Source organism: Balaenoptera acutorostrata, chromosome 14, assembly GCF_949987535.1.
Source record: "Balaenoptera acutorostrata chromosome 14, mBalAcu1.1, whole genome shotgun sequence".
Classification (NCBI taxonomy): domain Eukaryota; kingdom Metazoa; phylum Chordata; class Mammalia; order Artiodactyla; family Balaenopteridae; genus Balaenoptera; species Balaenoptera acutorostrata.
The window spans coordinates 47,520,932-47,593,020 of NC_080077.1; positions in this window are offsets into that span (position 1 = coordinate 47,520,932).

Genomic DNA, 72,089 nt, shown 5'->3' on the forward strand with positions numbered 1-72,089 from the left:
ACAAATAAAAATCAAAAGAAAGCTGGAGTAGCAATACTCATATCAGATAAAATAGACTTTAAAATAAAGAATGTTACAAGAGACAAGGAAGGACACCACATAATGATCAAGGGATCAAGCCAAGAAGAAGATATAACAATTATAAATATATATGCACCCAACATAGGAGCACCTCAATACATAAGGCAACTGCTAACAGCTATAAAAGAGGAAATCGACAGTAACACAATAATAGTGGGGGACTTTAACATCTCACTTACACCAATGGACAGATCATCCAAACAGAAAATTAATAAAGATACACAAGCTTTAAATGACACAATAGACCAGATAGATTTAATTGATATTTATAGGACATTCCATCCAAAAACAACAGATTACACTTTCTTCTCAAATGTGCACGGAACATTCTCCAGGATAGATCACATCTTGGGTCACAAATCAAGCCTCCGTAAATTTAAGAAAATTGAAATCATGTCAAGCATCTTTTCTGACCACAGTACTTTGAGATTAGAAATGAATTACAGGGGAAAAAAGCGTAAAAGACACAAACACATTGAGGCTAAACAATACGTTACTAAATAACCAAGAGATCACTGAAGAAATCAAAGAGGAAAGCAAAAAATACCTAGAGACAAATGAGTATGAAAACACAATGATCCAAAACCTATGGGATGCAGCAAAAGCAGTTCTAAGAGGGAAGTTTATAGCTATAAAAGCCTACCTCAGGAAACAAGAAAAATCTCAAATAAACAATCTAACCTTACACCTAAAGGAACTAGAGAAAGAAGAACAAACAACACCCAAAGTTAGCAGAAGGAAAGATATCATAAAGATCAGAGCACAAATAAATGAAATAGAAACAAAGAAAACAATAGCAAAGATCAATAAAACTAAAAGCTCGTTCTTTGAGAAGATAAACAAAATTGATAAACCATTAGCCAGACTCATCAAGAAAAAGAGGGAGAGGACTCAATAAAATTAGAAATGAAAAAGGAGAGGTTACAACAGACATGGCAGAAATACAAAGCATCCTAAGAGACTACTACCAGCAACTCTATGCCAATAAAATGGACAACCTGGAAGAAATGGACAAATTCTTAGAAAGGTATAACCTTCCAAGACTGAACCAGGAAGAAATAGAAAATATGAACAGACCAATCACAAGTAATGAAATTGAAACTGTGATTTAAAATCTTCCAAAAAACAAAAGTCCAGGACCAGATGGCTTCACAGGTGAATTCTATCAAACATTTAGAGAAGAGCTGACACCCATCCTTCTCAAACTCTTCCAAAAAATTGTGGAGGAAGGAACACTCCCAAACTCATTCTACAAGGCCACCATCACCCTGATACCAAAACCAGACAAAGATACTACAAAAAAAGAAAATTACAGACCAATATCACTGATGAATATAGATGCAAAAATCCTCAACAAAATACTAGCAAACAGAATCCAACAACACATAAAAGGATTGTACACCATGATCAAGTGGGATTTATCCCAGGGATGCAAGGATTCTTAAATATATGTAAATCAATCAATGTGATACATCATATTAACAAATTGAAGAATAAAAACCATATGATCATCTCAGTAGATGCAGAAAAAGCTTTTGACAAAATTCAACACCCATTTATGATAAAAACTCTCCAGAAAGTGGGCACAGAGAGAACCTACTTCAACATAATAAAGACCATATACAGCAAACCCACAGCAGACATCATTCTCAATGGTGAAAAACTGAAAGCATTTCCTCTAAGATCAGGAACAAGACAAGGATGTTCACTCTCACCACTATTATTCAACATAGTTTTGGAAGTCCTAGCCACGGCAATCAGAGAAGAAAAAGAAATAAAAGGAATCCAAATTGGAAAAGAAGAAGTAAAACTGTCACTGTTTGCAGATGACATGATAGTATACACAGAGAATCCTAAAGATGCCACCAGAAAAGTACTAGAGCTAATCAATGAATCTGGTAAAGTTGCAGGATACAAAATTAATGCACACAAATCTCTTGCATTCCTATACACTAATGATGAAAAATCTGAAAGAGAAATTATGGAAACACTTCCATTTACCATTGCAACAAAAAAAATAAAATACCTAGGAATAAACCTACCTAGGGAGACAAAAGACCTGTATGCAAAAACTGTAAGACACTGTTGAAAGAAATTAAAGATGATACCAACAGATGGAGAGATATACCATGTTCTTAGATTAGAAGAATCTATATTGTGAAAATGACTATACTACCCAAAGCAATCTACAGATTCAATGCAATCCCTATCAAATTACCAATGGCATTTTTTACAGAACTAGAACAAAAAATCTTAAAATTTGTATGGAGACACAGAATACCCTGAATAGCCAAAGCAGTCTTGAGGGAAAAAAACAGAGCTGGAGGAATCAGGCTCCCTGACTTCAGACTATACTACAAATCTACAGTAATCAAGACAATATGGTACTGGCACAAAAACAGAAATATAGATCAATGGAACAGGATAGAAAGCCCAGAGATTAACTCACGCACCTATTCTTAGCTAATCTATAACAAAGGAAGCCAGTATATACAATGGAGAGAAGATAGTCTCTTCAATAAGTGGTAGCTGGGAAAACAGCTACATGTAAAAGAATGAAATTAAAATACTCTCTAACACCACACACACACACAAAAACTCAAAATGGATTAAAGACCTAAATGTAAGACATGGCACTATAAAACTCTTGGAATAAAACATAGGAAGAACACACTTTGACATAAATCACAGCAAGATTTTTTTTTTACCCACCTCCTAGAGTAATGGAAATAAAAACAAAAATAAACAAATGGGACCTAATGAAACTTCAAAGCTTTTGCACAGCAAAGGAAATGATAAACAAGATGAAAAGACAACCCTCAGAATGGGAGAAAATATTTGTAAACGAATCAACGGACAAAGGATTAATCTCCAAAATATATAAACAGCTCATGCAGCTCAATATTAAAAAAACAAACAACCCAGTCAAAAAATGGGCAGAAGACCTAAATAGACATCTCTCCAAAGAAGACATACCGATGGCCAAGAGGCACATGAAAAGCTGCTCAAAATCACTAATTATTAGAGAAATGCAAATCAAAACTACAGTGAGGTATCACCTCACACTGGTTACAATGGGCATCATCAGAAAATCTACAATCAACAAATGCTGGAGAGGGTGTGGAGAAAAGGGAACCCTCTTGCACTGTTGGTGGGAATGTAAATTGATACAGCCACTATGGAGAACAGTATGGAGGTTCCTTAAAGAACTAAAAATAGAATTACCATATGACCCAGCAATCCCACTACTGGGCATATACCCTGAGAAAACCATAATTCAAAAAGACACATGCACCCCAATGTTCATTGCAGCACTATTTACAATAGCCAGGTCATGGAAGCAACCTAAATGCCCATTGACAGATGACTGGATAAAGAAGATATGGATACAATGGAATATTAATTAGCCCTAAAAAGGAACGAAATTGGGTCATTTGTAGAGACGTGGATGCATCTAGAGACTGTCATACAGAGTGAAGTAAGTCAGAAAGAGAAAAACAAATATCGTATATTAACGCATATATGTGGAACCTAGAAAATGGTATGGATGAACCATTTTGCAGAGCAGAAATTGAGACACAGAAATAGAGAAAAATCATATGGACACCACAGGGGGAAAGCAGTGGGGGGTTGGGGTGGTGGTGTGATGATTTGGGAGATTGGGATTGACGTGTATACAGTGATGTGTATAAAATGGATGAATAATAAGAAAAAATAAATATAAAAAAAAAAGAAAGAAAGTTCCTTCCTTATTTTGGCATGTGAGGACTAGGTATGCCTCATAGAAATTGAAAGAAGAGAGGCCTCCACCACAACCCCATTTTATAGATGAAAAAACTGAGACCCAGAGAAATTACATGAGTTGTCCACCACAGAACTGGTCAGTGGCAGAGACAGATCAGGGCTGAAATCAGCTAATTTTAGACTACTATCTTACCTGACGTTAGGCTTACTTGTACCTGTCATAAGAGAAAATCTAGGTATAAAGAAGTCTGTGACTTGCACAGTGAGTCACATGAATTAGGGGCAGGGGGTAGGGGCAGAAGTGCAGTAATTGGTATCAGATGGGCCTCGGTTTGAATCTTGGCCGTGGACCTGGGTGAGGTTGGTTAATGTATTCCTTAATTTCTCTGAGTGTGTTTTCTCATCTTTACAGATGAGAAGGGGATAGTTCATATTATCTACTGTAAGGATAAGAGAAAATGTATGCAAAGCTCCAGGCACCCAGTAGGTGCTCAGTAAATTGAAGCTCTGGTTATTGTTGAAGACTAAGAGGCATTTGCCCTTCCTCTCTGCTGCTCCCTTTCAAAGCAGCATTTGCGGTTCTCCACACTCTTAGAGTTCTGCCTTGTCAGGCTCACCATGGTTCAGCTCATTTTCTCAAGACACCGATGAATATTTTTTTTCTTCGTGATTTGCATCAGTGTTGTCTCATTTCCCTGAAACCCTGTCACAAGTCAGGAGGTTGTTGCAGAACATGATCTGAAACCTCACTAGCAAGGGAAAGTCCCCTCCAAAAGAGGCATTTCCCCTCCTCTTGAGTTTTACACTTCTCTTTCAAATTGTGCAGGCAACCCCTCAGCCTGGTGGTTGACTGGACGCAGAGAAGGACCTGCCCTGAGTGTCCTGTGCAGCTTGAATGCAGTGGGAGGTGAGGGTCTGGCCACGGTAGCCCCTGGTGACTTCACTGCCACCATTTCTGCCCCGTGCTTCCCAGTGCTTCCAGCTTTCCCCTTTCACCAGGTCTCACTCTTGAAACCCCCGATGGAAATTTAGAGGCTTCTGTGGTTCTTAGGGGTTACTGGGGCTTTGCATTTTCTGTTTCCTCACTTCCTGTATAGCTCTCAGGGATTTCCTAAGAAGCCTCTTCTGTCCTAGTAGCCTAGGCTGGCTCCTCCCCCCTGGGATGGGGGAGCTGGCATGTAAGTGCCTATGTCTTCTCCTTTTTTTTTTAAAACACAGTTTCAAAAATATACTTACGTTCAGGTCTTGTAATGGAAAAAAAAAATTCTCCAGTCATTTTTGTGACATTTTTCTTTAATTCAAATACTATGTCCATATTATGATAAAATATAGTCTATTTTATCAAATGGATTCATCCTTTTATCCCAAATGTGTGTGTATGTGTATTTTTTTTCAGTGCCCTACTTTCTAGATATTTTGTCATCAGGGAATTTTCCCACTTGTGAAGGTATGTAACAAGTGAAATATCTACAGTACTTTAAAAAAAAGTACAGATCTGTGTTAATGCTTTGAAAATAGTTTACGTAACTGTAAACATCATACAGGAATTTTTCAAGAAGAGAAAATAGGACTCTAATCCAATCCTTTTTGCATAACAACTGATTTCACTTTCATTAACTTTCATTTTTTATTTGCGTACTATTCATGTGTATGGTTTCATTAGGGCAGGCTTTAAAAATTTGCGCCATAAAAATAAAGTTAGATATTGCCTAAAATTTATTGCAATGGATCTGCCCACTTTTCTGATTTCTTGTGCCCTGTCTTCTTCGACCTGCAATGTACCACTTAATGTTGGAGCCAACATTCTCTTGTCCTGGGGGTTGGTCCCCAATGGGGTCTCTGGATCAATCTCCATTTTTTGTAGTTTCTCCTCCTTGTAAGAGTGATAGAGAAAATTCCAGCATTTTTTATTTCATTTATTTCACAAATATCTACTGAATACTCAGTAAGTATTGAGTATTACTATGTTCATTAGTACAAAAGTTGTAAAATCACTTTGACCTGTTCAAGATGGGAGTGAAAATCATGGAAGAAACTTACAGGTTGGCTTTTGTGATTCTGCAGGTGGCTCAGGGCCAGTCCGAGTGGAAAGATAATCTTTGCATTATGTCCCACATCATAGGAAGAAGTGGATGTGGTGGTGATGAAATAAAATGAGAGAGCATCGTAAGCCATGGGTTGATGGTGGCACTGAGTTTGCATTTGGGGAAGTATAAAGTAATGAGCTCTGAGAGTAGTAAAACTAAGCTACATCAAAAACCATGGATTGGAGAGCTAAGTATGTGGGAGCAATAAACTAGTGGCTTGGTTTGTTTGGTTGTTTGTTTGTAGGGAGTATTTAAACTGAATTAACTAGTTTGATTCTCACTGAAAAGGAAAGACAATTCTAACAGGTTTACACAGAAACTGAAATGTATCCCACATGTAACTAAAAAATCCTATGCTCGATTTGGCTTCAGCTTTGGATGAAATTATGTCTTCCAACAAAAGTTGTTACAGTTTTGTCTTTCTCCAGCTTTCCACTTAGCTTTCTCCCTTGTTGGGTTCCATCTTAGGCAGGTTTCCCAATATGTTGGCAAAGATGATCGTCACCCACTTGTGGCTTATGTTCTACAAGTTTTGTAGCCCTGATGGAAAATGTATGCCTTTTTAATTTTGATTGCCCTGGTTTGGGTCACAGGCCCACCCTGGAGCCAGGTGGGGCGATTAGCCCCATCTAAATCATATGGATTGAGAATGGCAAAAAGGTCCTTCTCCAAAGGGAAGGAATTCATTTTGTTACTAGCAGAAGGGATGGATGCTGGGCAGGTGAACACCAAGAATGACCCCTATACAGATCCCTGTAAGTATCTGAGTATCTGATGAAAGGATGAACCTTCTATTTCTAGAAAATTGCTCATAAACTCATCTCAACATGAAACAATTCTGCTCATAATTACTGGAGTTCAGTAATTCTGCTTATAATTACAGAACTTCTGAAATTGCATATCTGTACCCTAGAGTTCCATAGACCCCAGCTTCAAAAAAACTCTATAGTATGAAATAATTGAGGGCAAGCACCAGGACTTTTTGGACATGATCTCTCCCACACTTAGTAGACAGCCTTGTACATGTTGAGCCCTGAATACACCAGGTGAATGAAGGAATGAATCAATCAATCAAATAGCATTTTTTGGTGATCTGCTGTACTGGTAGTATGCTAAGTGTTTTATAAAGATTATTTCATTTCATTCTTCTAATGTTATTCTGTGGATGAGGAAAGTGAAGCTAAGCTAGAAGTTAAAGAAGCTGAAAACCTAGAATTGACAAGCATGGAAAGGAGATGAGAGCAGATCTGAAATTCAAGGGGAGAAATCCTTGATACCAGGGTATTGGTCTGGGTATCAAGGAATGTTGTGGGATTCACTACTGTGGCTCAGATGGTCCTAGTCCCAGCTACAGCCATGGGGCCATCACCTCTGAGGCCTCCTCAGGCCGCTCTGTGGCTGCTGACTCCTGTCTAGCACTTGCTGTCAGTGGCAAAAATGTACTTACTATTTTCTCTGTATAATAGGCCCTTAAAATAACACTTGAATCTTTTTCATTTTTAGTTTCAGCTTCAGAACCTACACTCAAACTAAAACTTTTTTTGTTGTGGTTGAGATTTATTTGCAATCCAGTTGTTGGATTGGATAGCCGTTTATTGGCTATTTAGGAGCCCCATAGATAATTGCTCCAATGCGTCCATACTCACTGTTGGAAGTTCCCACAGAATTGTTCTTTTGGAGAAACAATGAAAACTATAGGTCAGTTGCTAGAGTGCCAGCAAATTGAACAGCCCATAAAAGAAAATGCCCTCAGTCTGTGGCATTGTAGGTGCTGGGTCAACCGAGGAAAGTGGTTAAAATAATTACCTTGGAGTCTTACCATGGAGTCAGGGAATTTGGCAGATTTGGGAGATCACACATTTAAAGGGGGCTCTTTTACTCTGTTTTCTTATCTCGGGCCCATGTAAATTGATGAATATGAAGGCACCAAGGGAACAGAAATAGGAGTTATCCTCCTCAGACCCCGAACTGAGAAGAATGAAATAACCGACTCTATCTTTCAGCAAATCATCTCACATGGGAGGAATGAGGGACAACTAATATGCAAATTACAGTAGAAGACATATGGTTATTATGTTCTGATTAGTTCCTAGTGATTTGAATCCATGCATATGTATCAACTGCTGATATATGTATGGGCCATATATGTGTTTGAAGAATTTTTTTTCAGTTTTCTTAAGGGCCTAGTACTGAGTGTCAGTATGAGAAGATATTTTACTTCATTTTTCCATTAATTTTGATCAACCTCAATCAAGCTACTTTCTTTTCTCCTATTCTTGCTTTTGTGAAGGATCTTTTTCTCTCTATGTATGTTTGTGTGTGTAGCTTTACTAACCATATTGTTTGGGCTCTTGAAAAAAGAGATGTGATACAGTGTACATATGAACTAAACATTCGTTTATTCAGCAAGGACTTCTGTTTAAGCTACAGAGGGTGAGAAGCAAGATAGGGCCAGATGGTTAAAAACACTTACTGTGAATGTACCTGATATGTCAAAAGAGTCTTTGCAGATATTTTTAAGTTAAACATCTTGAGATGGGACAATTATCCTGGATTATCCTGGTGGACCGAATGTAATCACAAGGGTCCTTATAAGACAGGGGCAGGAGTTCAGAGTGAATAGTAGGAAACGTGATGATGGAAAAGAAGGTCGGAGTGATGCCCCTTGAAGATGGAGCCTCAAGCCAATGAATGCAGGCAGCCACTAGAAGCTAAAAAAGACAGGGAAACAGATTCCTCCTGAAGCTCCAGAAGGAGCACGGCCCTGATAACACTTCGATTTAGACTTGTGCCCTCCAGAACTATAAAAGAATAAATTTGCGTTACATCACTATGGTTGTTAAAATAGCAATAGGAAACTAACACACATTTCTCTTAGGATCATGGAAAGAAAATTCCAGTAGACATTTATATTTATTTATTTATTTATTGGCAATGAGTAAGCAGATTTCTTTCTTTCTTTTTCTTTTTTTAACATCTTTATTGGAGTATAATTGCTTTACAATGGTGGGTTAGTTTCTGCTTTATAACAAATTGAATCAGCTATCCATATACATATATCCCCATATCCCCTCCCTCTTGAGTCTCCCTCCCATCCTCCCTATCCCACCCCTCTAGGTGGTCACAAAGCACCGAGCTGATCTCCCTGTGCATTGCAGATGCTTCCCACTAGCTATCTATTTTACATTTGGTAGTGTATATATGTCCATGCCACTCTCTCACTTCGTCCCAGATTACCCTTCCCCCTCCCCATGTCCTCAAGTCCATTCTCTACATATGCATCTTTATTCCTGTCCTGCCCCTAGGTTCTTCAGAACCATTTTTTTTTTTAAGATTCCATATATATGTCTTAGCATATGGTATTTGTTTTTCTGTTTCTAACTTACTTCACTCTGTATGACAGACTCTAGGTCCATCCACCTCTATACAAATAACTCAGTTTCGTTTCTTTTTATGGCTGAAAATATTCCATTGTATATATGTGCCACATCTTCTTTATCCATTCATCTGTGGATGGACACTTAGGTTGCTTCCATGTCCTGGCTATTGAAAACAGAGTTGCAGTGAACATTGTGTTACATGACTCTTTTTGAAGTATGGTTTTCTCAGGGTATGTGCCCAGTAGTGGGATTGCTGGGTCGTATGGTAGTTCTATTTTTGGTTTTTTAACAAACCTCCATACTGTTCTCCATAGTGGCTGTATCAATTTATATTCCCACCAACAGTGCAAGAGGGTTCCCTTTTCTCTACACCCTCTCCAGCCTTTATTGTTTGTATGTTTTTTGATGATGGCCATTCTGACTGGTGTGAGGTGATACCTCACTGTAGTTTTGATTTGCATTTCTCTAATGATTAGTGATGTTGAACATCCTTGCATGTGTTTGTTGGCAATCTGTATATCTTCTTTGGAGGAATGTCTATTTAGGTCTTCTGCCCATTTTAGGATTGGGTTGATTGTTTTTTTGATATTGAGTTGCCTGAGCTGCTTGTAAATTTTGGAGATTAAACCTTTGTCAGTTGCTTCATTTGCAAATATTTTCTCCCATTCTGAGTGTTGTCTGTTCGTCTCATTTATGGTTTCCTTTGTTGTGCAAAAGCGTTTAAGTTTCATTAGGTCCCATTTGTTTATTTTTGTTTTTATTTCCATTTCTCTAGGAGGTGAGTTAAAAAGAATCTTGCTGTGATTTCTGTCATAGAGTGTTCTTCCTATGTTTTCCTCTAAGAGTTTTACAGTGTCTGGCCTTACATTTAGGTCTTTAATCCATTTTGAGTTTATTTTTTGTATGGTGTTAGGGAGTGTTCTAATTTCATTCTTTTCCATGTAGCTGTCCAGTTTTCCCAGCACCACTTATTGAAGAGGCTGTCTTTTCTCCATTGTATATTCTTGCCTCCTTTATCAAAAATAAGGTGACCATATGTGCGTAGGTTTATGTGTGGGCTTTCTATACTGTTCCATTGATCTATATTTCTGTTTTTGTGCCAGTACCATACTGTCTTGATTACTGTAGCTTTGTAGTATAGTCTGAAGTCTGGGAGCCTGATTCCTCCAGCTCCGTTTTTTTCCCTCAAGATTGCTTTGGCTATTCGGGGTCTTTCGTGTTTCCATACAATTGTGAAATGTTTTGTTCTAGTTCTGTGAAAAATGCCATTGGTAATTTGATAGGGATTGCATTGAATCTGTAGCTTCCTTTGGGTAGTATGGTCATTTTTACAACATTGATTCTTCCAATCCAAGAACATGATTTATCTCTCCATCTGTTTGTATCATCTTTAATTTCTTTCATCAGTGTCTTATAGTTTTCTGCATACAGGTCTTTTGTTTCCTTAGGTAGGTTTATTCCTAGGTATTTTATTCTTTTTTGTTGCAGTGGTAAATGGGAATGTTTCCTTAGTTTCTCTTTCAGATTTTTCATCATTAGTGTATAGGAATGCAAGAGATTTCTGTGCATTAATTTTGTATCCTGCTACTTTACCAAATTCATTGATTAGCTCTAGTGGTTTTCTGATAGCATCTTTAGAATTCTCTATGTATAGTATGTCATCTGCAAACAGTGACAGCTTTACTTCTTCTTTTCTGATTTGGATTCCTTTTATTTCTTTTTCTTCTCTGATTGCTGTAGATGAAACTTCCAAAACTATGTTGAATAATAGTGGTGAGAATGGACAACCTTGTCTTGTTCCTGATTTAGAAGAAATGCTTTCAGTTTTTCACCATTGAGAACGATGTTGGCTGTGGGTTTGTTACATATGGCCTTTGTTATGTTCAGGTAAGTTCCCTCTATGCCTACTTTCTGCAAGGCTTTTATCATAAATGGCTGTTGAATTTTGTCAAAAGCTTTTTCTGCATCTATTGAGATGATCATATGGTTTTTCTCCTTCAGTTTGTTAATATGGTTTATCACATTGATAGATTTGCGTATACTGAAGAATCTTTGCATTCCTGGGATAAACACCACTTGATCATGGTGTATGATCCTTTTAATGTGTTGTTGGATTCTGTTTGCTAGTATTTTGTTGAGGATTTTGGCATCTATATTCATCAGTGATATTGGTCTGTAATTTTCTTTTTTTGTAGTATCTTTGTCTGGTTTTGGTATCAGTGTGATGGTGACCTCATAGAATGAGTTTGGGAGTGTTCCTCCCTCTGCTATATTTTGGAAGAGTTTGAGAAGGATAGGTTAGCTCTTATCTAAATGTTTGATAGAATTCACCTGTGAAGCCATCTGGTCCTGGGCTTTTGTTTGTTGGAAGATTTTTAATCACAGTTTCAATTTCAGTGCTTGTGATTGGTCTGCTTATATTTTCTATTTCTTCTTGGTTCAGTCTTAGAAGGTTGTGCTTTTCTAAGAATTTGTCCATTTCTTCCAAGTTGTCCATTTTATTGGCATAGAGTTGCTTTTAGTAATGTCTCATGATCCTTTGTATTTCTGCAGTGTCCGTTGTTACTTCTCCTTTTTCATTCCTAATTCTATTGATTTGAGTCTTCTCCCTTTTTTTTCTTGATGAGTCTGGCTAATGGTTTATCAATTTTGTTTATCTTCTCAAAGAACCAGCTTTTAGTTTTATTGATCTTTGTTATCATTTCCTTCATTTCTTTTTCATTTATTTCTGATCTGATCTTTATGATTTCTTTCCTTCTTCTAATTTTGGGTTTTTTTTGTTCTTCTTTCTCTAATTGCTTTACGTGTAAGGTTAGGTTGTTTATTTGAGATATTTTTTGTTTCTTGAGGTAGGATTGTATTGCTATAAACTTCCCTCTTAAACTGCTTTTGCTGCATCCCATACATTTTCAGTCATTGTGTTTTCATTGTCATTTGTTTCTAGGTATTTTTTGATTTCCTCTTTGATTTCTTCAGTTACCTCTTGGTTGTTTAGTAGTGTGTTTTTTAGCCTCCATGTGTTTGTATTTTTTACAGATTTTTTTTCCTGTAATTGATATCTAATCTCATAGTGTTGTGGTTAGAAAAGATACTTGATATGATTTCAATTTTTTAAAATTTACCAAGACTTGATTTGTGACTCAAGATATGATCTATCCTGGAGAATGTTCCATGAGCACTTGAGAAGAAAGTGTATTCTGTTGTTTCTGGGTGGAATGTCCTATAAATATTAATTAAAGCCATCTTGTTTAATGTATCATCTAAAGCTTGTGTTTCCTTATTTATTTTCATTTTGGAAGATCTGTCTATTAGTGAAAGTGGGGTGTTAGTGTCTGTTACTATGATTGTGTTACTGTCGATTTCCCCTTTTATGGCTGTTAGCATTTGCCTTATGTATGGAAGTGCTCCTCGTTGGGTGCATAAATATTTACAATTGTTATATCTTCTTCTTGGATTGATCCCTTGACCATTATGTAGTGTCCTTCTTTGTCTCTTGTAATAGTCTTTGTTTTAGTATTTATTTTGTCTGATATGAGAATTGCTACTCCGGCTTTCTTTTGGTTTCCATTTGCATGGGATATCTTTTTCCATCCCCTCACTTTCAGTCTGTATGTGTCCCTAGGTCTGAAGTGGGTCTCTTGTAGACAGCATATATATGGGTCTTGTTTTTGTATCCATTCAGCCAGTCTATGTGTTTTGGTTGGAGCATTTAACCCATTTACATTTAAGGTAGTTATCGATATGTATGTTCCTATTACCATCTTCTTAATTGTTTTGGGTTTGTTATTGTAGGTGTCTTCCTTCTCTTGTGTTTCTTGCCTAGAGAAGTTCCTTTAGCATTTGTTGTAAAGCTGGCTTGGTGGTGCTGAATTCTCTCAGCTCTTGCTTGTCTGTAAAGGTTTTAATTTCTCCATTGAATCTGAATGAGATCCTTGCTAGGTAGAGTAATCTTGGTTGTAGGTTTTTCTCCTTCATCCCTTTAAATATGTCCTGCCACTCCCTTCTGGCTTGCAGAGTTTCTGCTGAAGATCAGCTGTTAACCTTATGGGGATGCCCTTGTATGTTATTTGTTGTTTTTCCCTTGCTGTTTTTAATATTTTTTCTTTGTATTTAATTTTTGATAATTTGATTAATGTGTGTCTTGGCATGTTTCTCCTTGGATTTTTCCTGTATGGGACTCTCTGCACTTGCTGGACTTGATTGACTATTTCCTTTCCCATATTAGGGAAGTTTTCAACTATAATCTCTTCAAATATTTTCTCAGTCCCTTTCTTTTTCTCTTCTTCTTCTGGGACCCCTATAATTCAAACGTTGGTGTATTTAATGTTGTCCCAGAGGTCTCTTAGAGTGTCCTCAATTCTTTTCATTCTTTTTTCTTTATTCCGATCTGCGGTAGTTATTTCCACTATTTTATCTTCCAGGTCACTTATCCGTTCTTCTGCCTCAATTATTCTGCTATTGATTCCTTCTAGAGAATTTTTAATTTCATTTATTGTGTTGTTCATCATTGTTTGTTTGCTCTGTAGTTCTTCTAGGTCCTTGTTAAATGTTTCTTGTATTTCTCCATTCTATTTCCAAGATTTTGGGTCATCTTTACTACCATTACTCTGAATTCTTTTTCAGGTAGACTGCCTATTTCCTCGTCATTTATTTGGTCTGGTGGGTTTTTACCTTGCTCCTTCATCTGCTGTGTGTTTCTCTGTCTTCTCATTTTACTTAACTTAGTGTGTTTGTGGTTTCCTTTTTGCAGGCTGCAGGTTCGTAGTTCCTGTTGTTTTTGGTGTCTGCCCCCAGTGGCTAAGGTTGGTTCAGTGGGTTGTGTAGGCCTCCTGGTGAAGGGAACTGTTGCCTATGTTCTGGTGGATGAGGCTGATTTTGTCTTTCTGGTGGGCAGGACCATGTCTGGTGGTGTGTTTTGGGGTGTCTGTGACCTTATTATGATTTTAGGCAGCCTCTCTGCTAATGGGTGGGGTTGTGTTCCTGTCTTGCTAGTTGTTTGGCATAGGGTGTCCAGCACTGTAGCTTGCTAGTCATTGAGTGGAGCTGGGTCTTTGTGTTTAGATGGAGATCTCTGGGAGAGCTTTTGCTGTTTGATATTATCTGGAGCCGGGAGGTCTCTGGTGGACCAGTGTCCTCACCTTGGCTCTCTCACCTCAGAGGCACAGGCCTGACAGCCAGCCAGAGCACGAAGACCTTGTCAGCCTCATGGCTCAGAAGAAAAGGGAGAAAAAAAGAAAGACAGGAAAAAAGAAAAAAAAAGTTAAATAAAATAAAATTATTAAAATAAAATATAAAAAAATTATTAAATATAAAAAAAAATTTTAAGTAAGGAAAAAAAAGAAAGAAAGAAGAAAGCAACCAAACCCAGAAACAAATCCACCAATGATAACAAGTGCTAAAAACTATACTAAAAGAAAAAAAACAAAAACGGGCAGACAGAACCCTAGGACAAATGGTAAAAGCCAAGCTATACTGACAAAATCACACAAAGAAGCATATGCATACACACCCACAAAAGAGAAAAAGGAAAAAAATATACATATGTATATATGTATATTTTTAAAACAAAAAGGAAGAGAGCAACCAAATCAATAAATCTACCAATGATAATAAACTCTAAATACCAAACTAAGATAAACATAAAACCAGAAACAAATTAGATGCAGAAAGCAAACCCCAAGTCTACATTTGCTCCCAAAGTCCACTGCCTCAATTTTGGGATGATTTGTGTCTATTCTGGTATTCCAGAGATGCAGGGTACATCAAGTTGATTGTGGAGATTTAATCCACTGCTCCTGAGGCTGCTGGGAGAGATTTCCCTTTCTCTTCTTTGTTCGCACAGCTCCTGGGGTTCAGCTTTGGATTTGGCCCCGCCTCTGCATGTAGGCCGCCTGAGGGTGTCTGTTCCCTCTCAGACAGGACGAGGTTAAAGTAGCAGCTGATTAGGGGGCTCTGGCTCACTGAGGCTGGGGGGAGGGAGGGGTATGGAATGTGGGGCGAGCCTGCGGCAGCAGAGGCCAGCGTGACGTTGCACCAGCCTGAGGCGCGCTGTGTGTTCTCCCAGGGAAGTTGTCCCTGGATCACGGGACCCTGGCAGTGGTGGGCTGCACAGGCTCCCCGGAGAGGAGGTGTGGATAGTGACCTGTGCTTGTACACAGGTTTCTTGGTGGCTGCAGCAGCAGCCTTAGCGTCTCATGCCCATTTCTGTGGTCTGCGCTGATAGCCACAGCTCACGCCTGTCTCTGGAGCTCATTTAGGTGGTGCTCTGAATCCCCTCTCTTCGCGCACCCCGAACAATGGTCTCTTGCCTCTTAGGCAGGTCCAGACTTTTTCCTGGACTCCCTCATGGCTAGCTGTGGCACACTAACCCCCTTCAGGCTGTGTTCATGCAGCCAACCCCAGTCCTCTCCCTGGGATCTGAACTCTGAAGCCAGAGCCTCAGCTCCCAGCCCTCACCTGCTGGGGCGGGTGAGCAGAGAAGCCTCTCAGGCTGGTGAGTGCTGGTCAGCACAGATCCTCTGTGTGGGCATCTCTCCACTTTGCCCTCTGCACCCCTGTTGCTGCACTCTCCTCTGTGGCTCCGAAGATTCCCCCCTGCCACCCCCCCGTCTCCGCCAGTGAAGGGGCTTCCTAGTGTGTGGAAACTTTTCCTCCTTCACAGCTCCCTCCCAGAGATGCAGGTCCCATCCCTATTCTTTTGTCTTTGTTTTTTCTTTTTTCTTTTGCCCTACCCAGGTACGTGGGGAGTTTCTTGCCTTTTGGGAAGTCTGAGGTCTTCTGCCAGCATTCAGTAGGTGTTCTGTAGGAGTTTGTTCCACATGTAGATGTATTTCTGAGGCATTTGTGGGGAAGAAGGTGATCTCCATGTCTTACTCCTCTGCCATCTTGAAGGTCTCTACTCCCAGTAGACATTTAATCCAGTATATAAATATGTGTATTTTTCTGTCTGTGTTATATACATATGGTCAATCCAATTAACTGCTTTTCCAGGTGCCAGCTCCCAATATTTTCTTATTAGTTCTCCTAAAATGTATGTATGATTCTAAGTTTAGTAGTGAATTTAAGGAGAGAATGGACAGTACTTCGGGACATGCTTAGGGAACCAAGGGAGCTTGCTACGGTAGGGCTTGGTGTCTCTGTATTGGTTAGAAAGGCTAGGCCATGCTGTGGTAAGCAACCCCAAATCTTAGAGTGACAGAAGTTTCTTTTTGCTTGTGCCAGGTCTGCTACATGAACAGGTGACCCCCAGGGAAGCTCCCTTCCATGTGATGGTTCAGCATCTTGTTTCCATGTTAACATCTGCTTCCATGCTAGCCAAGTCAGGGCAGGAGAATGCTAGTGGGTCTCACACCAGCCATTAAATGCTTCTGCCTGAAAGTGACACTCATATCTCATTGGCCAAAGGAAGTCACATGGCTGCATCTAATTTCAAGGAAGTGGGGAAGTGTAATAATACTCCTTTGTGCCAAGGGAGGAAAGGTAGGAATACAGGGAAGCAGCATATATGTCTATTCCATGACCACACCTTTGTAGAGTATTTTAAATAACTTTGGAATTTACATATATCCCTCAAATATATAGTGATAAATCCATGTTCAAATTCAAGGTATCCATCTTCTTTCTTAGAAGTGTTTATAAGTCCTGAATTTTCTCAGTATTGTCACAGACCCAGATTTCAGTTTAATAGTTAATGCTAAAAAAGTATCAATACTATAATTAGCAAACAGTAACAAATGAAGTTGATTTTTAATACTGTATTATTTTATTTTAAAAGGCTTAAAAATACAACTTACAGAGAGCTAGACAAAATGAACACAAGTAAGCTAATAATAAAGAGAGAACCCAGGTGGCGCTGAGTTAAGTATTTAGTAACATTTGTAAAGAAATGGAAAATCATATCTAATTATTTAATTGTGCTTACCTTTCCTTGGTCAGAAAGCCTTTGGCATGCCGTGCATATCTATAGGCCTTCCATGGTGATTTAATATCAATTAATATCTACTTGCAGCAAAATGTTGATAGTCAGTTTCTAAATTCACAAGCTTGACATTTTGCAGTTTAATTGGGCATAAATAAAGGAGCTTTCCAGGTTGCTGTTAATGACACCTTAGAAAGATGGGAAGTGGATTTTAACCCTTTACCGAGGAGGCCAGCTGAATCCACTCACTGCAATTTAAGATATATTGCATCCAGGGATAGACAAAAGAATTGTGTTTGTTTATTCATTTCTTTCATTTTTCCTTCTTACAAGTTGACTAGTGTCCCCAGCACACAGTAATTAGGCCCCATGTTTCTCACAAGAGCATTCTGCTTAAAGTGGCCTTTAAATGCCTCTTGGAGTTATTATCTAATTTAGACTTATTTTCTTGGAAAGGAGTCAACAGGTTTTATAGACCCTGCCAGCTAAGACCATTAGTATTTTGCTTGTTTGTTTGTTTGCTTTTGACCTTTAGTTTTTTTTTTTTATAAACCACTTTATTGAGATAATATATCACACAATTCTCCCATTTAAAGTATGCAATTCGATGGTTTTTAGTATATTCACAGACTTGTGCAACCAACACCAGAACCAAATTTAGAACATGTTCATCAACACAAGAGATAATCCCACCCCCCCCCATAAGCAGTCATTCCTCAGTCCTGTCACCCCAGTCCCTGGTCACTTGACCTTTAGTTTTAATCACCGTCTTAAAAACATTCTCAGTAACTCACTCAGGGCAAGATGGTGGATTTCTTTATACCTTGGTCTTTAACTTTGATATGTGGTTACGGATCACTAAATCGTTGAATATATTTTGTCTTTTCTTACCTTGCTCAGTGTTTACTTGGAGAGGTGTCAAACCCAGAGTCCCTTTGAATTTAATGGGAATACCAGGTAGTCTGAGAGTCAAATAAGAAACAGGCCCCTTTCAATGTAAAATCTGCCAAGTATGAGATCTGAATGACCATTATTATTATGTATTTAATGTGCATAGAAAAACTGATCTGCAGCCTTCCAGAGTGCACCAGAAGTTTGGAATGTTCTTATTATTGGCTCCATCTCAGATCAGTCAATAAGTCAAAGAAAATAACAACTTTGCAGGAATTAACTCAGAGGTTTCTAGACTCCTGCTCTGTGTGGACCTCATGATGAAGGGGAATCTGCTCTCACTGGACCCTAGAATCATTCATACCAAGGTCTTCTGTACATTTCCTACCTCTCCCTCACTTAATAAGAAAGTTGGGTCTTCTTGATAACTGAAACAACCAGTAAGGCTGGGAAAGGGGAAAACCCACTTCTGGCTTGAAATACAGGTAAGAAATATTTTTCTCATCAGTGTATCTCTCTCACATTGAGAAAGTGATTTCATGTGATTGATCATGCAAGACACTCATCAGCAAATATTTTCTGAGCACTAACTATGTGCTAGGCATTGGTCCAGGCGCTGAGGATTAAGCTTCAAACAAAATCAAATCTCTGCCCTCCTGGGAGTGGCTAGTGCGAAATTCAGAACAAAAATTAACCGAGGATAACACCGTACAATAAATGAGATAAAGGGAGAACACATATGCTCTTGAAATACCAAGGAGGGGCATGTAACCTGTACTCGGGGGGGGCTGGGAAAGGCTTCTTGGAAGAAGTGGAGCCAAAGTGAAAGACGGGCAGGAGTTGGGGCAAAGCTGAGGACTCGGCTTGGAAGACAGAGTGATAGGTCGAGGAAAGCACAAGCCAAGACTCGACAATGAGAGAGCATTTGAGGTAATAAGATGTTTAGGTGGGCTAGAAAGGTTAGTGTTGGGCTGACATGGCAGGGGTGAGATTGTATAGGAGTTTGTAAGCGAAATTAAGGAATTTTGCTCTATCTCTAAGAACAGTGAGATTTATTGAAAGATTTTTATGCATAGGGTGACATGATCAAATTTATATTTTGGAAAAGTCACTCTGGCTTCAGCATTAAATGACCTGGAGGACTTAAAACCATGCATCTGTAGAAAGACTAGTTAGAACAGGACTTCAGTAATGGGACAGATGCTGTTGCCTCAACTATCCCAGTGACCAGAAGATAAAGAGTTGTACGGAGGAAGTAAACGTGACAGCCATTGATGATTGGTAGATAGCTAGGTCAAGAGGTCTGGTTTAGGTAATTGGCTTGATGCTGATGCCATTTTTGGAGATCAGAAATACAGGAGTAAGAGCAGGTTTGAAGAGGGAAGATGATGATTGTGGTTTGGGTCACGCAGGGTTTGAGGTGCCTGTGGAGATGTCCAGTAGTGCAATTGGTTATATGGGTCCAGCGCTCAGAGGAGAGAGCTGGTCCGCAGATAAATTGGCAGTCACCAGCATGTAGATGGTGATAGAAGATATTACCTGGAGTGATTGCTAAGGGAGCAGCGGTAGGCACAATGCCAAGGAGTACCATCAACCAAGGGATGAGCCCTGGGCAGGAACCCACAAAGGAGACTGAGATAGAAAAGAAATAAGGAGAAAGCCAGGGAGTGCTGATTCTACAGAATCATGACTCTAAGAAAAACCAAGATGGAATAAAACACAGGACCAATTCTTAATACATTTTATTATAAGAAATCAGGAAAGGCCAAGAAAATTTAGGAATTGGGGCTAATGAAAATGAAAAAAAGAAGACTTTCCTTTTAATATCTGTAGGAGTGTGTGTTTGTGTGGTTTGGGGTTTAGATAAGGAAACAGGGAATGTGGGGAATATTACTTGTGTTCCCTTAGCTCAGTCATATAAGGATTGTTTAGTCACTTAACGTATATTTATTTAAAGCCTACATATACAGCATTTTTCCTAGGGCAGTGGAGGATATACAAGAAGTTATATCTACTCCCCAAAATCTTGTGATCTAGTTAGGGATGTAACACCTGTATAATAGCATCAATAGCAGAGACAGCATATGATGAGTAACAAGAGCTTATATAGAAAATAAAGTCTATAAGAATTCAGAGGAGGGAGGTATTAATTTTCACCATGAGTGTGGAACAGAAAGACAAGACACAGGGCTGGGCATCTAGTGCTGTGCACTGACTAAAATTTTGCAGGTTTTGAATTGTTAGAAAACTACCTGCAAGGAAGATAGCCTCCTAGACTTATTCTCCAGCATGCTCCTTGCTGAACTCACCAGGGTTAATGCTCCATCTTTTCAGAAGTGCCTCTGACTTCTCAAAGCAACTTTCATCATGGGGAGGAACAATTAGTCTTTGTCTCTCATTAGTAATAGAATCAACAGCTCAGAGACGAAAAGCCAGCAGTGACTTTTCAATCACCCCTTCAACCCCCCAGGTTGTTCTGAGAAATCCCGAAATTTCTTGTAGGAAGAACATGCAGTATATTTAGCAACAAGTTCCTCCTTGCCCTGAAGTATGCTAGAAACATACAGTTTGAAAGCTCATGGAAAATACAAAGAACTTGTGGGTTTTGTTACTTGGCAACTGAGATCTGAGCTGTTAAAATAAGAAATTTACATTATTTTATCATTTTAAAAATGCAATACATGTTATTTTTGTTTCTAGGTGGGGGAAAGTCATGTAGATTCAATATCTTATTGTTTCAAAAATCCACTCTTGTCGGATTGGCTTTCCTGAGATTATATCCTTGTCATCCAAATTGGATACCTCTTGGGCTGGTGGTTTCCAGGTAAAGCAGCAAGTCTAGCTAGAATTCCCAGGAATGCCATGGGAAAACCAAGTCAATATTCAGAGAATGAAAAGAATTTTATCAGAGAACTAGGAAAGCTCCCTTACATGTTGTGTTGGTGGGAGAGGACGTTGAAGAGACAGAGATCAGAGCAGAGATATCATCCTGAGATTATAGGAGAGACTCTTGCTTGCATCTGCTCCCCTTCTGGGAGGTAAGCCTTCCCTCTTGCTGCCCTGCCTCACCTCACTTACCGCTACCCCTACACTTTGAGGTTGCCCTAACTCCAATCCCAACACAGGAGAAAGTATCAGTGTGGCACCCATACTTCCCAAACCACACTTTGGGACTAGTGCTCTGACAAGAGTAAACGAATGAGGAGGAAAATGGACAGAATATTTGACATAACTTCTTGGAGAAAATGGAATGGAGGATGCCTTTCTAAATGGATCAGACTTGGTTGAATTCTCTGCTTTGGGTCACCTAAAACTCTAAGGTGTATTAGGTATGTTGAGCACTTCTGGATTCAGGGGTGCATCCTACTGCATTTCTGCTCCCATCCAGTGTTGTCATAAAAGGTTTGAGGTTGTTGAAGAAGAGATCCTGCAGTCAGATTGCACATCAGTGAGTCAATAGGAGGGGAGTTCCTGGGATAAAATGTTCTCTTTTTTCCCTGGGCTTCCAGCTAATAACAACTTGGTGCTCTGCCAGGGGTAATTCTTCTGAGTTTAAAACACGGAGAAGCTAAATAATGACATTGAAATTTTGGTATTATATACTTTACAAGGAAGTGGTCTATTCTGCCTTCACAGAGAACTTCATAGAAAGCATTTCCTTCTATGTTACTTTATGACAATACTATAGTAAATTCAGGAGGATGTACTATTACAATATTGACACATGGGCTAAAATATAAGTTTTGCTTTATTTTCACTGATATATCCCCAACTACCTAGAAGAGTTTCTGGTACATGATAGATGTGAAATAAATATTTGTTGAATAAATGGATTAACTGAGTATACTATGCATAGATAGTATAAAATTGAGTATTTTTTTCTAACATTTCATGGAATTAAGTTCTCATTCAAATTCATGGATTATATTTCTAGACACAAATTCTGCAACATCAGGTAATGTTTTCTGTTAACTGAAAGAGGTTTAACCATGTTCAACAAAATGTTATCTTTTCATTCTAAAAGCCAACAAATCTATGAATGTAGAATATTTCTCAAGCAGCTTTCACTTATAACATTCCATGATTCTTATAAAAACATACCCATTGGTTCTACTTGACACTTATACCTTAGGAGAAGGCTTTGGGAGACTCTGAAAAAGCAGTGCCAATTCATCTTTGGTGGTTGTCCAGGGCATCATCACATATAGAAGAAATATTAATTATTGACCTCTTAAGAGTTGTAGCTGATTATCTGCTCAGACAATTAATTAACAATGAGAACATTCTATTTATTAATCATCTTCCAAGCATTGTGCTGGTGCTGTCCCACTGACACTTTGAGTATAATTGAGAAGACAGACAAAAAACAGTAACTAATAATTACATATTGTGAAAAATTACCATCTCAAAAAGTAATGGGGCCAAGGTAGGGAGGTCAGGGAAGGCCTTTCTGAAAAGGTCTCATCTGACAGATGAGAAAAGTCAGCCATATTCAGGGCAAAGGGGCAAGCATTTCAGGCAGAGAATACGTAGCAAGAGCAAGTGAATCACAATTTTAGAGCTTCTTGTATTTTCAGATGAAATCATATGACACCCAGGATTTGCTTTAAAATAATTTAAGGGGAGGCTGGGGAAGGGGAGTGTATGTATATGAGTAGCATTGGCCATATAAGGATGACTGTTAAAGCTAGGTAACGGGTACATAAAGATTTATTGTGCTGTGCTCTCTTCTTGTGTGTGTTTGTAGTGTTCCATAATAAATTTTTTTTTTGAAGGCTTGGAACTTCTTTTGTTTGTAGGTCAAGTTATTGTCTCATTTTTTAGTAGTCTCAGAAATAGACTTCTTTCATCACTCACTGTTTTTAAGAATATTGGAACTGTTGGTCTCAGGAGAGTCATGTTTGGAACCTCTGAGAGGGGAGTTCAGTAATGTCTATAGCTCTCAGTATAGACTAAGCTCTGTTTTAGAAGAGAAAGATTTTCAATATTTTGTATGAAGTGAGAGAAAAAGAATATTTAAGAAAGTCTGACCAAGTTCAGCTTTTAAAAATTCAACTTTTGGGAAGTATAATTTACATTCAATAAAGTTCACATTTTAAATATACAGGTTGATGACACTGTGGAACTACACCCTAATCAAAGTATAGAACATCTCCACTTCTCCAGAAAGTTCCCCTTTGCCACTTGTGCTCAATTCTCCCCTCCCCCACTTTAGAAAACCACTGATCTGATTTCTATTATTATCAATTAATTTTGCCTGTTATATAATTTCATATAGTGGAACCATACACCATGACTTCTTTGTGTCCTGTCCTTTCACTCAGGATAATGTCTGTGTGATTCATTCCTGCAGTGATGTGTATCAGTAATTCATTCTTATTATTGAGTAGGGTACTCCACTGTATGGCTATACCACAATTTATTTATTTATTTACTTGCTGTTAGACATTGGGTTGACTCCCAGTTTGGACAACTATGAACATTGAACATTTGTGTACAATTCTTTTGTGTGCACATATGTTTTCATTTCTCGAGTAGATACCTAGGATTGGAATTGCTGTGTCATTTAGTAACTATATTTTTAACTTGTAAGAAACTTCCAAACTATTCTTTGAGGTAGTTGCATCATTTTACACTCTTACAATGTATGAGAATCCCAGTTGCACCCCATCTTTGGCAATATTTCATATTGCCAGTCTTTTTAATTTTAGCCACTCTAGTGGGTATGAAGTAATGTCACATAGTGGTTTTAATTTACACTTCCCAAATGACTAATGTTGAACATCTTTTCATGTGCTTATTGGGTATTCATATATCCTTGTGAAGAGGCTACTGAAGGCCTTCGACCTTTATAATAAGTTGCATTATTTGTCTTCTTATTGAGTTGAAAAAGTGTTTTTTATATTCTGGATATACTCCTTTAGCAGTTATATGTGTTGCAAATATTTTTTCTCAATCTGCCTCTTTATTTTCTTGATATTTTCTTTTGAAAACAACAGAAGGATTTAATTCTAATTAAATCCAGTTTAATCAATTTTATTTTTAGTGCTATTTCTGTCCTAACTAAAAAATCTTTGCCTACCCACAAGGTCATCATACATGTTTGGGTTTATTTCTGAACTCTCTATGTTATTCCATCATCTTAATTGCTGTAGTTTCACACTAAGTCTTAAAATCAAGTAGACAGTTCTTCAGTTCTGTTTGTCTTTTACAAAATTTTGTTTTCCCCTTAGATCCTTTGCATTTCCATGCATATTTTTAGAATCACCTTGTCGGTTTCTTAAAAAGAAAACTGCTGGGGATTTTGGTTGGGATTACATCATATAGATTAATTTGGTAAGAATAGAGAGCAATACTGAGTTTTCCAATCCATGATCATGGTATATATTTCCATTATTTAATTCTCTAAAAATGTCCCTAGCAATGTCTTATTGTTTTCTGTATAAAGACCATGCACAGCTTTTGTTAAATTTATTCCTAAATATTTTATGTCATTTGATCCCATTGTACATAGTATTCTTTTGAAATTTTATTTTCTCTTTTTTTGTTTGTTTCTCAATTTAATTTTTAGAAGGTCATTTCTAGCTTTATTATTTTGAGATGAATACATTTGCAAATTTAACAAACTATATCACTAGGTTTTCATGGCTTATTTCTCACAAAAACACGATTAAATTTACTCAATTTTATAGCTAAAATCTGACAGCATGAGGTGAAATAATTTGAATCAAGCTGTGCAATGCACGCAGTCCTTCCCAGCCTTTTCACAAGGCCTCTCTTAGATGGAAGAGAACTGGATAGATGTCACCATTTCTCATACTATTGGAAACAGGAAGGAGATTGTTTCTTCTTTATACTGAGAATACCCCTAGAAGGGAACATAACCTGAGGATGACTGGAGGAAAAATAGAGAGCTTTGTCATGATTGTCCAGAGAACACGTACTAAGTGTCCTGCATTGTGTTTTTTTTACAACAGTCACCTTACCCAGAGCCCAGCTGGGGAGTCATTGTTCTTTCCCAGAAAGATCCTGATTCTCTGGGCTTAAGTCGGAGTTTCGTGACTTTCTAGTTGAGAAAGTTTGTTTGAGTTGAGCAACTTGTTCCATAGGGGACTTAAAGTGATTTTTACTTTCTTCTCTAAAATTAAGATGGTAAATATTCTTGCTTTGATCCTTTATAGAACTTTTTTTGTTTGTTTTGTTTTTTTAAATTTTATTTATTTTATTTTTGGCTGTGTTGGGTCATCCTTGCTGTGCACGGGCTTTCTCTAGTGGCGGCGAGCAGGGGCTACTCTTCATTGTGGTGCACGGGCTTCTTATTGCGGTGGCTTCTCTTCTTGTGGAGCAGGAGCTCTAGGCACGTGGGCTTCAATAGTTGTGGCTCGCGGGCTCTAGAGCACAGGCTCAGTAGCTATGGCGCACGGGCTTAGTTGCTCCACGGCATGTGGGATCTTCCCGGACCAGAGCTCGAAGCCGTGTACCCTGCATTGGCAGGCGGATTCTTAACCACTGAGCCACCAGGGAAGTCCATTGCTGTTGTTTTTAAATTTGGCACAGGAAGATGTGAGAAAAGGGGGTCTTAACATACACTGAATAAGTAAGCATTATTATCATCCCTTTGCAAATAAGAAACGAAGGTTCAGAGAGATCAACTTGGTCAAGGTTCCTAGTTGTTAAGTGTCTGACTTTAAAACTTTGCCTCTTCTACAGAACAAATTGTCTAATTGAGAAACTGGTGAGTATTGGAAATGAGCATGCAAGGGTAAGCGTAGGGATACTTGAGTAGGGCATGCGAGACAGTTCAGAACTCAGCCTAGGGCCACTGGATTTGCTCCCCACTTTTCCTTGTATCACCATCCCTGGGCACCACATCCATATAGAGTCTCAAAGGGGCAAGGCAGTCCAAACTCGGAACACAGCTGAAATCACACCTCCCAGATTATTATTGAGGTGTTTGCATAGATTTAAGTTTATTTACAGTGTCTGTACTGAAATTTATCTTTGGAAGCTGCAGTCAAATAATGTTTCTTAAGTGTCTTGATATGCTAGACTGGTAATAGATGCTGAGGAGGAAGTTCGCGCTACAGCCCCTAACCCCCAGAAGCCTTTTCTCTACATACGAGCACATATCCCTGGGCAGATAATTCATGATAATCCCCAGCAATATACAGGTAATGCTTTAGGAATACATAGAACATTATGCTCCAGGATACAGAGGGAGTTGAGATCATGAGTGGGCTTCTATGGGCATCTGGAATCTCACTTGGGCTTTCCTTCTTTCTTTCCTTCTTGCCTTGTTGGCTGTGTTGAGTCTTTGTTGCTGCCCACGGGCTTTCTCTAGTTGCGGTGAGCGGGGGCTACTCTTCCTTGCGGTGCGCGGGCTTCTTATTGCGGTGGCTTCTCTTGTTGCAGAGCACGAGCTCTAGGTGCATGGGCTTCAGTAGTTGTGGCATGCGGGCTCAGTAGTTGTGGCTTGTGGGTTCTAGAGCACAGGCTCAGTAGTTGTGGTGCACGGGCTTAGTTGCTTCACAGCATGTGGGATCTTCCCAGACCAGGGCTCAAACCCGCGTCCCCTGCATTGGTAGGCGGATTCTTAACCACTGTGCCACATAGTGAGTGAGTGTCCCTCACTCAGGCTTTGAATTGGTAGATAAGGTTCAAGGAGGAAGCAGGGAAGATGTACCTCCTGATAAGGAACGAAGGGAGTGGGAATATACATTCTCTGCTTGAAGAACCTCAGGAAGCCCATGTGGCTGGAGACATGCCTATTGTGTAGTGGTTAAGCACGAGGGCTGCAGGGAGACTACCTACATCTGACTGACCACCAGTGACTGTCTTTGAGGTTCTGGTTAGTTTATTCATCCCCTGTGGCTGTGCGTGCACAGACACACACACACACACACACACACACACACACACACACTTTCTCATCTGTGAAATAAGGGCAATAATAGTGTTCATCTCCTGGTGTTATAGGGAGGATTCAGGGAAACAGTGTATGAAAGCACTTAGCATGCTGCCTGGTACATAACAAATGCTGATTAAAATGATAGCTGTTTTCATTGCTTAGATGCCTCACTAAAGCAAAAATTTGCTTGGCTTCTGTCCATCACCTTCCAAACTTATTTGCATTTGTAACCATGAGTAAGCTAGGGCTGCCATAACAAAATACCATAGACTAGGTGGCTTAAACCACAGAAATTTTCTCACAGTTATAGAGACTAGAAGCTCAGGATCAAGGTGTTGGCAGGTTAGTTTCTCTGAAGGCCCTTCCCTTGGTGTGCAGATGGACACCTTCTCACTGTGTCCTCACACGGCCTTTTCTCTCTGCACAAACCTGGTGTCTCTCCCTATTCTTATAAGGTCGTTCGTCCTATTGGATTAGGGCCCACCCATATGACCTCATTTAACCTTAATTAAAGGCCCTCTCTCCAAAGACAGCCACATTCTGAGGTACTAGGGGTTAGGGCCTCAACATATGAGTTTGAAGAGGGGGGATACAATTTGGTGCCTAACAGACACCATTCTTACTTTCTTCTCCTCTGCTTTCAGAGTGTTAGTTTTCTTGTCAAGGTTAATCCTTCTACATGGCCCTTATCCCATCAAGTATTGCCTTCTTCTTTTCCAGTGGCTTGATATTTGGGGCTTTATATCATATCTCCTTTTGCTGTTCATTTATTTATTTATGTACTTATTTTTTTTTTAAAGAGATGGATAACTATAAATCTTCCTACCTCACATACTTACTATTTATTTATTTTCTCCTTAGGTAAATTGAGAAAAGGTCCTTTGTTTTAAGATTTTTATACAGGGCAGTTTAGGTAGCAGCAAGTGACGTACTAGAAGTGTGCGTGTGTGTGTGTGTGTGTAGGTGGGTGCATTTGGCAGTTAGCCTGAAAATTTGGAAATCCTAACCCATATTTGGACAATTTAAAAAATGCTTGCTCTTCAATTAAAAAAAGTATCAAAAATAGGAAAACCATCTGAAGGAAAAAGGAATAATCAAAATATAAATGCTGGGGAAGATTGCTTGTCTGTATTCAAAATGCAGATCATTGCTTTTAAAAAGAACAGAAAAAGGCAATGAATATTTAAAAGGGAATGTCAAATAAATGGGCACAAATGTGTAATTTACAGCTCCAACGTGTAAGGACAATTTAGAGTTTTCCTAGCAACAAGAGCTCTGATGAAGAGTCAAGGGTGCAGAGTTGCTGAAGCCTCTGTTCTCTCAGCTCGCCTCCAATCTCACTGAATTCCTGCCGTTTCAGACATGCTGTAGACATGCTGTTAACTTAAATGGTACCCAGGAAAAAAAAAAATGCACATGCTGCGTATGGAGAAAAGCCCAAGTTCTTCCTCTTTTTATGAGCTGCCAAATCTTGCTGCTGGTGTTTACATTAAGAGAGGAATGTGATATTAATATTTAGCTCACTCTGCGGAAATATGCATTTAAGTGGGGGCAGTTTCAGCACGCAGTCTCCAGAGCAAGATCTCTGTCTCTGTGTCTTTCTTACAAACACACACACACACACATACACATGAATGTTTTCTGGCTCCCATGACTAGGAACTTTCAGTTAAATGGGGAACACAACACATGGCCATCAGAAGGAGGGGATCCAGCAGAATGACAGTGTTTACAGCTACAGGGGATGCCCTGCGTGCAGGAGTGCTCTATGAACCCCGCTGGAGATGGAAGTCCCACATGGACAGCTGCAGCATCAAAGAATCCCGGTGACCTAGATTCAGCTATAGATCCGGGACTGCTTTGGCCTGTGTGGCTACCAGTAGGCGAGCAGCCTGCTTGCAGTTTCGCGGGTTGCCCGGCAAACAGCGCTGACCCACTTCACCATGACAACCTGGGCTGCTCTGCTAAGGGCCGTGCGCAAGGAAACGCTCGCTGCTGGCATTTTAAAGATTTCAAAATTAAGTTTACTTGGAGTGTCTGAACAACACATTTAGAAAACCCAACCAAAGCTGACATTCTTTGACAGTGGTGGAAGAGATGGAGAAGAGAAATGTGAGAAAGTTGCTGTTAGTCTTTTCCATGCTCTAAACTGTCGGCAAAACTATCCATTTTATGTTTTACTCAGCCAATAGCATTGTAATAAATGTCTCCAACCAGAGTGTATTGATAAACAGAGAATAAGTAGGTGAAAAGGCTAAGGGATTAACTTCCATGGCCATATATATTCTGGTCTGTTAAAACAGAGTATATAGAATCTAATAATTTAACATCTCCTATAAATAAATGGAAGTATTTAAATGTGGATTTATTATAGCTTAGGCTCAATCTTGAACTGTACAGAATTGAGTTTCACTGGAGAACTAAATTAGTATGCCCCTTGGGGGGAAAAATGGGTCTGTGCTTTGGTAAAGGAATTCCATTTAGTAAGTGTAATTTAGGAAAATCAGGGCCTGGTTTGTGCATGTGATCACATTGAAACGCAACCTCTGCTTTTTTGACAAAAACCATAGCACAGAATTGAAAGCATTTGCAGGTCTTTATATTGAAACCCATGCACCATTCTCAGCACCGCTTTTTTTGGTTGTTGTTAAATTAGCTCAGGAGATTAAACCTTAGAATTTTCTGAGTGATCTTTGGTATTTCCTACACAAAGAAAACAAAATCACAACAGGCCAAAGAATTGTTTCATATGATGCAGAGTCTTTTCCCAGTGACTGACCCTATCCTTGGGCCATGAGGGTCTTTGCTTGAGGATGACAGAGTCACACAGAGTCTTTAGTTTCAAGTAGAGGAAGGAGAAGAGTTGCCATAGCTTGGCACCATGGAATAAATCCAATGCCATTTATGGAAACATGGAAATAAAACTATAATGTATCTTTGTAAAATAAATGAGCCATTCACTTCCTTTGTAACAAAGATGTTAAGATCTTTTCTTCATTCTCTCCTACTCAGCATTTTCCATCAGTGCCTAAAAAGGTTTCCTTTTCTCCTACAAGGGCTCAGCCTCCTTTCCATATCCTTCCTTCCAAAGTCTTCCAGGAGCAGTCTCTAGCCTATGTGAAAGAATTAACTTCTGTTGGAGAAGCATCTAACTACATTTGCAGTCATGCTACTCCTCATCCCAAGGTCAGCTGTCAGCCAAGGGTTTATTAGGTTAACTGAGGATCTAACACATTGCTGCCAACTAGATGAGGAGTTAGAAAACAAATGCCATTTGTAGACATTAGTGGCTATGGAATCAATCATTCAACTTTCAAAGTCAATTAAAGATGGAAATTAATTACCCAACACAGCAGAAAGATATTAATAGTCACTCATGGGCAAAAATGGAGTTATAAGTAGGATAACCATACATTCTAGCTTGCCTATCTTCCTGTCATCCTGATATAATTATAAATGGTGGGCCCTTTTGTATCCTCATTTGAATGATAAATTTACATGGTCTTCCCATAAATAATACTTTCAGGGCTTGAAAAATCTTTCTTCAGTGTCTTTCTATAATTCAGTTTGCCGTCTACAGCTATGGTTTTATCAGGAAGAGGGTTATCTTTAAAGCCTGAGGTCACCACCTCTTGGCAGGAGTTCCACCACCTTCACATGATAGATTTGGTCACAAGCATGTTTCCAGAGTGACCATAACCAACACTGGGGAGTAGGGAGGTTCAGATTGGTGTCTCGTTCTCTCCAGGATAATCCGCTATACGCTACTCTCCTCAGTTACATGTTTTCCTCTAAACCTGTCCCCCCACCCCTATTGCTCTCGCTAGTCTCTCCTGTTCCTTTTCCAAGGCCTTAAGTTCTCAGATCTTCCCCTAGCACCCGTCTACAAATAATTGGTAAGAGCTTTAAAAGTTTGTTTTCTGGAGGGTTATTTGTGATTTTAAAAGGAGGGAAGACTTGAAAGACAAAGAGAAAGCTTCCTTGGTGGAATTTTGTCATTCACCCTTAAAATCATACCACTCAGGCTGCCTCTCTCTTATTTTTACGCCTAAGTCATCAAAGTCAGTGAAGCCAACAGAGAAGTGATCAACAGGACTCCCCAGTGTAAATGATCTGAAACACGAGGTAGAAAACAGCCTTCTAGTTTGAAATACTTTCATTCCTTGGACTACGAAGCTATGTTATGTGGTTCTGAAAATGGCATTTATGGGAAAGCACACATAGATCCAGAACGTGTCTGTCATTTCATACTTGGAAGACAGGAAATATTTGAGATCAGTGTAACGCCAGGGCTTTTGATTTAAAAGAACAATGTACGCATGCCATATTTAAGTCACTTCCTTAATTAAATTGGCATACAGCTAGCGATCTAACTGTATGGTAATTACTTTTTATTTTGTGAGGAAAAAGTCTTATGATATCAATACATTCTGGTGGATTGTTTCCCATAGAAAACATTTTAAAATATAGGGTATTTCATTAGATCATTCAAAGTCCTTTTGATGTTTGTGGTATTGTTTCCCTTCCACCCTTCAGTCACTGATTTATTAACTTTTATGGATTTCCTGGCCAAGTTATTTAAGAACTAGTGAAAACATTATCTTTGCAAATGCTTTCGGACATCCAGCTCTGAATTTCTGCACAGTGTTAATGGAATTCGTTATCTAGACATTCACTATCTTGTAGAGTGAATCATCATTGTGAATTGACCATGGGTTCGATACTTTAACTACAAGGCATTTAATGATGCAGATGACCGTTTCTGAAATACTGGAGCATCCATCAATGGTAAAGAAAAAATCATTTGCCTTGATCTGCAAAAGCGTGGTGTTAGGTTGAGAATATTTAGTCCTAATGCAGGTAGGATACGTGTGAGGATCTGGTCCTGGTATCATTTTCCCCTTGGAATTTTCATAAGAAATGCCTTATAGCATGATATGTTCACAGTCTATGTTAGTTTTCTTATTGAAAGACAAAATGATTTTCCATTCTTTGAAAAAATCATGGTCCTTCCTCTGTTTTTTTTTCCTTAAAGCTCTGTTTTTATTTTTATTGATATTATTAATTCATTCACTCAGTGAATATCCAATCAATACCATCTTTCTCTTTCAACAAGACGTTGTGCCAGATACTGTGCTATGCAAGATATGACTTCTGCTGTCCGTTGGGTTGCAGTCTGGTGGGAGGGCTGATACTTGTACTCATATATATAGTATCCCTGGCAGAGATGACAGGCCATATATATGATGAAGACTGTGTGCTCCAGAAATCTGAAATGGAAGGTATTCTGGCTGTAGTGGAAATAATATTTGGAGCTAAACTATAGCCTTCCTTTTGATAAAGATTGGAGGACAGTGTTGGACTAAGAAGCTACAGCAGAAGCAACAACATGGGCACTAGAAGGGCACTCTATGATCAGAAAAGAGTCTTTAAAAAGTTGCATTTAGAATTCAACCTTGAGGAGTAGTAGGTCTGGAGACTGGAAGAATAGTTGGGAGCCAGATATTCAGGCTAAATTCTAGGCAGTGAAGAGACAGTGAGATTTTAAGTAGGAGCTTGTTGGCTTCGCTGTGCTTTAAGAAAATGATTAAGGGCAATCTGCAGGATGAACACAGGAGGGAAGAAGGTCAATTGGGAAATTATTGTAACACTCAAGGTGTGATGTGATAAGAGTTGGAAAGGAGGTGGTAGCAATGTGAATAAAAGGGAAGACATGTAACATGGGAGTGTTATTTTATTTCCCCAGAGAATTGAGTTTGTGTTGATTAGTGAAGCAGTAAAATCAGTTATGTTTCTGCTAAGCCTTCAAAAAATGTGCAACTTATTTTGCCCATGATTTACTTATGAAATGGATTCACTCAGTGATTTAAAAGACATACATCAAATGCTAGGTAACGATTATCATCTTACGTCCAATATGTTTCCTTTCCCAACCCTCCATTCCCCACACTATGCAGGAAGAGGGGACCTTATGGACATTCCCTGTTCAACCCTCCTCCATCCCTCTGAGACTGAAGAGCATTTCTGTCTGAAGATGGGGAAACTGCAGCATAGAAAGTTTATGTATACAAGGTGGCACAAAGGCAGTATTCCCATTATACCAATTTTATTTAGCAAGAGACAGGTCAAGATGGCAATTACTTAACAGTGAAATAATTTGACCAGGCCAAACTTTTGATGAAATGTCTAATGGGTGATGATTAATGTTGAGCATATGTGGAGGACTGAGGTTTGTCCTCTAACAAGGAACTGGTCTTAATTGCTGAAGCTGGCATGGATAATTTAGGAAATTTAGGACAATGACATTGGATTATTGCCTAGAATTCTCTGGAATAATTTTTATCTTCTTGGTCAAATTTACAAAAAAAAAAAAAAAAAAGGCTTGTTAATACTTGACTTTGTGTTGAGTAGGTCCCAATCTACTAGCTGCCCACATGGGACTGTCTATTTAGGGATTATCCTTGGCTCATCAATGGGAAGAGAAAACCAGGAAATCAGATAGAGCATAAGCTTCAGTTGAATACAGGTTTTGACAACATTACTGAATATGCATCCCAGCAAATTACACTAGCAAGCAATGGTTTCATTGAAACAATTACCATGCAGGTACATCAGTTATACATTGTGTGTTTGTATCTATTTGGGAACATAAAATTTCTGATTTTGCGTATGTATATGATGAAATAGGAGCAGGGAGAGAGAAGAAAAATAAGAAATTTTACCTAAAAGCTGAATATTCTGAGTATTTATGCTTAAACCATTTTTTCTTGAAACTACTTAGAGACCTACCCTTCAGTGTTTGAAATAGAAATCATCCTTTTAAGATTCTATTTTATCACTCATTTTTTTATTTGTACAGAGTTGCCCAATTAGGCTGTACTCTAGTGTGCTATGATTTGCCCTTCTGTCCCAAACAACAGAACTACTGGGCTTTGAAAGCTGACATACGGGGGAAGGAGGTAAAAAAGGAAATGTTTATACCTCCTCATTTTGAGGTGGCTCCTTCAGAAATCTGATACTAAATATCTTCCTGCATCTGGAGGAGGGAAGAAAGAGGCCATACAGGCATTCTGTACATAATGTTGAAATAAAACCCTCTATTGTCCACCAAGACAATAGAACTAGTCTATAATAATGTAGTACAAGTAGAGCAGAAACTACACAAGCCAGCAATGCAATCTTTGTTCCAGTGTAATCTTCCATATCAACCATCGACAATCCCCAGGGGTAGGAGAAAGGCCTTTCTCCTATTTCCCATACATAACTCACCACCCCTTCTCTCTCTCTCCTTGCTGTGTAGGAAGCAGTGTAATAAGCCTCCCTTTCGGGATGGTTAAACACGTTTGACAACATAGGAACTGTCCTAAATCATGGCCAAAGTCTCCAACTAAGCTTGAACTCTTTGTATGGATACACAAGTCGGTTAGTTTCATTTTCTGTTTCACAGTCTGCAGGTGTTTCCTTTGGTGGGAGGAAGAGAAGTAGAAATACTGAGAAGTATGATCTGAGGTGCTCACAATCAACGCGCTACTTGGGAAGGTAGCATTTCAACTTTTATCTAGAAAGATAGCATCTTTCTATAGGAGTAGGAGGTGAAGACACAAGCATGACTAAAACAAATTAAAATATCCAAGAACATCGGGAGGAAGGCAGAACACTGACTGAATACACTGAAGCTGACACATAACCAACCGTTCCCTAATAGTTCACCACTACCTGGCCCTCTGCGAGGTACCGGCTGGCTACCGCAGAGAAGAAAAGGATTGGTGTGCTGCCGTCTGCATGCAGCTTTCATTCATAGTGAGCATTCTGCCTAAATGCACAGATGAGTATCGGACAAATATCTCCCAGTATTTTTCTTGAGCCTAGCCACATTTGAGCCTATAAAATTGCTTGAATTTGTCCATACTTAGTCTTGCTGAAACCTATGACTTGAAGTTATGTGCAAGAGTCAGAAACAATTCCTAAAACATGTCCTGCCTTTTTGCAACCATAAAATTAACTTTTTGTTTAAGAGAAAATTCATTCTGTTAAAAATGTTTTATAAATGAGAGAAACTAGTCTGTAAAGATAAGACCATTAAGAATTGTGAAAACAATCAAAATAGGACGACTGCATATTAAAAAAAGAAATTGAAAGGGCTCTGGAAGAAACCGGTTTATGCTGATATCTTTACTTTACTGGAGAACAAAAGAGAAAGAAAGGCTCACAAAGTTCATAACCTCTTGACATTCTACCTTTCTCATTGCTGGGAAAGGCTGGTCCCACATCTTTTTGGTGCACCTTTCATTTTGGTACATGTCTCAGAGTCTGTCACGTAGAGATGTTCAATACTTCTTATAAAGGTGTAGGGATATACCAGTGAATAAAAACAAGGACCCTGATCTCACAAACCTTATCATCTATAGTGGAGACATACCATAGATATATAAATATTTGAGGGAAAAGCTGTTAAAAAGAAAAAAAAGCAGGATAAATGGAGAAATTCACGGAACTGTTAAATTGTTGAGTAGCTTTTTAATATAGAGCTATCAGGGAAAGCCTCTTTGGTTAGGGGACATTTAGCAGAAACCTGAATGATGTGAGGGAACATGCCAGGTAGATATCTGGGAACAATGGCTCTAGATAGAATAAACAGCAAGTGCAAAGGCACGGGGGCAGGTATGTGTCTAGTGTTTTTCCAGCTATGAGGCCAGTGTGCCTATAACAGAGCAGGCAGGAGTGAAGTGGGAGTGGGAGGAGATGAGATCAGAGAGGTGAAGAGAAGGGTGAATAGAGAGATTATGAATGAGTCTTTTAGGCAACATTAAGGAGTTTGAATTTTATTCTGAATGAGATGGATAATTTTTTCAGAGTGCAAAATGAAACTGAGAGGAGGACATCCATGTTTTGAAAATGATCTTGAACAAAGATCATTTTGTTTATACCGAGAAAGTTTGGGTTAGATCTGCAAAATAATATTTGGATTTTAAGGCACTTAATCATTGGAAAAATTTACCAAAGAACAATAATAAATCTCAGTCTCTAGAGTTATTTAGGAAAGGCCATGTTTATTTGACATGAACTGCCATCTAGAAAAAAGGATCAATGTGCTTCCCCCCCCCAGTCATTTAATCCACAGTCAATTTGATTAACCACATAATCAAACGGATTTAGTAATTAAGACCACAGGAAAACTGGAATGCATTCAGCTCTTCAGTCTATTGTTTTTCATCAGTAGGTACTTCCCAGGGGAAATATCCATTTGACAGCCTCTAGGACAGTGGTTCTGCTTTATTTGGCCCATGAACAACTTCAGTAGATCTTTGGTTATTTATTCTAGAAAAAAAAAATTTTTTTTTTTTAAGATAGTACCACCAGGGGCTAGACATGAAGGTAACTTGGGATAATGCATGATTTAATATCAAACTGATATTTAAAAAATATTAACCCAATACTCAGTGGGAATGCAGAGAAATGAATTATCTTTTATTAAATATTATATACAAACCAGGTTCTTAGCAGTTACCTTTCAGTGCTCAATAAGAACATTATGTTAAAAAAAAAAATTTGGTAAAGCTTTTCCTATTTTTCTGTGTGTTTTATTTTTTTTGTTATTTTTTTACTGCTTTCTTCTGTGCTTTTTCAAAGCCTCAATTTGTTGATGGCATAGTAAAGTGTTTAATATTTAGATAATAAAATAAATCATTTCCATAAACAGCACCGTGCTGAACACTTCTTATTGTCAGAATTCAGCACTCTGTGATCTTTAGTTGAAGGCCTTCATGCCATTTCCCCAAGATACTCAACGATAATAGGTTTATCCTAGTAAGGAAGGTTCTCTATTTTTTCTCTCAAAGGTACTGGGAATGGGATCAAGGCACATTGATCCTGTGACATTTTGGTGGCCTTTATACATTAGTGACAATTAGTTGCCAAGCTAACGGGCCGTATGAATAGGTTATAAACTATAACGCTACATAGGGCTTGCCCAAGGGCCAAATAAGGGACTTCCTAGGCCAGCTAAGACTTACGGCAGGGTGACCAGGCTGAAGAAGTGTGGGAGTCCTGCCTCAGACTCCTACTCTAGCTCTTATCCCAGGCGTCCCTGCGAGTCCCTGAGACCGCCAGGTCATTCTCTTCTCCGTTCCTGTGACTCACTGCTTGAGAGACTCTTTTATCCCTTGCAGAGCACGATGCCCACAAAAGTAAGGGATTAATAATCCGTGTTTGTTCGTTCTGGTTTCTGTTTGTTTTAAACAGTGATGATGGATGCTCTAGTTGCTTTTAGAGACTGGATTAAGGAGTTAGATGGTGCTTGTGTACTTGTCAACCAAGGCTTTAGAAAAGCAACGTGTCTCCAGTGTCCAGAATAGTCACCCTTCTCCCTGGGCCCAGGCAGAAGAGCTACACAGTCCTGCCCACCCTGCTCTTTCCCTCCCATCCCAGGGTCCTCTGACAGCATGCTTTGTAAGCTTGTCTGTTAAGAGTAGGGACGTCAGTGCGCATTTCTGCCAATAACAAAACCAAAGTTCCACGCTTGCAAAGTGTGAAGTCAGTCCTGAATGATGTGAGGGAAAGGGAAAGTCAGCCCACTTCCAGAAATTTCTGGTAGATCCCTAAGCTGGATGAGACAAAGGATTGATAAAATTCCCAGTTGCCGTGATGAGATCTGGAATGCTTGTGCAGTTCTAAGCTACCCATTTCCATTTCTAAGCAGTCTATTCTATCTAAGCCCCTCCACATACACACTTTCCATGGACCTGCCATTACACACTCAGTACACATGTTCAACATTGAATGCAATGTATATTCATGCATCTGGTCTGCCTTCAGGGCAGCCTTTTTTTTTTAAAAAAGTTTTATTTTATATTGGAGTATAGTTGATTAACAATGTTGTGTTAGTTTCGGGTGTACAGCAAAGTGATTCAGCTATACACATACATGTATCTATTCTTTTTCAAATTATTTTCCCATTTAGGTTATTACAGAATATTGAGCAGAATTCCCTCTGCTCTACAGTAGGTCCTTGTTGGTTATCTATTTTAAATATAGTAGTATATACATGTCAATCCCAAACTTCAGGGCAGCCTTGAAGCTGGTAAGAGCACGAGTCTCAGGGCAACCCTCTGCAACCATCTAGCTGTTCAACTTCAGGGTGAAACTGTTACCAAGGCTGTTGCCCCAGAATCATGCCCCTGCCCCTCCCTCAAATGTAAACCAATTGCAGTACTCATCTAAGTTTCGAGAGGAAGCTGCAAAGAGAAAAAAACAAGAGCTGGTTAGAACCAACTAGGCCCAAGATGGCAGAGGATTTGACTTCCAGTAGACCTTGAGCCTCATTGTAATGCATTAGCATGCTAAATGACACACCCACAGGCACCATGACAGTTGACAATTGCCATACAAAGACCAGAAAGGCCCATACAAGGACTAGAAAGGAGAGTTGCATCAGTTCCAGGTCCAAACCACACCCTTGTTCTCAGATAACTCATGAATATTCCTCCCACTCTTTCCAGTTTCCCCCCTTTTACCTTGACCCTCCTATGTATTTGGCATCTCTGCTCAGCTTGGGTTGAGAAATTGATTTTCATACTAGGTTCCCATTTCTCCATTCTTTGGCCATCGAACAAAGCTTGTGCTCTTCCAGTCCCAGCATCGGTTTTGTTATTGGCTGTGGGAATCCAATCAGAAAAAGAACCTCCCCGGCCTAGACAAGGGGTCTCTGCCCAGGCTAAGTCTGCTGCCTGGGTCCAGTCAAGCAATCCAGTAACAAAATGAGGGGACTCCCTAGGATGACCTCTGATGTCTTTTCAAGGTCATGACCTTCAACTGTCTGCCTGTCACTACTTCCCAAAAGAACCACATCCCTCATCCTTTCCCCAGACATTATTTCCCCAACTCAGTTTCTTACCGCATTGCGTGGCAGATATGGAGGTGGAGTGGGATGGCAGGAAGGAGAAGAAGGGAAGGGGCGGCTCAGATTGTTTTCTGAAATGATTTTCTCCGAAAGTTTTCTCCAAACAGTAATATTTGCAGTGGGAGCATCTAGAGTTACCGTTTGGAGGGCCAAAGGCAGCACTAGCTCCGCGTGGAATTGCCCCGGTGCTTCTGCTGAGCTCCAAGCGTTATGAAGGGGAGGGAGGGACTGGATCCTCTGAAAGGCACATTTCCTGTTAATAACAGCTTCCTTATACTGAGTGCCTATCAGGAGTTATTTAATTCAGTCAGCCTAATAGTTCTATGATATAGATATTATTATCTCTATTTTATATGTTAGGAAATTGGGATGCAGGAGGCTTAAATAATTTATCCAAGGTCACAGAGCTAGGAAGTAGAAGAACAAGCATTCAAACCGAGGGCTCTTTGTGTTCACGATTTGTGTCCTTTCCACTACATGAATTGCCTCTTGGTTCAGACTTCTCTGGGGGAAACAGTAGAATAATTCAGCCGACCAGTGATTCCAGGCTTCGAGGCACAGGGAGTAATCTTTCCACAGTATGCGCAATTGGGACGCTATGGCCATGGGTAGGTCCATTCTTGGTGAAGGGTTGATTAATTCCTTCGCTGCCCCCCAAGAAGCTCTACGCTAGCCCACCCCACCCCAGTGGCATTGGGAAGCCAATGGTGTTGGTGACCTTTCTGTGGTGACACATGCAAGGTAAACACAGACCCCGAGGGGAGACTGGTTGACTCCTCTGCGACTCAGCCCCTTACTCATTACGTAAACTCAGAAGCCCAGACAAGCCCCCAGTCCCCACACATCATGGCACTGGGAGAGATAACCCAACCTGAATCTGGAATCCCGCCTTCCCGAGAGAAGCACCTGCAAAGCCAATTAGCACAGCACATTCTCAGTGTCCGGCTAAGGCCGCACAGAGGGGAAAATAACCATTCTCCCCTAAGCAGATGAAACCTGAGCCTTTTATTTCACGATACTAATCACCAAGTAAACAGGCTCTTTGATGCTAGCACCTGCGTGAGGGCTACTTCCCACACCGCCTCCTTCCTGCCTGCCTGCTCTCACCCAAGTCTCAGCAGCATCTCTGGGCCACCTTAGCCCTTGGAGCTGCCCTGCTGTCACGGGACCTAGGCCATGTTCCACAGAAGCCTGGGCTTAGGGACTTCTATTTCCTCCCCTTGGTGTGCAATATCCACGAGCTGCTTTGGCAGCTGCAGAGTCTCTTTCAGTGGTCTCCGTAGAATTTTCCTGGATTCCGGAGTTTCCTACCCCTGCTGGTTCATGGTTAATTCGCTGGCAGAGCTGACTGCTTGAGAATAACTCTTGGTTTCCTTCAAGTTTCTTCCTTGCCTGATAGAGGCCAGTTCATGAAGCCGTTCACACACACTGGTGCCAGATTTATAAAGTGTGAATTGAATTCTGCCCTTGGCCTTCTCTGCCTAACTCCCACAACTTTCCTATTGTAGCTTCTCTTAAAACACAGCCATGTTTCCCTTCTAAAGCCCTAGTAAATCCTGCCAGATTAACAAATGGGAGGGAAAGATGATTTCTTATGCATTTTCATATGTAGGCTATAAACCGTCCCTGTTCTCTGAGATCTTCCTTACAGCGTTCCTGTGGAACCAGGGTAGTTATCATGCTCTAGGTTTTACAAGAGGAAAAGCAGAGACCGTTCCTTTTTTTCTGCTGCCAAAAACCAAACCAAAACAAAAAAACAAACCCAAAATGAAGTGAATTGGAAATGAAGTCCAAGGAGCAGAGGCCTTCTGTCTTTCAGCTCAACACATGGTGATTTGCTTGATTACACTTCCCTCGGCCCCTCCCTCAAATCTCATAGGCGCAGACTCATTACCCCATTAGGATTTGGCTGGGGAGGCTGAACGGACAATGAGAACAGAGACGAATCTGGGTAGGCTGCCAGAGTTAACAACCTCTTATGTGCAATAAAACCAGACAGCATTTTTGATGGACCACATTCTCATTGCATTTGAACAGCCTTGGAAAGCTTCCATGGCTGCTGATTTCAAATAGGAAAACATCCCGTAGGGAAGCGGGGAAAAGATGTGTCCTTCGGGCTCGCCTCTAACATATGTGGGCCCAGTGTAAGTGTCCAAATAGAGGCGCACATGCCATATGCTTAAATACTTAAAAGTTATGATTCAAGCTTGAAAACTCTCAGATAAAACATAAAATATGTTCTACCCTCCCTCCATGATAAACAGTGATAATCTAGAGGTTGGGTTGAAATTTAGATTTCTCTCACTCCTTGGAGTTTCATTCTGGAACACAATGTCCAGGTAGAGATGGCCTCTCACTGCCCAACTCAGTGCCCTTGGTCCCAGGTCCACCCCCTTCTCTTCACATTCTGGCTCCAGACGTCAGTGTGTGTGGTCTCTCAAACTCCTGCAGGACCCTCTACCTCACATGTCCAAGTACCAGTGACACTCCCACCATCAGCCCCCCAGGGCCACTCCTTGGCCTAGAGGTGTGCCCAGTTTGCATTTAGGTGCACACACACAGGAAAGAGGCCTCACACAGATCCTGGAAATTGATTCTGGTTGATTGGAAAGGGAATTCCAAGATCCTGGGAAATCAAAGCATGGTTGAGGGTATGTGTGTGGGAATAACCCTTTGGCCCCATGGACTCTTCTTCCCATTAAGAGAGCCGCTGTTAAAAGACCAGGCTGGGTGTTATAAGATGAAGGGCACAGAGCAGTTGGCCCTCTTGCTTGGATTTATGGATAGTGTGTATAAAGTAGGTCCTTTATAAGAGGACGTTTCACTTAGAAAATGGATACTTGCTACCGTGCCCACTACAGTATAGAAGTTGGAGATTCATCAGGATAATGTGCTCTTTGCTTCATATGCTGGATTAGAATGAATGTCTAGCTGTGATGGTTCTCAATTATGGATGCATAGTGACATCACTTGGGGAAGATTTCTATGACCCCATGATTGAGATTCTGACTTAATTTGGTTAGTGTAGGGTCCAGGCACAAATATTTTTTGTAATCTTTTTGTTTTAAGTTGAAGTATAGTTGATGTATAATATTATATAAATTACAGTGTACAATATAGTGATTGATAATTTTAAATTTTAAAATGTAGTGATTGATAATTTTAAATTTTAAATTTATAATTTAAAGTTATACTCCATTTATAGTTATAAAATATTTGCTGTATTCCCTTGTAGCTTATTTTATACAGAGTAGTTTGTACCTCTTAATCTCCTACTTTTCTATTGTCCTTCCTCCCTCCCTCCCCTGCCCCCAGTGGTAACCCCTAATTTGTCTGCTTCTTTTTTGTTATATTCACTAGTTTGTTGTACTTTTTAGATTCCACATATGTGATATCATACAGTATTTGTTTTTCTCTGTCTGAATTATTTCACTTAGCATAATGCCTGACAAGTCCATCCATATTGCTGCAAATGGCAAAATTTCATTCTTTTTTTATGGCCGAGTAGTATTCCATTGTATATATTGGGTTGACCAAAATGTTTGTTCAGGTTTTTCTGTAAGATGTTTGGCCAACCCAGTATATACCATATCTTCTTTATCCATTCGTCGTTTGACGAACACTTAGATTGTTTCCATATCTTGGCTTTTGTGAATAATGCTACTATGAACATTGGGGTGCATGTCTCTTTTCAAATTAGTGTTTTTTGTTTTTTTTCAGATATGTACCCAGGAGTGGGATTGCTGGGTCATATGGTAGTTCTATTTTTAGTTTTTTGAGGAACCTTCACACCGTTTTGCATAGTGGCTGCACCAATTTACATTCCCGCCAACAGTGTTCAAGGGTTCCTTTTTCTTTACATCCTGGCCAACATTTGTTATTTGTGTTCTTTTTGATGATAGTCATTCTGACAGGTATGAGGTGATATCTCATTGCGGTTTTGATTTACATTTCCCTGATGATTAGCAATGTTGAGCATTTTTTCATGTACCTGTTGGCCATTTGCATGTCCTCTTTGGAAAAATGTCTATTCAGTTCTTCTGCCCATTTTTTAATTGGGTTGTTTGTTTTTTCGATATTGAGTTGTATGAGCTCTTTCTATATGTTGGATATTAACCCCTCGTCAGTTGTATCATTTGCAAATATTTTCTCCCATTCAGTAGGTTGTCCTTTAGTCGATGGTTTCCTTTGCTGCAGGCACAAGTATTTTTAAAAAGCTCCTAGGTGATTTTATGTGCAGCCAGAATTGAGAAGCACTGGGTCCAGCCTAATGATTTTGCTTCTCAAACCCCAGGGCATTCGCCCTTGTGCCTAGCCCTAAGAACTCAAAACTGTCATGGCTCAGGAGATGTTCATCTCCAGAATAACAGGGTCCCTGTGCTCTAGCCAACAATCAGTTCTGTCCTTGGAGCAGTGAGTAAGACTGGTCTACATAGGTTCTGCTGGTGGTAGGCAGAGCTCTTAACTGATATCTCCATGCCAGATGAAATTGAAAATATTTAACATTTAACAACCACTGCAACAATTAGTCCAAACAGGCTCCAACTGTAGAATACTGGTTGGCCTTACCATCATCTGACAGATTCCTCTAGTTACTCCTCCCAGAAATCTCTTACAATGGACATTACCGTGTACATTTATCAGGAAGGTGGCAGATCTGGGACCCAAAGTCAGGTCTTTCAACTCTGAATCCTGGGTTCTATCAACTGCAGCAGGCAACTTTTCTGGTTAGCCCAAACTGAGTTCTTTAGTCTGTAACGTCGGCCTAAGCCAGGACACTTGAAGGAAGATATATTACTGGCTACATATAAAACACTACCTACAAAATGGATCACCTAGTTTAAATCTACACAAACACAAAGGAGGGAAACAACAGTTTAGAGCCTCTATTTGAATGAATTTATTTCTGAGCTGAGTAGTTAGCTTTTTAATTCTGAAGTTTATGTGTAAATTCTGACATATACTCAGAGCTGTGCTTACCCTTAACAATTGGTCGCACTCAAGTCTTGCAAATATGGGATCCACGGTTTTAAGGTTTTAGCTACAACGTGACCCATGTAAGTTTAAGTATCTGATACTTACACCTTGTTTACTTTAAGTTCACCAGACAGAACCGGATCTTTCATGGCCATCTAGTCTAACTTCTGTTTCTGGGAAAGTTTGCATTTAAACCATCCCAGAGACAAAACTTCCCCACTTGAAATACAATTTCTTTCTCTGCTCAGCAGGGGAACCTTCTATTCAAAGCCCAGGTCAAGGCCTATCTTTGTGGCAAAGTAATTCATTGTAAGTCTCTGTCCTCAGCAAGGCAGATTCAGGTTCTGAATGGAATTTTATACAATTTGGGGAGTTCCCTTTATGATAAAGAACGCAGAATTAGGCACCAAAGTGAACATTAATTTAGGACGAGAAAATAAATCACATACTGTATTGTTTAAAAATATTTCCATGTGTAAATCTTATCTCTTCAACAAGACTGTAAGCTTCTTGGAGGAAAAGATCATGTCTTATATATTTTTCAATTTCTCCACATACTTTTTCAGTACTAAGCATGTTATAGTTGCCCAATAATTATTTGTGGGTTGATTGGCTATCTACCAATTCTTGCAAATCTCTATAGAGGTTAAAGTGGTAGATTGATCAAGATAGAAGGGATTTAATAAGGGAAGGTTCCTCATGGAGGTGTGCTCAAAACTGATTTTTGAAGAAGGAAAGGAGGAGTGCTTGGTTGGAAAGGCGAGACTCCATATGGGGAAATAGGAAATTAGAGATAGGTGTTTAATGAAGCTTTTAAATTTATTAAGAGAAATACGAGTTTATAATGAATATCTTCACTGAAATACAATCCCCTGAGTATAGGAACATGTTCAGATTCATTGAATGAGCTGTTTGGTAAGGTTTTCAAAAACAATGTTGTGATTTTAAAAGCGATTAGCGTATAGTGATATCTGATTATCAGTGGGTAAGTCTCCCAAATGTTTCCATCTAGAGAGAAAAAAAAACACAAAAAACAATGGACAAGTGATTGAAGTGAATAAAAATTGCAAAAACTCCTTAGGTCCTTGACGACTCTCCAAATATTATGCTCCAAAGAATCGTGGCTCTTTGTGTCTGCACGGGTCTTTTCGTGTGACAGAATGGTTTACAGGCTCACATATGAGGAGATGCTTTAGGTTTTCGCATCCATGATTTCCATTCATGTCTTTGTGAGGTGACTGGGAGGATGATGAGATGCCATAAAGTGGAAAATGAGCTCCTCTTACACACCATCTTCTCCCAGATACTTCATAGCTGAAACCCACAAGAACATGGAGGCTACAAAGAAGTCCTGATGCTTTTAAAAATCATGTGGGTACTTGAACATCTGTCCCAAGTCCAGTGGAATGGTAACAAGCAGTCAGGAGATAAGCACGGCATCTTACAGATTCCTTAACCCGATCCCATGTAAGCCAAATTCTGCACCTCACCTCTGCTACCGTGGGTTTATAGGATAACACAGAAAGTCAAGGGCAGCAGGGGAGGAGCATTCTAAACTCAAGGCTTCCTTTATTTAGACACAGGTGACTCACTGCCTTATCACTTTCCTATAGATTGTCCTACTGGACAAGAACCAATTTTATTTCTCAGTTTACCCTCCAGGCTGTGTGTTGAGTAATTATTATATGTTACTTCTATCATCTGATAGCCTGGATGTTTCTGATTTTTCCTCTCCTAGCGCCCCAAGCCCAGTGTGGGTCACATGGTAGGAACTAAGTAAGTATATCTTGATTGATTTTGTCTTTTTAAGTGCTTCATCTCAATAAAATTGGGCCTCCACTATGTCTCCCTATCACTGGTCCATTCCAACTTGGCCAGGACTTCACATTGCTAAATCAATTTTCACTGAAGGAGATTTTCATGTTATTTACTTTCCTGGTAATAAACACACCTCTACTACCTTCATTAGTTCAGATGATTAGGAAGCTGATGATTAGAAATCCTTACTTAACTTGAGTTGTATTTCACTTCAAACACAGATGAGTAAAGTCCTGCGTAGAGTATAGGTAGCTATTGACTTTATCCATTCCCAGAAGCTTTCTCGTCTCTCTTATTGTACAACAGATATTGCAACTCCAGCCGTAGGAATAGGCAGTAACAAGACTGGCCAAATATTTCCCTAGCTAGAAAGTTACAGTTAAAATTTGGGCATATGAACCAAGCAGGGCCAGTCAGATTCTTTCCCTGGTTTTGTTACATGGGAACTAAAAGAGAAAGGAGTGACCGCTTTCTGTTGGGCTTACTAAACAGAGAGTGGATATGAATCTGGAACTTCCTTCAGCTATTTTCTGGAGTTACTCAGAGGGAGTCTCCACTGCAACAGAGCATAAGGCAGCTCTTTCAAGAAAAGCAGGGCCAAGAGATGAAGGGAGAGCAGGAGGATGGAGGCAAAGGGTCAGACAAATATTGGACATTTATTGACCCCAAGATTTAGTCACGCTTAAAGTTAGTGCCTCTCTTGGATTTTCTAGTTGCAAGAGTCAATAACTATCCTCCCCCTTTATTTTCTTACTTATTCGTTTGAATTGGTTGTTTGCCACTGACAATCAAATGTTACCTGTGGAATATCCAGGTAGATTATCCAAACCAACTTGGTCAATTTTGGACAAAGTATATTTTATCAGAATTTCTTTCCCTAAAAGAACTTTCCCAATTGAATATAGCAAGTCCCTGGATTGAAGAAGTGATCAACTTTTGCTCCTATGATTGTTATGAGCATCAAATAAGCCAGTCATATAAAGCTCTTAGCACTTAGCACATGGTTCTAATTGTTTGTTAATTCTCATCATCATCATTTTCATCCTAAGTGTTTACTTAAAGTTATTGAGATGGAGACTAGGTTGAGAAATTGCCTGGAAGCCAGAAAGTGGTAAATCTATATGCTATGTGAGAACATTTTACAGGTAGTACTTGGGAGTTAGTCTATATGACTATAGTTATATGGAGTAGAATGTGCTTCAGAGATTTTTGTTGCTTTTGTGTTAAAAATTCTCCTGTCTTTCTCTTCGTATTCTCAGAGCCTTTCCAAGTCAGTTACATAAGTGCATCTGGGGGGAGTTGGCAAGGTTTATTTTTACATGGAAAAACAATATATTACTTTGACTGCAAACACAGGGAGACAGAGGTAGCTTACCGATATGGGCTAAGACAACTCCCCAAAAGCAAACAGGATCCTATCCTTTTTCATGAACTGCGGTCCAGATGATAAGAGCACTTTAAAAAATAAAATAAAATTTTATGTTACTTCTGAACTAAGGTGAAAATTTTAAAGAAATTTAAAAATTATTTTGAAGAAGACATGAGAATTGCTCATCAAATTAACTAAACAAAAGCTGTTGACATAGTATGTTGTAGAGCTTGCGCGTCTATCGTCTGACTCATGAGGCAATTAAAAGCAATTCTGGTGAATAAATTGGCTGTAACAGGACAGGAGACTACAGTTATCATAATCCGGGAAAGATTCAGTGAAACGACAGAAGTTGAAAAAATTCAAAGTAAGAAAATCAACCATTTTTGCTCTAGAGGATGCAAGTTGAAAACATCTTTGTTTTTTCACCCACCATTTTATTTCTGTTCTCACACCCCACCCTCCTTTACATGAATATTAAGGACTAAGTCTTTAGCAACAGGCTTTGGTTGTGGGTGAGATGGGGGTAAAGGGAAAAGTGTTGTGTATGGCTTTTCATATGTTAATAAGTTGATTCCATGACAACCATTGAAAAAGAAGGGCTGGAAACAAAAGCCACCACCAGAGAGAGGATCAGTGCTCTTTCACGGGCGCTGTAAGAATAATAGCCGAGACTCTCTCCTCTGAAAGGTATCTGATGGCCGCTCGTCAAAGGGCTTTGTTTTAATAGTGCAGAGTCAGTATATAATTAATGCAGAGTTTTATGAGTCCAAATTGCACCCTCAATGATGCTTCCCTTTTAGAAGGTTGTGAATAAGAATCTTTAACCAAGAGGATTTGCTTCCAGGAGGAACCTGGGTTGTTCACAGACTATCAGTTCCTGTGATCATGCACTTCAGTCTTAGGTAAAAAGGTCAAGGGCTTTTATCTCTGAGTATCCGAAGGCGTTTGGAGCTGGGCCACTGGAGAAGTGCGATGGGAAAGGCTTGCGCTCCTCTCCAGGCAGCCTTTGAACGTGGGGCAGCGTTATCCCCAATGACGTGTTGAAAGCACTGAGGACGCACACAGGATCGGGCCCTAGGACACCGATGGCATTCCTGGGCTTCCGTGACCAATGACAAGAAATCCCAGCTGGCTGTTTATCCTTCCAGAAACATGAAGTGACATCCTCATGGCAGATTTTGTAATGCCTAGTACAGCTAAGTTTTTACTTTGACTTAAGTAGTCACACATATCAATTAACTGTTGTATCAAGTTAGCACAATGCATTCCTTCTACCTAGTTCTAAAACACTGTAAAGTGCTGCATTCAGGAATAATGCTGACTTTACTAATTGTCGGTCCAGCCTTGCTTTTCTCTCATGTGTATTACCCAGTCTTTGATTGAATTATATTAAATTCCTCTTATTTGTCCCCTTTAAGTAGTGGCCAAAAACTTGCCCTGAGTAACTTGTGATACAGTGTTTTCTCTGTTTGGATAGACACAAGAGCTTTCATCACAATGGAATGCTTATGGAATTACATATTTCAAAGGACACTAACAGGAAAATACAACTTCATTCAGAGTCAGGTCACAATGATGAATAGTAATGCCAAAATGATTACTAAAAGAATTTGCAATGTGCTTTTAAAGTATTGGCTTTGGTCTTCCCTGTAATTCCTGTTTTTTTCTTATAAACTTCATGAACTTACATGAATCTCACTTTCATGCTATTAGTATCTATAGTAGTGTTGTTTCATGAAAAGAAAAGAGATATTGTAGGTCTGATGAATCAGAATTTGAGATCTGACAATATCGTTACCAAGATTGTATCGAAAGTATGCCAGTTTACTTAAAATAATCTTATTTCCAAATGCACATTTTATTCAATATCTGCAGTATGAAGTTTATCATTGTCCAATATTTTGGTAAAAATCATTAAACCACTCATTCATTCAACAAACTTTTAATAAGTGTCTATTGTGGACCGGAACTGGACTAAATTCTATTCACACGTAGATGACAATATTTTTGCTTTTCTTGAAAAATTCATTGTTTAGCGAAATGGATAATTATGTCAATAGATAATTACAGTATTTTTTATATCTCATCTCTTCTGAAATTAAGATTTGATATGGCTTAAATAATTATATATGAGAAAAGATAAAAGAGGATGAATAGGTGAAATAAAATCAAGACAGGAAAAGAAAATAAGATGAAAGTATGGGTACAGTGTGCTCTAGAAACAGACCAGAAAATCCTGTATTGTTGCCAGAAGTGATTCACAAATTTAACCTTGAATTTTTTAGCAGCCAGTCCAAAGAGTATTGTTTAAAAAATTCATGGTATACCTAAGAGCAGACCCAGCAAAAACTAATGGTAAGCCAAACTTTTACTTGTATGGAGATATAAGAGAAATCTCCCTACTGGATCTGTGAAAAAGAGTGTACGTATAGTGTCATGCCATGGTACATTCTCAACAACATTCCTAAAATAAATGCAATATCATGGCTCTTATAAATATTTTGGGTACTGTTCCTCAGTGCAAAATAAGACAAAGATTCAAAGTGCTTACAATGGCCACAGATCTCCTCTAAAGAAAGGAAAGTAGCCATAGTTGACTTGACTACAAGTAACCGTGCTCTGTACCATGTAGCCTCCCTTCTAACACACACACACACACACACACACACACACCCCTCCAGAGTAACCCAAACCTCTCAATTACAAACATTATGGCCACTGCTAATTGGCCTGGGGATGGGAGGGACACTTGACTCAAGAGGAACTAATGTTTACAGACTGGCCAGTGGCCTTACAAGGCCATCTGACAAAAAAGGTTTGTTCAGAAAGGGTGATCGAAGTTGAGAGGAAACAATTGGATGTTTTCTTTTGGAACATTTTGAAGTTAAGAGATACACAGAGGGAGGCAATTATTTGGAAGTGTGAGCAGACACCAAAGGGCACAGAGAGAAAAGTTAGGTTGCAAAGGCCAAGAGGCAGCTGAGACAATAAATAGGCACAAAGTGAAAGGGACACACAGAGCAAGGGATGAGGTGGTGATTTCCTGTCAATAAGCTCCTGCTGCTGAGCTGGGGTTGGAGAGCCCATCGCTGGTTCTGCAGTGGTTTCTGAAAGACAGCAGGTCTCCCTGGGGCCTGACTCTACTGTGCTTCTGCTCTTCCTGCAAGACATGGGCTTGCGCTTATTACTGTAGCTAACCTGAGAGCATTGCTGACTTTTGTCATTGTCAGAAGAAGCCAAGTAAGTAGCTCATGGCACAATTTGAAGTGCAACTCAGTACTAGAAATCCTACAAGGAAGTAAACAGTGAAGCGCAAACATGCAGCCCCTCAAGGTCTGGCTTGATCCAAGAAAAAACATATACATATAATGGTGGGAGTCCAAGTCCTTCAGATAATCTTCCATTAGGGTTACCACTATGATTTGTAAATAAGTTCTTCATAAGGATTAAATGGCAGAATATCTGGGCTTGCACTCTGGAAAGAATGTAGAGTGCAGATGTCTCCTGAGTTGATTAAGGGTCAATCTAAATGTTTTGCATATCAACAAACTGGAGGATAGGGTTGATGTCCTTTCATAGAAATTTTTAAAATGTGGGTACTTTTCCTCTGTTTATAGGTGGGCTGATCCACAGGTGGTGGGTTAGGGCAACATGTTCTAACAAAACAGAACAAACTCCCAGTTCTAAATCTCAAGCACACAAATAAATGCAAATCTGGAAACCCACAGCTCTGTTCCATAAAACAGGGCTGCAGAGATGTTTATCTACAAACATTTTAAAGTATGATGGGCAATGCTTGTTCTCCATGGTCATAACAAAATTTCCATTATACCATCATAGAACATCTTGCCTGATATGGCATTATTAGAAAGAACAAATTGAGCTTTAAAGTTCAGCTGCCCAAGGCAATGGTTTTAGTTTTAGTAATAATATAAATGTCCGCTGTGTATTGGAGTCCCTCCTGGTCATCACAGTGATCAGTATAGGACAGGCATGAATGGAGGACCCGGTAGACATATGAAAGGAACAAACGACTCATCAGAACTGAAGGGGATTGGGATGTGGCACTGACTGAACCTTGACAAATACAGGCCACACAGAGAACCCACAGACTCTGAGCCCCTGATGGTGGAGACCTAGCTGAAACCTAGCCTATAGCAGGCTTTCTCCGCCTCCCTTCCACTATGCATGCAGGAGTAATTGCAATGCTGATGCAATCACATGCAGAAGTGGCCAAGGTAGATGAGGGGCTGATGTAGAAGCACTGTTTAAAAAAAAAAAAAAAAGCAACACACTTATGATGAAAAAGAGGGGTATCTTGACCAGAGTCATGGAAGATACTGACTGCTGTAGAAAATTCAGGTCGATACAACACTCAGTAGTTCTTAACCAAGATAGACATTAAATCATATATGGAAAAATTTCAAAATGCATTTATGTCCAAACCATATCCTAGAGGAATTAAATTCTGTAAGACTAGAATGGAATCGGACCTCTGTAGTTGGGTAATGCTTTCCAAGTCATCCTGATCTGCTTCCTGATTAATAGGATCACAAGACCCACCCTGGGTGAGAAACCAATTCCTAGATGTGAATGTCAGAACCCCTCTGGGATCTTATCTCCACATAAGTTGGAATTTACCTGGCATGTACCTATGCTTAATTTAAGTATTTAGACAACTATATACAATACATTTCAAAGTAAGGATTAGCCCTTTATTAAGTTCCTAATTCAAAGAACCCATTCAAACGCTAGGCTCATTCTGTTACGTGATGATGTTATTTATCTGTGCCTAGCACAAAATGGGAAAAACAAAAACAACCTGTTGGATTTAATTGATTTTGTGAAGTAAAAGATTCTCAGAAATGATTTGATTATTTTTTCCTTTTTTTTCCCTTAATTTCCCTTTGGTTTGCTAAGCCAAGTCAATTGACTTTCAGAAGTAATTAAGTCTTCTAATTTTACTAGCAAAATATTGAGGGACAGAGCTTAAGGAAGAGAAAGTTTCCAAATGTTTTTGATATTACTAATGTAGAGAAGATTTCCTATTTTTTAGAGGATTTACACTAAAAAAGAAACCACCAAAAGGTGCTACTTTTCAATTCCCAGATTAGAGAATTTTCTCATCTGTGTCTCTGCAGTGGATAGACTTTTGGGCTTGATAGCAAGAGAACAATTTGGTTCTTCATGTTGTTGGGCAAATTTCTTATCTTTTAAAAATTCTTGACTGTATCTGCAGAATAGATGGAATTGTATCTACTATATAGAGGATTTTCTAAAATAAGAATTAAATAAACTATTTAAACTACTGCCATCCATAGTCTTTGCCTAACTTTGGAAAGTTGGATAAAATCAGAGCATAGTGAATGAGAAGATTCAACTAACTCATTCTTTTAGCGGGATACTATGAATAGATTTGGTTTTGGTCATTGTGGAATGATCTCCCTCTTGAAATCACTTCTCTCTCCAGTCTAACAAGTTTCATGTTTTGAATAAAATGTGGAACTGTGCATTTAAAATTCCAACTATGGGTTTTCCTTTTACTTTGAAATGTCCCTATACATGGAAAGTGAAGGAAAAAATTGAGGCACCTGCCTGAATAATTCCAGCCAAACCAAAAAGAGACTATAATTGTGTGGATTATTATCTGTGAAAGTGGTCCTTAGCCTAAATTATCTAGATAATTGCTACAATTCTGTTCTACTTTGTATACAAATACATCACCTTAGTATTGAAGAAATGTGAGGGATAGTATTCTAGCCAAATTTTAATTTCAAATTATTCTTTCATGAGCTTCCTTGCTTCAGTGGTTTAGTAACCTCATAGAGTTGCCTTATTTCTTTTCTACCATTTGCTATACCCTATTAGAGAAGGAGGTGATATATACTATTTTATGCTGTTTCAAAACAAATGGTGACTAGTACTTTGAAAATATTTCTTGGGGGACCATGCTGTTTACATTTCCCTGAGGAGATAAGAATAGGTGATGGGAGGATTTTGAGATCTCAATTTCTGTTTCATGAATCTCAATGTAGTACTCTAAAAAAAAAAGGTCAGCTATAAGGTATATATTAAATATGCAGAGAAATAGAGGTCTACATGGCTTTTCCCAAAAGAAATATTTAAGATTATCTACATAACAACTAAAACGTCAGAATGGAAATGAAAAATACTATCAAATATTTGGATATTGTGTCTAGAAAATATAAAACATGAGGTATTTTTAAATATTCAGGAATTTGAAACTATTATAGCTAGAGCACCCAAATGTTAGATTAGAGCATCAATATACTTGTTTTGTAGGAGACATCTACCGAAAATGAGGGTATTTCAAGAGAGCAGGTTCTGTGGAAGATCTAATTAGATACGTTGTGAAGTTTTTGTAAGATGTGGATGCCTAGTATATGAAGGCAGTTGGAAATTCAGAGAAGATGTTTGGTTTATTGGAACAAGTTTTATACTATGACTTATAAAACCTGGGGTTCTCTATTGGTTAGTGGTGGGACTTTGGAAAAGAGTCTTCTTCTGTGCCTTAGGATTGTCACCTGTGGTGTTGTGGTTGTGAGAGAGGGCTCTGGAGTCTGAATTGAGCCAATGGGAAGAGAGGGGGCCTCACGTAACTGTCAGCGTGTGATTATTGCCACTTCATTTTCCTCCCAACCCCATCATGATAGAACACTTTCTCTTCCAGGTCCACTTATTTAAAGATATTTGTTAGTGCTGAGGACTGTGAGGTCAGGGTGTGGGTCATGAAAAACTCAATGAAAAAAAACCGGAAGCTTCAGGAAAATCAAAACTGTGGGAATACTGACATAATGAGTTTGGACACACAAACACCTTTTTACACTTACACAAGAGAGTTTCAAAAAGAGGGAAGCTAAAGGAAAAGCTGAAAGGAATAGCTGAAGATTAGGACAGAATAAAAGAAGAGAAAGGGATAGAACGGAGGAAGGGGAAATGACAAAAAAGAAAGAAAGAAGTAACTATTAGTTTATCGTCTTCTTCAAAAAGGACTAAGCAAGGAGAGAGCAACTCAGAAGGAAGAAAAACAATAAGAATCCCCCTGCACTTTCTGAAAGGGGAGATGAAAGTAAGAAGATCCTTAAAGGCAGGTTCCAAGATGGGGACTCAGAGGACTGAACTGAATAACTTGAAAAAAAATTAAAGTATAGTTGATTTACAATGTTGTAAAGGAGAATGGGGCAGAGGGATAAATCAGGAGTTTGGGATTAACATATACACACTACTATATATAAAATAGATAACCAACAAGGATGTACTGTATAGCACAGGGAATTATACTCAATGTTTTGGAATAATCTATAAGGGAAAAGAATCTGAAAAAAGAATATATATATTCTTTTTCACTTTACTGTACACCTGAAACTAACTCAAAATTGTAAATCAAATATACTTCAATAACATTTTAAAGTGAAGTTGGTAGCTATACTGGTTAGTATCAACTAAACCGGTATAACCAATAGATTCAAATGCTGTGTCTCTACCATAAGTGAAGTTTATTTTTCACTCCATCCAGAATGGATGTTCCTGTGTCCCAGGTTGGGAGGTGGAGGGAGGACTGTTCATGCCGTCTTTCAGGGAACCAGGATGACGGCGAGTCTATCGTTTTTAATATGTGCGGTACATGGATGCTCTGGTTATCAACATCCCAGGCGGTGGAAAGGGAAAATATCTCTTGACGTTTTATACTCCAGGCCTGGAAAGAAAAGACATCAATCATTTCTGCATATTTGCCATTGGCTGGAACCCAGTCATGTGGCCCCAGCAGAAAGCAGAGGATCTTGGGAAATGTGGTCTAGCTGAGGAGGAGAATGTACTCTGATAGATGGCTAGCAGTCTCTACCACAGTTGCTGACGTTTAAAGCCCACAGATTTCACACACACACACACACACACACACACACACACACACACACAATTTCTAACTTCCCCCAAAATGGAAAGACGTGAAAATTCTGGTCAGATTCCACATGACAACAATTTGATGGAGCCAAGCAGTAGTTCCCCTTTTGGAAGGAGCATCCTATCTTTGGGTTGCTATCATCTTCACCGCTTCTATTTTTGTCCCAACCCTGGTCCGACTTCACTTCACCCTGGCATATCAACTCATGCTTGAAGGGATTATATAGTTAGAGGCCTTCTTAGCCAATGTAATTGGGACCAATATTTGTTTGGTTCATTAAAAAAAACATGAAAAAACAAAGCAGGAAATTAAAAAAAAAAGTTCTTTAGACTTTCTATACTATCCTAAAGCATATTAATTTACTTTTTTTTGCTAGATTATAATCTTGCATCAAAGTCTTTTCTTTAAATACATGTTTACTGATAGAACTCAGAGCTATCTTTTTTTCTATAAATCTCACACATAATATCATTCCTATAATGTTCAATTTTTTTAAGTAAAAGGAGAATTTAAGGACATTTTGTGAAGCACCTTAAGGGAAGAATGCTTTAGATTTTGATGCTTTTATGCCCATCATTCCCAGATGTCTCATTCACACCTAATTTTTAGTGACTTGTCTTTACTAAATTGTTCCAAAGTATTCAAGTTAGTTTTTATAGAGAAAATAACTTTTTTATTTTACGTTTCTATTTTATTGGGTGAAATAATATTTTGAAGAATCATGTAATTACAGAAACATACATCTGTCATAAATAAGTTTGAAGATAAACACAACTGACTCTTGGTAAGTTTATTAGTTCAGTTAAGGCTAAGTTGCTATTTTCACAGAAGGGTTCAAAAGCAGGTGAGTAGTTTAGGGTGGGTAAACAATAACACTTGAAGTGTTTCCTTTTTTGTTTAGTTAAAGGTGAGCTATGCTATACCTACGTTCAGTCCAAAAAGTAGGGGAGGGGAAAGGAGAGAGTCCAATGCAAACAGTATTGTATTTAAGGAGACAACCCTGAGGTTGTACTTGTCATTACTACTCACATTCTGTTGGCCCAGATCTGGTCACCTAGCCTTGGGTAGCTACAAGATGGCTGGAAAATGTAGTCCATAGCTGGCCACGTGTCCAGATAAAGGTGGAACTTCTAATACTGAAAGGAGAGGATGAATCTTGGCACTAGCAGTCTCTGCCCCCATAAACAAAGAAAGTAATTAGGGGAAATGGAAGTGAGTCTTGTGTACTAATGTATAAGTTAGCTTTTGCTGCTCAGCAAACTATCCCAAGCTTAGTTGTTTGAAACAACAAATATTTATTACTCCTCATGTTCGTTTGTTGAGTGCTTTTTCTGGTCTGGCTGGCTTAACTGGGGCTGCATGATCTAGGATGGTCTCACTAAGATGACCTGTTTCTGATTCACATGGTCTCTCATCCCCTGATAGGCTGGCCCAGGCTTCTTTTTATAGGTATCTCAGAGGTGCATAAAGCAACAAAGGAGCAAGCTTCACAGGATAAGCAATTTTCAAGCCTCTGATTGCATATATTGCATATATTTGCTGAAGTCCCATTGACAAGGCAAGTCACATGGCCATCCCCATAATGCAAGGAGTAGAAAGATAGACACCATCTCATGATGGCAGAGGCAGCAATATCACATTGCAAAGAAGAGTACATATAGGGGAGGGAGGAATTTGTGATTGCTTTTGTAATTTACCACACCTAAGAAGCAATCTATTAACTTTGAGGGTTCAGTTTTTTTATAGAGAGTGTTGGTTACCCAGACTAGTCTGTTAAATGAAAATCAGACATCAGAGCTTCTATCTATTTGTTATGATATTTGCTCCTCAAAGGAGAAACAGTTGCTTACCTCTACTCCTACTTAGAAATAGGGAAGGATTTTTTAGATAAGAACCCAAAAGTGTAAACCACAGTAAAAAGGTTGATAACTAGAATACATTGTGATTAAGCATTACTTTCATTAGAAACATAAATAACATGAAAAGCCAAGTACGGACTGATTGTCTATGTAGCATATTTAGCCAAAATGGGTTATATACCCCAAAACTCCTGAACATCCATAAGAAAAAGATAAACAACTCGGTAGAAGTATGGAAAGAGTCATTTTTGGGAAGAGGAAACTCAGAGGCCAATAGACATATGAAAAAAGGCTCAACCTTATAAGACACTGAGGAAGTGCCAGTTGAACTCTGAATCAAATACCATTTCAACTCCTAAGATTGGCAAAAATTAAAAAACCAGGCAATGAATGTTGTAAAGGATATGAAGCAATAAGAGCTCACGTATTTTGGACAGGAAATAGTATAAATAGTTTGGAAAATGATTTGGCACTATTTTGTAGAGTAAAAATGTTCATATCCTATGACCCAGAAAATTACTCCTAGATAAATAGAGTAATTTCTACCCATGTGCACCAGGACACATGTACGATAATGTTCCCAGCAGAGCAGTGTATGTAAAAGTTAATGTTTGGAAACAACCTGAATGTTCATTGACATGAGAATAGATAAATATTTTTTATCTTTTTCATGCCATGTCAATTATACAGCTGTGAAAGTCAATAAACAATAGCTACAAAATATATATGTAAAATAATCAATAGACACAAGTATCAGTGTGTGTGAAAAAAATCTATTTCAACAAGATAAATATAGTGTGAGTACCTTTATAAAAAATTTCAAGCATGCAACCCATGCAAAAACAATATATTGCTTAGGGATACATGTATATGTCATAAAAATGTTGAACAAAAAAACAGAATGATGAAGAAAAATTTCAGGGTGGTGGTCGGGGGGACAGGATAGGATACACGAGAGTGTGAATAGTACTGCAGTGTTTCATTGTATTGTTATTATTTATACCTTTCATATACGTTATTGTATTCTTTGGTATTTATGTACAATTTATAGTTTTAAGAAAAAGGATGGTGGCTTGTGGGCTGATATTGCTTAGAGTTTTTAATCAGGACTTTTAAAAGTATTTCACTAGGCATCCATTACTCCTGAGGGTCTGGGGAAAAAATCAAATCCCCTTGTTTTAAGCACAGAGTGTCTTTGAATTCTTCAATGACTTAAAAAAAAATTGACTATTAATTTTGCATCCTACTCCATATTTCAGTGATTATTTTAATACTAAAGCCATTACCCTAAACATTAGTAGAATTTAAGTTTTAAGGAAATGAATCATTGGATCCTATGGCTTTGAGGACTCCCTAGCAGACCATAGTGCATTTCACATGGCAAACATAGGTTTATTATACTATAAAACATGGCAGTATTTAAAGTTTTAAATTCTGTGGTTGTTGTAGAACAACAAAGAAAGCAAAGTAGAGAACCTTAAAAAGGAGAGGCAAAAAATTAATCTTCAAGATATCAAAGAAAGACACTTACTTTGTCTCTAGTATTATCATGTCATGTATGACACTCTATTATAATTGCTTGTTTCATGGGCTACACGCCCTCCTAGAATGTAAGCTTTTACTGTTCAGAGTTGTTCATTTTTCTATCCTTGTACCCCAGCAAAATGAGCAGCACACAAAATACAGGAACCCTCTTGGCTCTCTTAATAATTGCAAGTTATTAGATTGCAAGTTTGGCAGTAGAGGACACATCCTGGTGTAGGGAGGACCATGAGTGGCCCTTTCCTTTGAGATCTCACCGATCACAATTGCCATTTCCTTGCTGGCTTCAGGGAGCACCGCGCTCTCCTCAGCTTTTTCTGAAGTGAGTGGACATGGGCTTGTCCCTTGATACCACGCAAAGTGGCTAGTAGCCTTTAACAAAGTGTAGTGGATAGCAACAGAGTATAATCATTACTCAGAAAGTAAGTTACTTACTGGTTATTGTTGCTCTCCAGTCACCAGTCCAAATTTATACTTACTGCGTGACCGAATTCTCATTCTGACTTTAATATGGCAATGGCCATCTTTCTCTTACCACCCCGTAATATGTTCAAGAATATCTGGATTCTAGGGTCAAGAGAATGTGGCTGCAGAAGTGAAAGGAATCCAGTGTATCCACTCTCTAAATTCTGCCCTTGAAGTCATAATTTTCAGTATTATGATCTATATAATCTCCATTTAATAAAGGGACCACCCTCTCCCTTCAGGGGTAACAACTCCAACAGAACCGTCGCACAGGGACAAAAATATTTAGCATCAGTTCAAGAGACAGACCAATTTGGGGGAGAGTAGGGGCTGGATGGAGCATGAGTGGCAGGGTTGGGGGCAGGGTGCATTTTCCGCCATTAAGAGGTGGCTTAATAAATGTTGGTCGAATATATGAATTTTAAAGGGCCAGTGAAAATTCTTGGAGTACACTGCGATGATCAGAAGATACAAAAGAGAATTGAGAAATGAAAACATAGGAAGTAGAAAAGTAAACAAACCAAATTTTAGAAAACAGAGTAATATTGAACAAACATATTTTTTTGCTGCCAATTTTTTTTGAACCGTAGTTGAGTGTAATTCTACTGATGGGGTGTGCCAGCCTTCTCATGGGGCCTTTTTCATGACCTAACGAAACAGCACTGCAAACAGGAAGGCAGCTCACAATGTTTGCCAAGGTTGAGAGAGATTCTAGGCACACCAACTTGGATGTTTTTCAAGTTTGATGTGTATGGTTACTTTAGCAGTCTGAACACATGAACAATTAAGAGGGCATTCCTCAGATGCGGCCTGCTCGTGTCAAGTGGCTAGTGAAATGGGCACATTACTTTAAAAGATTTTCTTTTTTTTTGAAATAGGAAGGGGAAATTATAGAAAACCTGGGTAGAAGAATTATTCATTCACCCCACACACATTTATTGTGCATTGCTGTATGAAATACTCTGCTGTGTTGTAGGGATACAAGGACTATTTAGACACAGTCCCCTATTCCTAGCAGCCTAGCATCTAATACGGATAAAAAGTAATATAGATTATGTAGGGTTAGTGTAAACATAAAGGACCTCAAAAGGTTTACAAAACAGCAAAAACAAAGGAAAACTATGGGTATGTGCTACAGTAAGATCTATCAAATCTGAATAGTAATTGTAAAATAGACATTAATGGACCTGAAGGTTAGAATAGCATAATTGGCAATTATCTGCAAGAGATCGAAGAATTGGTACAAAACAGATGTCAGTGGAATAGCCTATGTAATAATTCCTGATTAAAACTGTGTAGAACTCTAGGGTTGTAGAGACAGCATCTTCCTAGAGAAGGGTACAAGGATCATAGCAAAGTGCGTTTTCTGAATGTACTTTTTGGAAGCAGGATCCAGAAAACTGAGACAATTGGAGATGGAGAGAGAAGGAAGAATGGGTAACCTGTAGTTGTTATGAGGGAAATCTTACAGTATTTTATCCTTCTTGGTATAAGGAATAACAAGGAATCATGATATTGGGGTAATGATTTCCTGGAACTATAGTAAAGTCCAAGTACAGAGAAGGGTGAAAGAGTCAAGGGAAGAACTAGTAAGCAGAGCAGAATGCTGGGAAAAAGTGAGGGTGAGACAGGTGAAGGGCAAACTACAAACATTTCAGAGTAAAACTTTTATGCAAGTTTGAACTGTAACGTCAGTGGACATGCTGTTTGCTTTGCTAGAGAAGTGATTGTACCAACTTATGATTAATATATAAATAAATACTTTTTATAATTTCACTTTTAAAAGCTGAAATTGGAATGTGACAGAATGTATTTGGGGTTAAATGTACATGTAGGGGATTATTATTATATCACTTTCATAGGGTCTTTTTTTTCCCCCCTCATCTGAGGTAGAAAAAAATAAACCCAAAATTAATCTGTCGAAAAGTAATGAAAATACTAATTTATTCTATACACATTCATTAAATGCTTGTTATGTGTAAAACATTGTTCTGGCTTAGGAAACTACTATAATATTATGATACTTTAATTCTTGTTAAGTAGTTTGATGTCTTTCATTTGTTTTTACTGTACAGCTAGTGCCTTTTATGAAGACAAGGACATACAATATACTAGTCACGTTAGCTAAGAGAAGTGTTTAATTCCCAGTAAAATTCTACCCAATTTCTTAGACTAAATAAAGTAAAAACTGTAGCCTTCCATGTGACAACCATACTACTTCATACTTTTCAACTTTTCAGGCCAGAAAGTGGTAGCAGGTAGAGCTAGTTTCCTACCAATAGCCATCTTTCTCTTCTTTCTTACTTAAAGAACCCCAATATAATCAGAGAAGTTATGTTCCCAGTTAAGAAACATTTCTCTCCTTAGACTCTTTTGTAATTAGAGTTGGTCATATAACCAGTGTTTACCATAAGAAGAAATCTACTGGTGGAAAAGGACTGACACTTCCATGATGTCTTTTACCCTTTGTTTTTCCCCGATTCCTCCTGGGAATGTGGCCATAATGCATCGTTCATCTTGCAACCGTGAGGATGTGACAGCATTTGAACCAGAGCAGAGAGAAAGACAGCAGGATGGGTCTCTGGTGGCATCGTGGTGGCACCTGCTCTAGCCCTTCCACCTCGAGACTTCCGGGTTATGTGACAAAAATAAGTCCCTATTTGGCTTGGCCACTGTAGTCAGGTTTCCATTTCATGGAATTTCAGAGAGTCAGGGACAAAACAATAATTCTAGAGGAAGAAAGGAAAAAAAAGAAAAGAAAAGATGGGACAAAATGCAATACAATAGAAAACTATCTTCTCATGCTCTAAAGTTGGTATCAACTTCTGTGAAGTAGTAAAGTAGTTCTACCTAATGAATTATAGCTCATTCAGTAAGTACTGCACCTCACTGATTCTAAGATGTACCTTTTTTCATATTTTTATCGCTGACATTGGATGTTTTTCAATTGTTCTTGGCTAGGTAGCACTCCTATTGTGGATGTTATTGTTTGCACACATGCATAAGAACCAGCAGAATTAGTGTCAGTGGCTTGGAAGAAAATTCTGGACATGATGATAGAGCTCTCTTGTAAGAAATTCTGCCTCACTAAGGCTCTCAGTGGCACAGATGATGCCATTGTGCAGAAAGCATAGGCATTAACAATTCTCATACAAAACATGATTTAGGAGAGTTGAACCTGAACTATGCAAAAGTTTTTCAAATGCCCTAACCTACTTTTTTTTTTTTTAAGAAATTTATCTATTTATTTATTTATTTTTGGCTGCGTTGGGTCTTAGTTTCTGTGCAAGGGCTTTCTCTAGTTGTGGCAAGCGGGGGTCACTCTTCATCGCGGTGCGCGGGCCTCTCACTATCGCGGCCTCTCTTGTTGCGGAGCACAGGCTCCAGACGCGCAGGCTCAGTAGTCGTGGCTCACGGGCCCAGCTGCTCCGCGGCATGTGGGATCTTCCCAGACCAGGGCTCGAACCCGTGTCTCCTGCATTGGCAGGCAGATTCTCAACCACTGCGCCACCAGGGAAGCCCACCTAACCTACTTTTTGCTTATGTTTTCCCTCTTATAGAAGCGTAAGAGGAATATATGATCTGGAATAAATCTAAATGTGCTCTTTTAGTATGTATAAAATTAAAATTCAAAGAGAGAAAAAAGTAAGGGTAATAATTTAATTTGCAGCTTTTTAGTCATTCTTAGTGGTACATAAAATAATGGGATGTTTTACAAGATGCGATATCATAGATTTGATGAAATACCATAAAGCTCTGCTCAGCCCGCAGTAATAGTCAGCCTTCATTTTCACAGCATGATGTTGTAATAGAACATAGGCCTTGGGGAACGAGAGGCCAAGGACTCATCCCAAAGTAATGTTTTGTGGGCTATGTGCAAAGTGCCTAGCAGAGTGCCTGGAAGTTACATTGCCTTAGAGACTCATTCTATGAATTGCTCTGAACTCTGGTCTGAATCAAGATGCCAGATCCCAAACTTGACAGGTACACAATGTATATATTTGTAGGATGAAGTAATTTCTAAAAATTCAAATCAGTTTCATATATCATGCAGGTTTGTCTGGTATTTTTAACTTCTCTTCAAGTGTAATGTTTTCATATAACATATTTATACTTTTGCCTTTCAGAACTTTTGTATTTGAACTAAATTTTAGGAACTATACTGACTTTTCTCACGTAGAGGCAGGTTTTTATATGCTTATTTTAAAATGGAAGCATCTGAGGCGTCAAGAGATAAATGACTTGCCTAAGGTCACAGAGCTGGTAAGTGGCATAATTAGGATTAGAATTCGTATTTATCTGTTTTAAAAGTCCACGTTCTTTATACTGTATGTAGTTAAAATAAGCCTCCCACTCGCCAAGTCACACCTAATAAAATACTGGAATCATAGAGTAAACTGCTAATAGAAGAAGCCAAATATCACAACCAAGTTGTGCAAAGTTTAACTGTAAAAATTAAAAACAAACAAACAAACAAAAAAACTAGTTTGCACTAGGCTGGCATTGCTTAGGAAAAAGAAGAGAAAAAAAGAAAAAGAAGGTGGAATGGGATAAAATTTCCTACATAATGAGCAGAGAATAAAAAAGTCATGGCTATGAATTTGGTCCCAGGACTCAAGGATGGACAAAGTATTGAGCTTTCTCTAGAGCTCAGAATCTTCGGAGTGACAGCTTTCATTTGTACCTAAAACTTTTATGTCTAAGGAGAGATTGATATTAATCAGATGATGTTTGTGAGAGAGAAGGAAAAGCAAACAAGAAATCATTTCAATGTGCCAGGTATCCTTTACACTTCCTGTGCTTTTCACTTCCGGAGTGTGCTTTCTGTTATTACATCTCTCACTAGTGATAGAGACATGTCGCTAATTCAGTTCATCTTGTTCCCAGAATCCGAGGGGATAAACAGAACCAGTTTTGCTATTTTTGTCACATAAATATCTTACGAGGAATCTGCTAGCGAACTGCCCCGCGTGGAGACAGGCTGTGGAGCGGGTGGGCAGGCCGGGGAGGAGGGGGATTGCCAGCTGGGCTGGCCCTCCCTGGCTCAGGGATTCTCGAGACTGGATGCCATCTTGAGGCAACTCCTGTTCAGGCTGCGCGTACAGCGCACGGCTGCTAGGTGGCACCGACTATGGGACTTGGAAAGTACCCTCAGCCCCACAGTAGACAGATGGTATTTCTTCTGCATTTGTGCGGAAGGGGTGGGGGCGTGGTGGTAACAATAAGCAGCAGTAGCCACTTGACAGGATCCCTGCTGCCAAGAATTTGCATGACGAGCACTGGCTGCCATCTGGAGAACTTCAGCTCATTGAGGAAGAATCAGCATCTCGGCCTCACAGTTCTCTTTGCCCCAGTCTGTGCTGAGGATCTCTCTTCCCAGGGGAGGAAGAGAGCAGAAGACAAATCCAGCAGATGAACCTGGCCTGGCGGAGGCAGGCGGTACCATTCCTTAGGGGAGGTCCGGGAGAGCTGGGCATGCTGCTCTAATCCAGTGGATGTACGGACGGGGCTGGCTCTTCAGAGCGGATTAGGTCAGCGGAGTCCGTCACCTTTTGAACTGGGGTTTGTTTATATGCCGGTAGTTGGTGGAGGAAATGTGGAACTGGGAAGGAGAAAACTCAAACAAGAATCCCCTTTCCCATGACCTCCAGCGTGGAGTTCAATGAGGCAAAAGACTGACCATACACCCCAGGGATCGCATCGCAGACCACTGTGCTATTGTATGATAAACACATGTGTGGGCCATTTAAACACATAACAGGTTTCCAGCTGCTAAGATGTTGCGTCTTTAAAGCAAAACGTATTTTTCAAAGTGTGAAAAAAATTCCACTTAATATTAGTTCGACTGTTAACATGCTTTCCTTCCTTCCTTCCTTGTTAATTATCTGGGAACCTTATGGTTATGGTATTTTTTCTCTAACGTTTTTTCTCTAAAAAATAAATTTTTTCTCTAAAAAGTATTTTTGTCTCCAAAATGTCTCTAATTGATATTTTAAATTTACTAGGATCAAATGGTATCTGAAAGGAAACATTTTATTGGTAGATTATACCCTATAAGGCCTATATTTAACACATAAAACCACATAGCTTTATGTCTTCTCAGAATTTCTAGCCTCAAACAACACCAAGGGAATTTCTCACTGGAAAAAAGACATGGACTCATGTATATTAATTATGGAATAATCAGATAAGTGGAAATAATGCCACATTTGCCACTGATGCTCTATGAGATTTGCAGAGGGGGAGATTGTATTATGTTTGTTTTCAGTACCCTAGCACCTAGCACCATTCCTGCCTTGGAGGAGAGTCTGTGTCTGTTTCTGTTTTGGGAGTTACAAGGAATTGAGTTACAAATTAATGGCATATTTCAGCCCAAAGGAGGATTTACTGGAAAGGTTCTGAGCCTTTAGGTTCACCTCTAAATGGTGAACAGCCAAGACTAGAAAGAAAGGGCCAGCACCCGGGCTGCAGGAATATGTAGACTGCTTTGGTGATAAGTATGCCCACATTCTGGTGACCTCCAGCCTCTGTATCTAAATTTCAGATTCTCTGAAGGTGGATTTTGATGGGCCCAGCTTGGGTGTGTGTCAGGTGATCACTCTGGACCAATCAGAGAGGGGAGGAAGCTGGCAGGTGCAAGTAGTATAATAGTGCTGTTGGAGCCTGACTGTGGGTATCACAGGCAGCTTCCACCCAAAGGGGAGGACATGTCTCTGTATCATGTGCCATCAGTACTGTGCAGTCACTGGGGGAGTCACCTAGCAGTATCAGGGATGAGGCATGCTGGCTGACTATATATTGCTGAGAACTTAAGCTCAATGCTCTGTTTGCCAAAACTTAAAATTTAAATTATTTAAAACTTTTAAGTGTATTTCCCTATCTTATTTGATAACATTATTGAAGTAATTTACTGTGTCAATGATTCAGAGTAATAATTATGCATGTTAATTATTATATAGTATTGTAATGTGATGATTCTCTCAAGGACCACTGAGGGCTAGGAGAGGCAGGCCTGGGACTAGGTGAGGAGAGGGAGGCACCTAGGATGTAATATTTAAGGAAGGGAGGGTGGGATGAATTGGGAGATTAGGTTTGACATAAATACACTACCATGTGTAAAATAGATAGCTAGTGGGAACCTGCTGTATATATAGCACAGGGAGCTCAGCTCAGTGCTCTGTGATGACCTAGTTGGGTGGGAGCGGGGGGAGGGAGGTCCAAGAGGGAGGGGATGTGCGTATGCATATGGCTGATTCACTTCGCTGTGCGGCCGAAATTAACACAACATTGTAAAGCAATTATACTCCAATAATAATTAAGAAAAAAAAAAAAAAAAAAAAAGGAGGCACTCAGTCCAGCATTAGAGTGAGTTAAGAGTATTTCCTCAAATGTTACATCCTAGATGCCTCACTTGCTGTGCCCTACTCTGGGCCCTGGTCAGAAGGTATATTTAACGTTAAACAAAAAAGGCTTCACGTTATTCACCTAAGTAGTTTTGTCATCTGTTGCTTCTGAAGAAACCATTGTTTTGTAGGGCCCTCATTACAATCATTCTCACTTCTCCCCCCATTCAAACTTTTCTAATTTTCTTTTGTTTGCTGTAAGCATGGTGTCCTAAGAGCCCTTTATCCCCACCCCACCACTAATCTAGGGCAATCCTGATTTAAAAATTCCGTCCTATGGTTCCATTGTCATACCCATCATGAATGTAAATGTAATATGCGTATGTACATGAGTATTCAAACCAATTTGAAACTTTCATAAAAGGGTCATTTTGAAATAATGCTAAATGAGTAATCATTATGTGCAAATGTATTGAGATAAACACATTTCCTATTAGAACATGTGTCCTGATTTTTAGATTTGAAAATTCAGCAATTATAACCATAATCTAGGGAGAACAAAAGATTTAAAGGAGAAAACAGACAACTACAATAGTAAAATTACGTACTACACTTTAAATAAAGCTCTGAGACAACACAGTTTTTGACTCACAGTGTGAGTCCTTGAGAGTGATTATAGTTCTTACCTGTAGAGAAATAGCTCATGACATTTGTGACAGATTCTAACCTTATTTCTAGGCTCTATGTGACCATTAAGAGCCTAATGCTGAGTATAAGAGGTGATTCCCAGACAAAGGTGATGCGATGGTGATACAGAATATCATTAACCTGGAGGGGAAGCCAAGACTCAGGTTATTTTCCTGGCTCTACCCTAACTTGCTAGATTACCTTAGATAAGTCACTGTCTCAGACACACAGTTTTCAGGTGTATAATTGGACTAGACAATTTTGAAGTCCCCTTTAGATGTAATATTTTCTATTTTCATTATTTCAAAAAAAGTTGACTGTTTTAATGTAAAACTTGAAAAACATTTCTACTGTTTCAGGTGATCTACATACAGCAGTGAAATAATTTTAAGGGTTTTCTTTGTAGTGCTCACATGGTATTTATCACAAGAACAAAATGCTATGCCTATGTGACCTGTGATTATAGCTCTGAGTCATTCCAGTGGTATGGCAGTTTTAGGTTTTTTCCTGTACCTATACACCGTTTGTTCAATTTAGGAAAATTGGATTTAAAAAAATTAACCAGTGGGTAGTTTGTCTCCAAAACACTAGGCAATGAACTAGCTCAATCTGAGGATAGAATTAAAATGTCAGTGTGTTCTGGTATTATAGAGAACTAGTCTTTAATAAAAAAACAAACCAGACGTCTAGTTTGGTTCTTGCTTGTTTTTGTATCTTTTACTCTATCAGTGTAATTATTCTTTTAGGGGATATGCTATTGGTTCAACTGTGTCCCCCTAAAAAATATGTTGGTGTCCTAACCCTAGTACCTCAGAATGTGATGCTATTTGTAGATAGGGTCTTTACAAAGGTAATCAAATTAAAATAAAGTCTTTATGGTGGGCCCTAATCCAATATGATTGATGTCTTTATAAAAAGGGGAAATTTGAACACAGACATGCACACAGGGAAAATGCCATGTGAAGATGAAGGCAGTGATCTAGATTGGGGTAATGCTTCTCTGAGCCAAGGAATTCCAAAGATTGCCAGCAAACCACCAGAATTTAGGCAAGAGGCATGGAACAGAGTCTTCCTGTCTGCCCTCAGAAGGAACCAACCCTGCCAACACCTTGATATTGGACTTCCAGCTTCCAGATCTGTGAGACAGTAAGTTTCTGTTGTTTAAGCCACCCAGTTTGTGGTACCTTGCCTAGCAAACTAATACAGATACCTATTAGAACAGTGTCTAGATAAAAACCCCTTATTAACTTCAATGTTGGTTTTGAACACACACATTCACATGCACAAACGTTCTAAAATTACACGTGTATTTTTTAGATATCACAGTGAAACAAAAAATGTGCTCTAAAGGGGGCCCCATAGAATTTGTACTTTATACACATATTCACTAGTAGCTTGGAAACCTAATTGCTTTCTGAACCTCATTTATTTAGTAACCTCATTTATTGATTACCATTGGAATAATTTTCAGAATCATCTTGTTACTCAGAAGAACAAAGAAAGGGACTTCCCTGGTGGCGCAGTGGTTAAGAATCCACCTGCCAATGCAGGGGACACGGGTTCACGCCCTGGTCCTGGGAGATCCCACATGTCGCGGAGCAACTAAGCCCGTGCGCCGCAACTACTGAGCCTGCTCTCTAGAGCCCGCGAACCACAACTACTGAGCCCATGTGCCAAAACTACTGAAGCCCACGGGCCTAGAGCCCGTGCTTCGCAACAAGAGAAGCCACCACAATGAGAAGCCCGCGCACCACAACGAAGAGTAGCCCCCGCTCTCCGCAACTAGAGAAAACCCGCGCACAGCAACAAAGACCCAACGCAGCCAAAAATAAATAAATAAATAAATTTATATTAAAAAAAAAAGGAACAAAGAAAATTAGGAATTTAGTCTAGAGCATTTATGAACTATTACTAGGCAAAATTTTTCTATAACAAAGAGTGTTCCCATCACCCCAAAGAAAAAATAGTGTCATACCATTAGTGAGTTTACGGGATATAAGAGCATTCGTATCTTTATTTCTCTAGGAAATATTGATAAACTATCCTTAAAAATTGTTGCTTTCTTCTTTATAATCTCATGAGAAAGAAAATTGTATAACCTCCCTTGTTTTCTCTTCCAGCATTTTAGAGTCCCCTAAAGGAAGATAATTCTCTCTAATATCTAAGTAAAATCCCCCTTTTTTTTAAAGATTTATGCTTGAACTTTTTTACATACAGTAAGAAATAAAGAGCCGATTACTGAAACTACCGCATATTATATCATGGAGGTAATGAATATGGAAATCAAAGATATAATATTTTTAGTTACTTCTATTTGCTTTGCCAGTTTTAAAGTAAGATTATATGCTTATAGAAATGTTTTCCTTTCTGCCTCACTAGGCTGTATTTTTTTTCCTCTTGGATGTACAGGGAGAAGAAATAGGGCAATTTAAATATATCTTCTGAGCCAAGGAAGCTAGCAAGAAATAATCACAATTTTTAGGAAAAATAAGAAAAGGTAACAGTGTTGGATTACATTATATTTGGATTCTGTTAATTACCGCTAGCAGTCCACAAGCTGTTGCAAAAGTCCCCTGGAGATTATTTCCAATCTATTTATGGAATCTTTAGAGAAGAAGCTATGAGAATGTCTTTTTATGCTATTCTCTTTAAAAGACTTTCATTTTCAATAGCTCACAATTAGTTGTCTGGAATGAGGATGTATATTAGGCTAAATATGCAGGGGTCATAATCTTCTGACCCACTTCTTTCTTCATGTCCAGATACATTTGAAGAGAATTCTTTCCAGATTCTGTTTGTCTGTTGTATTAACTTACAATGACATCTTTTCAACTGTCTTGGTCTTAAAAGTGTCGTGTAGCTTTAAAGTAGTGATTTCCTATTTGAAGGGATCCATTAATATGCCTATAAGAATGTGGGTACATTGGAAAAGCTACGCCACAGTGGTGAATACCTTATGGAGAAAGCTTAGAACTGAGATGAGTAGACAGATTAAAGATGGGAGAAAATTAATGCTGAGAAAGGAGGTAGATTGTAAAGGGAAGCTGGGCATAACCTTCTTGTAGAATGGACTCAGGCAGTTTTCTCTTTCTTCAGGTTACAATGGAAATTTTTGTCTTCTTTATTAGAAAATCATAATTGATAATTTCATTTATTTACAGTTCCTCTCTAAGTAAGAAAGAAATATTTGGTTTTATTCATCAGTTTCCACAGAGTAGAATTTCATACTTTCCTCTTTGGCACCATATGTCCATTTGAGAAGGGCGGGGCTTCCTTAATTCCCTAAAATGGGTTTTATGTATGCCAGAGGGCAGCATGTGACACTCGCCCATCTGGCATGCAAGTTGCCACTTGGCTGCCACCTGTGTTACCACCCAGGACCCTTGCCACTCTTCCCCCATCCAGTGCGTTAGACTCTAAGTCCCCACAGCCCCTTGCTGGCTGCTGTCTCTTCTCCCATGGCAGATGTCGGGATAGGAAACACTTTGAGGGCCAAGCATTTGCTATTACCAGCATGGCAGAGACTCAAATCCTCCTCTACTGGCAAAATATAACAACATAAACTATGTTTGCCTCTAAGTTTACAATCACTTCCCTCCTTTCCCACAACCCCAATTCCCACCTTAATTTGACTCGTTGCTCTAACTTGGAGTGGGTCTGATTGGATTGACATTGTCCATTGTGCTTGCCATCCCCAGTTCTCACTAAAGAGCTCTTCTGTGAGTCCTCCCTTGGGTGGGGAGGAGGACTGATTCATGCTGTCTTTAATCAGCTGAGCTTAGGTCCCCTCCTGAAATGCTCCTGGTCCTTGGACATGCACATCCCAGACCATTAAGTTTTTGCAGTCTGAATATGATTACCGAGCTAGTGGAAGTACCACAGAGGCCATCAGAACAGGAAAGAGGTGTGAATAGATTTGATCCCTTTAATGATGAGAGAACAGCTCTAGCATCATAAACTCGTACTATTTTCAGAGCAGGAAGTTATCTCAGAATCATTCATTTAACATATTTATAAATTAGAGAACCAAAAGTCCTATAGCTTGGTTGTGTTTTGTTTACACGTTGCTGCTATTCCCATTAATTGATATTCTATAAAAACATATGTCATGAAATTTATCATTATAAGTATTTGGGATTTATACTTATTGTTTATGCACATAACCTTTGAACCTGGGAAGTATTAGGAACAAAGCATTTCATTTGAATGAGACCTTTGAGTGCTAAGAGTCCTTCCTGGGCATGGGGTTGAGACACTTTACATACTGAGAAAAGGTTTTTCTTCCACTATTTGAAAATCTATGGGAATATCTTTAGAAAACGTCATTCAAATCCATAACTGTTCACTTATTCGATAGGTACTTACGGAATATTTATTGAAAACTGGCAGGCACTAGACTAGGTGCTAGGGATATAGTGAGGAACAAAGCAATTAAGATTCTAGATGCTAAGAATGAGTGGCTTGTATTTTTATTTAATGGGCAAGTGAATGTGGTCTTAAAACCATAAATTTAGTTTTTATTTTGTTTTGTTTGTGTGTTTGTTTTGGTTTTCTTTAATGTCACCATCACTACAAAGTGTTTGTTAGGTACAAAGTGTATTAGTTAAAATGCATTTGGCTGTAAGGGAAAGAAAAGTCAATTAAATTCAAACTAGCTTAAATAATAAAGGGAATTTTTTGGCTCAGTAACTTAAAAGTCCAGCTGGAAGGTGGGCTTCCAGCATGGTTTAATCAGGGCTCCAGGTCATTGCTCTGTGACTGTTCCAGCTCTATCCAACTCCATGCACGTATCATGTTACTCCTTGAAAGGCTTCTCTTGTGGTTGCAAGATGAATACCAGGAGAAAACAAGGTTTGAATTTTCTCACTCATAAAAAGGAGAGAAGAAGAGTATCCTTATCTTAGGATTCCAAGCAAGATATTGAGAGGACTCTTATTGAATTTGATTAGAGCATATGTGCACAACTGAACCAATTATTGTGGCTAGGGGAATAAAATATGTCATTTGATTTAAACTAATCCAGGACCTAAAATTGGAGATGGGGTAGGATCGATTTCCCCCAAAGTAATTTAGCTGGAGGGAGAATAGGAGATACGTAAACCAAATCCGAGTGCTATTAAAAAGTGGGAAGTGGATAATGGATACCAAGGAGAAAATCATCAAATATTTACTAGATAAATTTTGGGGTACTACAT